This window comes from Miscanthus floridulus, chromosome 1 (assembly GCF_019320115.1).
Source record: "Miscanthus floridulus cultivar M001 chromosome 1, ASM1932011v1, whole genome shotgun sequence".
NCBI lineage: Eukaryota > Viridiplantae > Streptophyta > Magnoliopsida > Poales > Poaceae > Miscanthus > Miscanthus floridulus.
The window spans coordinates 166,703,071-166,772,224 of record NC_089580.1 but is presented as its reverse complement, the minus strand read 5'-3'; the positions used below and the strand labels follow the sequence as shown (position 1 = coordinate 166,772,224).

The 69,154-nt window shown below is 48.1% G+C and overlaps 5 protein-coding genes and 1 pseudogene across 12 annotated transcripts; 3 read left to right on the top strand and 3 right to left on the bottom strand.

Moving 5' to 3' along the window:
* Nucleotides 1-26,193: 26,193 nt before the first annotated feature.
* On the bottom strand, nt 26,194-29,201 carry LOC136547037 (large ribosomal subunit protein uL10c-like). Its single transcript, XM_066539008.1, has one exon. It carries the CDS (start codon nt 29,063-29,065, stop codon nt 28,409-28,411), a length of 657 nt encoding a protein of 218 aa, XP_066395105.1. The 5' UTR covers nt 29,066-29,201; the 3' UTR covers nt 26,194-28,408.
* Nucleotides 29,202-29,552: 351 nt separating this feature from the next.
* LOC136547018 (mitochondrial hydrolase YKR070W-like) lies at nt 29,553-39,774 on the bottom strand. Of its 3 annotated transcripts, XM_066538985.1 has the most exons (11): nt 39,391-39,774; nt 38,961-38,996; nt 38,421-38,494; nt 38,208-38,248; nt 38,049-38,120; nt 37,782-37,977; nt 37,488-37,583; nt 37,284-37,351; nt 36,987-37,188; nt 36,542-36,625; nt 29,565-30,022 (listed from the first exon to the last, which is right to left on the bottom strand). In XM_066538985.1, the coding sequence occupies exons 1-11, from the start codon at nt 39,623-39,625 to the stop codon at nt 29,963-29,965; spliced, it is 1,164 nt and encodes a 387-aa protein (XP_066395082.1). In that variant the 5' UTR covers nt 39,626-39,774; the 3' UTR covers nt 29,565-29,962. The 3 variants fall into 3 exon arrangements, with proteins under 3 accessions (XP_066395094.1, XP_066395088.1, XP_066395082.1); XM_066538997.1 differs by lacking the exon at nt 37,284-37,351 and having other exon boundaries at nt 29,553-30,022; nt 37,782-37,910; XM_066538991.1 differs by lacking the exon at nt 36,542-36,625 and having other exon boundaries at nt 29,556-30,022.
* Nucleotides 33,703-35,901, top strand: LOC136510642 (uncharacterized; annotated as a pseudogene).
* Nucleotides 39,775-39,882: 108 nt separating the features above from the next.
* LOC136547048 (uncharacterized) lies at nt 39,883-43,660 on the top strand. Of its 6 annotated transcripts, none has more exons than XM_066539039.1 (8): nt 39,884-40,216; nt 40,330-40,473; nt 40,571-40,616; nt 41,304-41,363; nt 42,233-42,266; nt 43,014-43,093; nt 43,182-43,273; nt 43,385-43,660. In XM_066539039.1, exons 1-4 carry the CDS (start codon nt 40,021-40,023, stop codon nt 41,338-41,340), a joined length of 423 nt encoding a protein of 140 aa, XP_066395136.1. In that variant the 5' UTR covers nt 39,884-40,020; the 3' UTR covers nt 41,341-41,363; nt 42,233-42,266; nt 43,014-43,093; nt 43,182-43,273; nt 43,385-43,660. The 6 variants fall into 6 exon arrangements, with proteins under 6 accessions (XP_066395149.1, XP_066395136.1, XP_066395122.1 ...); XM_066539025.1 differs by having other exon boundaries at nt 42,233-42,341; XM_066539033.1 differs by having other exon boundaries at nt 42,233-42,434.
* On the top strand, nt 43,615-48,412 carry LOC136547091 (DNA topoisomerase 6 subunit A3). The gene is made up of 3 exons (XM_066539062.1): nt 43,615-43,902; nt 47,475-47,967; nt 48,208-48,412. The coding sequence occupies exons 1-2, from the start codon at nt 43,668-43,670 to the stop codon at nt 47,948-47,950; spliced, it is 711 nt and encodes a 236-aa protein (XP_066395159.1). The 5' UTR covers nt 43,615-43,667; the 3' UTR covers nt 47,951-47,967; nt 48,208-48,412.
* Nucleotides 48,413-48,637: 225 nt separating this feature from the next.
* On the bottom strand, nt 48,638-65,369 carry LOC136547008 (pentatricopeptide repeat-containing protein At5g02830, chloroplastic-like). The gene is made up of 12 exons (XM_066538977.1): nt 64,806-65,369; nt 63,755-63,842; nt 63,321-63,525; nt 62,852-62,959; nt 51,845-52,009; nt 51,211-51,765; nt 50,658-50,723; nt 50,479-50,559; nt 49,980-50,077; nt 49,400-49,610; nt 49,196-49,256; nt 48,638-49,101 (listed from the first exon to the last, which is right to left on the bottom strand). Exons 1-12 carry the CDS (start codon nt 65,317-65,319, stop codon nt 48,788-48,790), a joined length of 2,466 nt encoding a protein of 821 aa, XP_066395074.1. The 5' UTR covers nt 65,320-65,369; the 3' UTR covers nt 48,638-48,787.
* Nucleotides 65,370-69,154: the final 3,785 nt, after the last annotated feature.

The window sequence follows — 69,154 nt, the reverse complement described above, 5'->3', positions numbered from 1 at the left end:
CAAGCCTGAAGATAAGGAATGGATGCAAAACTATTGCGGTGGAAGGCAGAGGACAAGGAGATAATGAAGAAGAGACGCGGACAGGAGGCTACAAAAAAGAAGCACAAGAAAGAGGAGGAAAGGAGGCGTGTTGCTGCGTACAGGGAGGAGAGGAAGAAAAAGCTTGAGCGTGCACGTCGAACGAAAGTAGCGATTGAGGAGAATCCCAATGCCCTGAGGAACAGAAAGTGGCCTCGTTGCACTCAGTAGTCTCCATGACTTGCTAGTTCTATGGTTTATTCATGAATAATATTGTCTACTATCGACACGTACTTCTAGTATTATTATGTTGTTTAATGTGGCATAGTATTGGACTTTTCATTATGTAGTTATTTTCATTATTTATGGTCATAATATTCAGTATAATGTTGCAGACGTAGTGAAATACAATCACGTGCTGCAAACACAATATAACGAAGTATGGTATTATATAATTTGTCGGTGCAGAAAGTGGCCAACAAGTAAATATTTATAGTTTTGTTGTATGTTGTGATCGGAGGTGGCCTAGCACTCAATGACACAGGGTTTATACTGGTTCAGACAACGTGCCATATGTCCAATTTAAGTCGGTCGGTGACTTTATTCCTGAGCCCAGGTGCTCAAAGTTTGCAGTGGGGTTACAAACAAGAATAAGAAAGACGGGGGGTACAAGAGGTCCGATCGGACTCCAGTTGGAAGGGCCGAGAGTGACGGGAGCCCTGTTATGAGCTAAGTATTCAAGCGTGTGCTTAAGGTTCGAAACTGGTGGTTCTATGGTTGTGAACTAGTGAACTTGATCGATCTAATAAATCTGGATCCACTTGAATCTGTTAGAAGAGAGTGCATCCCCTTTTATAGATGAAGGGGATAGCCTTGCAAGTGAGAGGGAGATAGTACTGTCGGGTACCATAAAAAGGGGTCTTCTAAGCAAGAACCAAAAAAATCGCTTAGACCTTGTAAATATCGAAGCCAAGAGATAACCACCGGCAAACCCCCACCTTATCCAAGGCCCGGCTAGACCACCCGGCCCACCTCGAACAATATCCGAGCTCACCTGAAGCAGGCTCGGTCCAGAACGAAACCACAAGGCCTCAGACGAGGTACCGATTCTCCGACTCGACCGAGGCCCCACGCCGCGAGGCCTCGGACGAGGTACCGATTCTCCGACTCGACCGAGGCCCCGCGCCATAAGGCCTCGGACGAGGTACTGATTCTTTGACTCGCCCGAGGCCCCGCGCCACAAGGCCTCGGACGAGGTACCGATTCTCCGACTCGCCCGAGGCCCCGTGCCGCAAGGCCTCGGACGAGGTACCGATTCTTCGATTCGCTTAAGGCCGGCTCGGCATCAACCCCGTCACCGCCGCCTTGACCGACTTCTTTGACAGAACGTCACATCCAACCAACGCGTCCAACCACTTACACGACGTTGGCCGAATGATGGCACGATACAACAGAGTGGTCGATGAGACGAGAGTCACATCGACGCCATGCCGTCCGGGACAGGACGGGGCAAGGGTTACCGGCCACTGTGCTTGGCACTATGCCCACGGCTGACACCCGTGCTGCACTATGCTGCCTAACCCCTGCTCCAAGGATAGCGCGGCATGGAGAGTTAAGTCCGGGTCCCTGTAGCCTCGGAATCAACGTACAAGACCAACTGCTCCCTCCGAGCCTCAGCTATCCGCTTTCGGGCTCCTATAGCCTCGGGACTCATGCTCGTCGAGCCCCCCACAATGGTTCAGCCTCTACACCGACTGGACCTCGGCTCTCTACATTGTTAGCACTCTAGGACTGGCACGTCATCCGTAGTACGCGCCATACCCTGCGTCAAGCCGTAGGTGCTCCCATGTCGCACAGGATCAGGCATGACCGACGCGTTGCTCCAGTGCACCGAGGACAAAGTCGCTCCACTGACCATGCCGCCATAGTGACGAGCTACAGGGCTCGGACATACCGCCTTAGCTCACAAAACGCCACATAGCAAATACATGTACCGCCCCTGTGCCTCCCTTCAACTATAAAAGGGAGCGACCAGGGCCGCTTCTAGAGAGACTCACACGTGCAAGCAACGCACAACGCTCTATAACACACACACGCTTCCTCACTACAAGAGATCAACATCTTAAGCAACCCACGCCACTCTATGTAGAGACCTAGGACTAGCTCCCTCTCTCTCTCAGCTTGTAAGCCCCTACTACAAGCACCTCGGTGCAAGGAATACAAGATCGCTCTCTTAGACTGGATGTAGGGCACATATTGCCCGAACCAGTATAAACCTTGTGTCTCTTTGCATCACCATCCGGGATTAGGGGCACGTAGTACACTTTCACTAGTCGGTTGAGGATCCACCGAACCAAAACACCAATAGTTGGCGTGCCAGCTAGGGACAATACTGCGTGTCAGCTTAGTCATCCCAACAAGTTCCAGATGGCAGACCCCATGCGACCACTATGTCTTAGCATGGTGATCCAGTTTAGGAGCCTAGAGCTCATGTCTCTAGAACATGAGTACAATATGGTACTCCTCCCACCCAGAGCCCCATCGACCGACGACGACATCATGCACCAGCAGCCCAAGCGCAGGCGGCGCCCAGGCCGCCGCTCTCATCGCGCTCGTCAGGCACGATGCGGGCATGACCACCCCGACACCATGCAAGCTCAGGGTGACGCACCGTGCTCCGCCAGTATCCCATACCTAGCTGTTGGTACAGAGTCTCTGGCTGGGGACTTGTCTAGCTTAAGCCTGCACAAGGGAAAGACATCGGTGGCGCATAGCAACGCCTCGTCATCAAGCTCTGCCCTGCCACCTCCTAAGGAGTCGACTCTAGTGGAGCAGAGCCCAGCGACGACATCATCCCCATACCCCTTTGGGTTGGGAAATGCCGTCGCCGCCTACGCTTCTGCTCACGTAGAGCCCCTAGGATGCCATCAACGTTTTGCCCTCGACCTCATCGCCATAACCCTGACCCACACCCACGCTGACTCCTCGGAGGGGGACGAGGCGTGGGCCGGAGCGGACTTCTCTAGGCTTCGCGACCCTAAAGCCATGCATCGCTTCATGGCCATGAGCGACTACTGCTTTGGCTACTCTAACTCCGATGACGAAGGCACTCACGATCCCACTCATGAGTGCTTCAACGTCGAGCTCGGGATGCCAAGCGTGAGCGATGAGGACGAAACCCTACCCCTAAGGAACTTCGATGCCTAGACCTAGAGCAGCTTCATGAGCTTCAGGCCAAGGTCGAATAAGACTGACTCCTTCTGCAGCAGCTCCGACAAACTCTCGAGCAAGAGCAGTGGGGTCACGGTGATGGCGGAGCAGCCCGGTGGAGGGCTCACGACATCAACCACCACATCAACAATGACAAAGGGGGCGAGCAACCCCCTATCTTCAATTGCACTATCTAGAATGTCGTGGCAGTAGCAATGCTACTCCGAACAATGCCCGAGCCCTCTACCTCGAAGGGACAACGGGTCCACGGCGAGCTCCGAGACCTCCTCGAGACCACCATGCTACAGTAGGCCGAAAGTTCTGCCTCTCGACGGTGCAGGGGCACCCTAGAACTACCTGCAGCACTGCCTCAGCAAGATAGAGAGGCCTCAGTTCGTCCTGAACCTGCTCGGGCATCGAAAGCCAACAAGGCCCCCTCGGTGCATGACCGCCTCAACGACCGACGCGAGGCGCAAGGCGACCACGATGTGGTCAGCAGGCGATGGTGCCACAACAATGATGGGCCCACCTGAGGCTACCACCCACACCGAGGCGGTCTCTACGATAGTGGGGAGGACCATAGTCCTTCTCCTGGGCCACCTGGCCCTTGAGTCTTCAGCAAGGCCATAGAACAGCTACGTCGCTTCTACCCTTAAATTCCCAAGCATTGTATACATTGTTTCACAAAATACAATAAAGAAGCATTCTTTAGTTGTTCTAATTTTTTGAGAAACCCCCCGAGCCCATCGATGGGGGATCGGTGTTACGATAACGCTATAAGGGAGATTCGGCTCTACCTCTACAGAGGTGCCCACCACGGGGCTCGAGCAAGACTCAGCTCTGCCTCTACAGAACCGAGCCTCCCTCAAGGGCTAAAAGGGGAGATCCCCTAAGTCCCAGACACCATTTTTTAGTCGTTTTATGAAAAAAAAATTCTACGCCAAACTCTCTCGCGTACTCTGACAAATCGATTGTAAAAAAACTAAGGACCGAAAGTCTGTCTCAGGGCCAAAAGGTCGACCGAGCCATGAGACGGCCTACGCCTCTAGGCTATGGCAACTCCCTCACCACTTTTTCCCGAAGGGCAACTTAGGCTCCAAGGAAGTTTTTTGTAAGAGATATGTTCAAAGACGAGACAGAGGGCAGAGGCTCGGAAATACAATAAAAAACGATTAAAGAACGTATACACACTACTTTCAAAGGCCTCGACGACGACAAGCGTCATGGTACAATGATGTAAGTCCTAATCTATTTACATGGCCCCTTTGGCCTAGGTCAAAACTCCGGGTCGCCAGCATCGGCGGTCGGCATAGGAGGAACCACCTCCTCTTCGAACAACCTAGCCAGTGCCATGCCAGGGGCCTCAGCCGCCTCCACCAGCTTCATAACCTCCTCCTCAGGATTCTTGTCATCCTCAGCCATGACGTAACTGTCACTGACGGCCTCAAGGTCGATGCCGACGTAGTGCGAGGAGACGATGGCCAGGGCGCGCTTGACGCCCGTATGCAGCGCCCCCTAGAGCTGCTCGTGGACTCGGCCGCTCAATGTGATCAAGTGGCTCCCGAGGTAGCTGCCTGACTCAACCCCCCCCCCCCCCCCGACCTCTAGGGCCTTGCAGGCGGTATGAGCGGTGCTCTACAGCGCGTTGTGCTCCTAGATCTCGGCCTCAAGCACCACCTACACTGCGATAGAGGCCTTAGCTGCCTAGGTGACCTCCTTCTCCAACCCTGTGCCAAGACAGGCGGGATGGGGTTAAGCATGAAAGAAAACAAGCTGAACAGGGGTGCAAGCCTATGAGACTCACCCTCGGCTTTCTCCCTCTAGTTTTGGACCTCAACCCGAGAGGCCTCGGTCGCCCTGGAAGCCTCCCTCTCCAGCTCTGCGTCACATCGGGGAGTTAGGGGTCAAACGTAAGAAAAACAAATAAAACAAGGGGCGCTGCTCAATAGGACTCACCCTCAGCCTTTTCCTTCTAGGCTAAGGCCTTGGCCACCTTGACAGACTCTGCCAAGGCACCTTTCATTAGTAGGTGCGCGCCCTGCTCTGCCTCCAGCTGCTCGGCGACAGCCTTGGCAGAGGCCGCCTCTTGTTTGGCCCGGGACCTGAAGATGTCCCGCTCGCCAGCCACCCGTGTTAGCTCCTCCTCTAGCTCCTTGATCCACGCCACCAAAGGGGCAGCCTGCTCCCGAGCCATGGCCACCTCGGTGTTCATGTCAGCACAGCGAAGGCAGAGGTCCTCCACCATAGAAGGTCATTAGCATTGGCAAGCAGGGCCTTCTACTGCCGGAGCTGGTCCCAGACGTCCCTCTCCCGCTGGAGAAACATCAACTTCTCGAGGGACCAAGCCTCGAGCTCCTAGATAGGTAGAACAAACGTCAAGCACTGCGAGAAAACTCAGGAAAAAAGACGACATGACACGAGAAAAGAAAGCACGTACCTGGGCAACGCTGGGCAGGTTGTCAACCACGACGGATAGCGTTGTCCGCAGCGACCGCTCCGCTAGTCGATAGAATTGCTCAAAGGATCCCTAGTGCCTCCCCTCGTCCATGTCCTCGAGGGCGAACAGAGGTTCCCCCTTAGGGTTGTCCTGGCTCCGCCACAAGACACGCGGCCTATCCCACCCATGGGGCTCGGGTCATACCTGAATGAGGGCCGAGCTCTCCTCACTAGAAGTCAGAGCTGGCTGCTCCGCAGTGCTGGCCGCCTCGGCATCCGCCACCTCCTTCCCCCGGGAAGTATCGTTGGAGGAGATTGAATGAACCTCCACCTCTCGGGTGCTCTCCTACGATGGCGACAGGTCTTGGACCGGGGGTGGTACCGAAGCATGCCCCGCCTCCGTCTCCGCATCCTAGGCCACCGGCTCTGCCACGCCTAAGCTAGCCTCCACCACCTTGCCCTCGGTGGTCTTGGGAGCTCCAGCCTCCGCCACTTTGGCTTCGGTGGTCCTGGAAGCCCCGGCCTTCGCCACCTCGGCCTCAGAGGTCTTGGGGGCCACGACCTCGCCCTCGGTGGCCTCAGTGATTGAAGGCACCTCGGCTTCACCTAACTCGAGGGCCCCGGCCTTGTGGGGCATAGGCGCCTCCTCCCCCGCTTGCTTCATGGCCGCCTCGATAGCTTCTCCTTGGGCGACCGGCTCCTTTGGGTCGGCCTTGGCCGATGCCGCGCCATGCCGTAGGGCGGCCTGCACATCCACCACGCATCAGGTGGTGGAGTTGGTGCTCACCTTGAGCGCCTTACGTGGAGCCAGGATGGGTGCTTCCGCCTGATGCTTCCGGCTGAAGATAAAACACTCATGAGGTCAGCATATGACCAAAGAACGAGTGGGAGATGCTGCAAACTCCATTGACAAAACATTTACCTCAAACGGGGACACAATAGCTTCCGCACCGCGTCCCTCATCCTCAGCAATGGCGATGGCGGCGGTAGTAACATAGCCCCTATGTCCACCGGTACCGGCTAGCCCTCGTCGGACTCCGATGCCCCCTCGACCCTCTACGGAGGTGGTTGAGTCACCCCCGCCATCGCCCGCTCCACCTCCATTGTTGAGCCCATCGAGCTGATGGCATGCTTCCCCAACGCCCGTGTCTCGGGCATGTCGGCCTCGGCCCCAGGGCAGGCGATCGCCAGCCTTGAGGTGCCCTCTCCTCCTCCTCCTAGAGACGCTAGGCTGCTCGCCGACGCCCCAGGCGCCGTCTCCCTAACATCAGGGAGGTGGTCCAGGGGACCTCGCCCCACCTCGCTCTCGTTGTCGTCACTCAAAAAACCCATCAACGATGATGACAGAGACGACTCCTTTGGGAAACCATCGTGCCTCTATTGCCGGCGACGTTTCTCTAGCTCGTCGCGCTCAAGGCTCTTCCTCTTGTGCCTTGCCTCCTTAGCATCCTTCTACTCCTTGTACGCCTTGGCGTGCACCCTGTTCTCTGCTCGCCGCTCTACATCCTCGGGAACGGGCGGCGAGGAGGCTCGCACATCCCTCATCCCCTATAGGAACGGCAAACGCAAATAAGGGAACATATTGAAAACGTAAGGAGCAAGGAGGCCTCGGGGGCCACAGCGGCGTGTGACTCACCAAAGAGATCTACCCCCATGACAAGCGCATCGGGAACGGGGTCAGATCACTGCTCATCTGTCGCCCCTCCACCATCTTTCTCACCCAACGCAGAACCTCCTCGTCGGAAAGGGCGACGGCGGACAACCGGATGCCGTCGATCGGCTCACCCGGTGTCATCTCAAACAGATGTTGCCACCGAGCCATTAGCGGTAGCACCCTCCAGCGGTGGAAGGCCGCCACGACCATGGCCACCGTAAGGCTATGGCTGCATAGCCTCTCTAGTGCCTTCAAGAGCGGCTACCACTTGGGCTGATCAACCAACGGGATGCCATACTTCCACCTCTCTGGCTAGCTCTCCACAACCCGCCCGGTATAGGGGGGAAGCCCGCCGTCATCATTGTGGAGGTAGAACCAGCTGTTGTACCAGCGGTGGTTGGACAACGCAAGCTAGACTAGGATGTAGAAGGGCTGCCTGTCTTGGCGTACTTGGAGAGTGCAGCCATCGGCCCTCAACGCCTTCCGTGTGCTTGTCGTACCCGCTGGCTTGGTGTTGAGCCTCGCCCAAAAGAAGTGGAGCCACAGCTCCTAGTGGAGGGCGATGCCCATGTACCCCGTGTAGACGGCGACGAAGATGGCTGCCTACGCGATGGAGTTGGGGTTGAAGTTGTGGAGCTCCACGCCGAGGTAATGCGGGAGCGCCCGCATGAACCGGTCTGCCGATAAGCCGAGGCCGCGCTCATGGAAGGCAACGAAGCTCACGATGTAGCCATCGTGTGGCCTTGGCTCTAGCTCGTTCCCTAGAGCAATCCACTCCGGTCTACTAGGGTCGGTGATCGGGTGGAGGAGACCATCGTCGATGAGCGACTGCAGCGTCGCCGCGGACATGTCGGACGAACCCCAAGGTTCCACCTAGAGGACAACAGCGCCGCCGTCCATGGGTGCGGTGGAGAATATGGCTACGATGGTAAGGTGTGCTCTCGCTCTCTCTCGCTCTCTCTCCTTTCCTCCCCTTTCTCCCTTCTTCTCCCCAGTGTTCTCTTCCTCTGTTCTTAGCAACCGCTCGAGGGCAGAAAGGGCGAACATAGGCGGAAAAGGTAAGGAGGAGCGGGGCATGGCTTGTCACGTATTTATGAGGGAGGGAAGAGGGCGAAACGAAAGGGCGATGAAACTAGAGAAGTTTCCCTCAGATCTAGCATAGTTAATCCAGATCTGACCAAACCACCCACGCGTCCACCTTCTTTTTATTAACCGCGCGCACACAGTAACATCCCATCCGTAGACATCACGTCGCATTCGACCATAGCAATGACAGGCGTCATTCCGTCTTGTTGAGGAACCGCCTCAAAAGGCGCACCCACCGTCGTCAATCGATGGAAAGGGAATATCCCCTACCCGATTCCTTTCAGACTAAGGAACTAGGCACCGAGCCCGTTATGGTTCAGGAGGTCAAAGGTTGGGCCCCTGAGGGTCTCGATAGCTGCCCTAGGACAAACAGAGTCAGGGATGACTATGGGCGAGCCTGTACATGGCCGAGGCCCAAGCAAGCTATTGCTTGGGATACCATAAGTCGTGTCCGAGATTGGTTGGGAGGTCTCTGAATAGGATTCCACCTTAGGGAGGCACCGAGCCCCCGGGGCCAATTGAACGGCCCTAGGACCCACTAGAGAAGCCCTCTGGTACTTTTGGAGTGCGTCTCTAGACCGCTAGCCGACCCCTATCGAATGGGGCACGGGCCTCCACTCGGACTTACCTGATAACAGCTCACCGGAGGTGTCACTGCTCGCCCACCAAGGGTAGCCTGGCATACTCCACCCCTCCTTCTGAATAAAAAGGATACGCGAGGGCCGCACAAAAAAGACAGGGAAACTCCTGATCACCCTCTTGCTCTGAGCAGAGGCTCAGGGGCTCTTCCTGCAACCAAGCCAAGGCCTAGCGACCCAAACTCGCACTTAGGGGCTCGACAAACACGATAAACACCCCTCCTTCCGAACGAAAAGGATGCGCGAGGGCCGCACAAAAAAGACAGGGAAACTTCTGATCGCCCTCTTGCTCCGAGCAGATGCTCGGGGGCTCTTCCAACAACCAAGTCGAGGCCCAGCGACACGAACTCGCACTCGGGGGCCGGGCAAACGTGATAAACACCCCTCCTTCTGAATGAAAAGGATGCGCGAGGGCCGCACAAAAAAGATAGGGAAACTCCTGATCGCCCTCTTGCTCTGAGCAGAGGCTTGGGGGCTCTTCCGAGAACCAAGCCGAGACCCAGCGACCAGAACTCGCACTCGGGGGCTCGGTAAACGTGATAAAACCCCTCACTCAACATGAGAAAAGCCCCTAGAGGAATAAATCCACTCCTCTAGGGCCTCGGGGGCTACACCCGGCGGGTGCGCTCGCGTGCACCCACCAAAGCCTCGAGTACAAAATAGCATCCCGCCAAGAGCTGCTGCAAGCCAAGTCTCATCAAAACCTCAGGGAGAGCGCTCACACTCTCCCCGAGGCTCGGGGGCTACTGTCGGGTACCATAAAAAGGGGGTCCCCTAAGCAAGAACTGAAAAAATTGCTTAGACCTTGTAAATATCGAAGCCAAGAGATTACCATCGACAAACCCCCACCTTATCCGAGGCCCGGCTGGACCACCCGACCCACTTCGAACAATATTCGGGCTCACCCAAAGCAGGCTCGGCCTAGAATGAAACCACGAGGCCTCAGACGAGGTACCAATTCTCTAACTCGACTGAGGCCCCACACCATGAGGCCTCAGACGAGATACCGATTCTCTAACTCGACCGAGGCCCCGTGCCACAAGGCCTCGGACGAGGTACCGATTCTCCAACTCGCCCGAGGCCCTATGCCACAAGGCCTCGGATGAGGTATCGATTCTTCGACTTGCCCGAGGCCCCACGCCACAAGGCCTCAGACGAGGTACCAATTCTCCGACTCGCCCGAGGCCCCATGCCGCAAGGCCTCGGATGAGGTACCGATTCTCTGATTCGCTCAAGGCCGGCTCGACATCAATCCTGTCACCGCCGCCTTGACCGACTTCTCTGATAGGACGTCACATCCAACCAACACATCCAACCACTCCCGCGACGTTGGCCAAATGATGGCATGATACAATGGAGTGGTCGACGAGATGGGAGTCACATCGACACCATGCCATCTGGGACAGGACGGGGCAGGGGTTACCAACCGCTATGCTCGGCACTGTACCCACGGTTGACACCCGTGCTGCACTATGCTGCCTAACCCCTGCTCCAAAGATAGCGCGGCATGGAGAGTCAAGTCCGGGTCCCTATAGCCTCAGAATTGACGTACAAGACCAACTGCTCCCTCCGAGCCTCGGCTATCCGCTTTCGGGCTCCTATAGCCTCAGGACTCGCGCCTGCCGAGGCCCCCATAATGGTTCAGCCTCTACACCGACTGGGCCTCGGCTCTCTATGTTGTCAACACTCTGGGACCGGCACGTTGTCCACAGTACGTGCCATACCCTGCGTCAAGCCACAGGAGCTCCCACGTCGCACATGATCAGGCGTGACCGGCGCGTTGCTCCAGTGCATCAAGGACAAGGCCGCTTCACCGACCATGCCGCCACAGTGACGAGCTACAGGGCTCAGACATACCACCTTTGCTCATAAAATGCCATGTAGCAAATACATGTACCGCCCCTATGCCTCCCTTCAACTATAAAAGGGAGCGACCAGGGCCGCTTCTAGAGAGACTCACATGTGCAAGCAGCGCACAACGCTCTATAACACACACACACACACTTCCTCACTGCAAGAGATCAACATCTCAAGCAACCCATGCCACTCTACGCAGAGACCTAGGACTAGCTCCCTCTCTCGGTCAGCTTGTAAGCCCCTACTACAAGCACTTCGGTGCAAGGAATACAAGATCGCTCTCTTAGACTAGACGTAGGGCACCTATTGCCCAAACCAATATAAACCTTATGTCTCTTTGCATCACCATCTAGGATTAGTGGCACGCAATACACTTTCACTAGTCGGTTGAGGACCCGTTGGACCAGAACACCGACAAGTACGTATGCTATTGAGCCTTGTTGCCCATGCTAGCGGTTATAGGATGATGGTAAGCGCCCACAATAATGTTGAATGTTAGATTCACGTGGGAGGTGGTGTTGTCTTCTTCGAGTATGGCAGACGTCGGCGCCTGCCACACTGTTGATACCTAGAGGCATGCAAAGGATTTTACCATGTTCGTCCAGTACGGTAAAAGCTAGTGCCCACAACACTGTCGATGCCCAGAGGCATATGGGGGGCCTCACCGTGTGGGAGTTAATGGCGCCCACAATACTGTATAGAAAAATGTCAGCGCCTACAACACTGTTTGGGCTCTGTTGTGCTAGGGAGGTTGCAGAGTACTATTTCTATAGGTGTACAGAGTATGGTCCCTGGTATTGAGGTTTGACTTGTGTGTCTTGCCTTACTTTCTCCGTCTATTTCCTGGTCCTTACCGAGAGGGCGTCTCCGGTCGGTTGGTCTCAGTCGGCTCTGATTGCACCAGTCAGAGAAGAGCAGTGAGCAGAGTTTTGGCATAACCCGGTTGGAGACATAGGGTCAGAGTCGGAAGTAGTGCTTTGTTCAGGTCTTCTGGTTGAAGAGACCATCCAGAGGTGGGTTGGAGATCGAAGCGAGCGCTCCGGTCAGAATGGTGGGCCAGAGTCGGAAAATGGGCGACGCTCCTCCTCGGCCAGACCTTTCGGTCGGTGATTGGATCGCTCTTCTGGCTTATTGCTTAGATACTTGGGCTGGCCCATGAGTTGCACGTTGTTTGCAACGTTGTCTGTTGGCCTAAGCCTCTACTGGGAAGCCGGTCCGTGAGGGACCCCGAGTTTATGAACCCGACATAATTCAACACACAAAACACATGAAATGGCATGTGAGAACATGTACCAAACTAGGGTACAGAGTTTCTTCGACTAAACCTAACATGCCTTAGGTAATTAAACCAAACCACAAACACATGGATGTGCCATGTGAATAAGATAGGGTTGTCCTAGTAGTGTGGCCACATAGCAAATTGTGTTGCACCTTCTCCACAATAGCCTCCCATTATTGGTGGTGGTGGTGGCTAGGGTGATGGCGGAGGCTCCTTGTTCTTATGGTTAGGGCAGGTGCAATATGGATTATTACAGAGTGCCTCCAGTGAATCGGCACCATTATTGTTGTCGTCCTGTTCGTCGTCCTTGTAACCACCGCTAACTTCCCTTTTTAGATCAAAGATATGGTCCTGCAAATAGTAGATATACTCCGTATGCAGAAAAATAGGTCGAGGATTGACTCACATAGTGAACTCATAGTTTTCTTCGGCCAAGGAAGACTATAATAAGTATGTCATGTAAGTTGTATAGAAGAGAAATATATTGAAGAAACAAATAGTAATAGCAATTACCCATGCTCGTAGGCATTTGAAGAAACGACAACCTCCATCTATTCCCTTGATGAACATCTACACTAGGCAGTCCTCACCATGCATGCATTTTGACCACTCTTCTTTCCGTTCATCGTATCCTCTCGGTGGTGCCTCTTTGGTGAAATTACTTTTGCTCTTAACTGGGAACCTCTCATAAAGAGCTTTCTCAAATAAATTGGGACCAAGAGAACCCTCCCACATAATGGTAGTTCTCTTCCCCTTTTCTCTCCCTCTAGATGATCCTCCAGACATTGGTACTACAAAGAAAGAAAATACTAGTTGGGAAGTAAGTAGCAATGCATCTAGCATTACGTATATATAGGTAGAGGCAGGTTTAGTTACCATTTTAATGTGTTATAACTGGTCACAAGAAGCCTAATTAGTTTCACTGAAGAGCCTATTTCAATGGACACTGAAAAGCCTAGATTCATTTCCTGAAAAGTCTATTCGTCGTTGACATGATAAATCACTGAGAAGCCTAAATGCTATAGGTGTACTATATAAGTGAATTGATAAATCGTTGCTGTCATCGTACTCCTCATCCTTATAACTAAAAAGTCTAGATTCATTCGCTGTTACTAAAAAGTCTAGATGTTATAGGTGTACTATGTAAGTCAAGTGATAAATCGTTGTTGTCATCGTACTCCTCGTCCTTGTAACTAAAAAATCTATTTTCATTGTCTGAAAAGTCTTGATTCATTTGCTGTTACTGAAAAGCCTAGATGCTATAGGTGTACTATGTAAGTGAAGTGATAAATCGTTGTTGTCATCATACTCCTCATCCTTGTAACTAAAAAGTCTATTTTCATTGTCTGAAAAGCCTAGATTCGTTCGTTGTTACTAAAAAGCCTAAATTCATTTGCAAAGCATCTGTATGATATGATTGTACTATACACATTCTAATGAATTTACATTTAATCTATGTACTATATTTGTGCCTTTTTAGCAGTGTAGTATAATCAATGATTCACGAAAAAAATTCACAAGAGTTTCCCTTGTTTCAGGAGCATCCACAGTTACAAACAGAGACATCATTATATAATCCAAACATTTAATCATCCAAAGAGCACAATACAACCACATCGAACATCACAATCAATATAACATGTCCTACATAGTCCAAATAGTCTACAATATCCATATAATCCTAAATAGTTATAGGAAAGTAACTACAAAATCCATAATAGTATATACTAACATCTACCATAAACCCTCACTATCTCCTAGTCTTACCCTTACCCTTGTGACCAAGGACGCTGGTACCTGGAGTGTAAGGGTTAGGTAGACCGTGTCGCCTAGTGCCTGAAGGCTGTGTAGGCTGAGTCGAGGGAGCGTCCTGGAGCTGAGAGGGGTCAAGCTCCTCATGCCTCTGGTCCACGTCGTTGTCGTCCTCATCCTCGTCCTGTCCCCCGTAGGTGCTTGGCTAGAGGAACATAAGCCTCCTCTGTCTACGGAAGGAACGTCTTGCATCGTGGGTGTCCTGCAACCACAACGAGCAGCCACACGGCGTAGCCGACGTGACAGTCTCTGTTGTACAAAATTATGTTAACTGAAAGAATCTAACGTATTAATAATATGTTTAAAGGAATATTTTGAAGCTTACGTCTAGGAAGCTACACGTGTTGTCGTCCCTGACTCTCGAACAAAAGCGCTCAATGTCTTCAACAGAGCATTTGAGGGTATTGTCCTACAACAAAGTTCTCAATAATAATACTTCTCAATAGATAGCAACAGGTTTTGTTTTCTTTTGTACGAGAATCTAATGTATTATAAGGATGCGACGGCTTGAAGGTGGCACTAACTAAAATAGATACCTCTAACGCATATTGTATTGGTATGCAACTTAATGTAGAAAAATAAGGCAATTGACTCACCACTCTGTCCAAGATTGGTCCTACCTCCACCTGCCTTCCTGCATGAGTAGATTGGTCATATGTCGTGTCTTCGTCATCGAAGGACTCGATGTCGATGTAGTCATCTTCTGTTCATTGTAGCCTCAGCCTGCAACGTGTCGCACGTTGGTACCAAGCTTGGTAGCACTAAACTCACGGTTTGTGTGCGGCTCGTTGTTCTCGCCCACGTTGTCATGCAACAGCTCCCATTGCTCAATATAGTACTGGTGGTGTTTCTCCCAGTCAATTTTTTTTGTTCTTTTGATGATCCAACCTGCACGTATGTCATCATTACTTAAATCCATGTACATGTCACCATATTAATAGAAATAGACCATCACAAGACAATTGAAATGGCAAAACACTTGTGTAAGTGAACGCCAGTCGAGAACAGAGCCATTGGCCAAAGCTATCTCACTCCAAATTAGCGTGCAACTCTATCTGGTAGGTGGAACTCGACAGCATAGAAACATATTAGAGGACACCTCATCCTATAGAAGTCGTCATCGCACCCACACATGTTGCTCAACTAAAAAGGAAGTGCCCCCTCTCCATCATATGACTCCGATGATACCTGCAACATGTCCAAATGACATGTTAGATGCTATACTAAACCATTTCAAACCAGCATGGGAAATAAAATTTACTTACACTAGACGTTGTGGGAGTGTCTAGCTTGTTCATGAACTCAATGCACGCCCGTTGTAACCTCACGTGTGGAACCCTAACCTTGTCCCAAAGGTACGCCCCACGTGAAAGCTCTAGTTTGATTTTGGTGAAATAATGAAACCCTAAGTGCTAACCTAGTTTATCAAAGTGATCATGAGATAAGTAGCACATTCCAAGTGGTGAAGCAAATGACGATCATGACATGATGGTGGTGATGCCATGGTGATGATTTAGTGCTTGGACTTGAAAAAAAGAAAGAGAAAAACAAAAGGCTCAAGGCAAAGGTATAAGTGGTAGGAGCCATTTTGTTTCGGTGATCAAGACACTTAGTGAGTGTGATCATATTTAGGTTCGATAGCCGTACTATTAAGAGGGGTGAAACTCATATTGAAATATGGTTATCAAAGTGCCACTAGATACTCTAACTCATTACATATGCATTTAGGATCTAGTGGAGTGCTAACACCCGTGAAAATGTTTGTGAAAATATGCTAACACATGTGCATAAGGTGGTACACTTGGTGGTTGGCATATTTGAGTAAGGGTAAGAAACTTCACTGGTGCCCTGTACAGAAAAACACAAGATTTCACAGAGTGCACCAGACGCTAGCCTCCACTAGACTGGTGCGTCCGGTCAGTGGAAGCAGTGAAGACGCTGGCATAGGTCTTCAACCGAACGCTGGGTCACTTTATGACCAGACTCTGATGGGGTGCGTCCAGTCCTACTAACGTGGAAGCGCACAAAGGAGACAGAGTGTAATCGGATGCTGGATGAGTTCGGTCAGGCATGATTGGACACGTTCGGTCGCGAGTGGAGGCTTACTGGAAATGACCGGACGCTGGGGTCCTGCGTCCGGTCATGATCAAACTGATGCATCTGGTCATAGCTGAAACCTTACTGGATGTGACCAGATGCTGGGGTCCTTTGTCCGGTCGTGGGACTGTGCTGCATCCGATCATCACTTGAACATTGGGATTAGGCACTCAGTATTTGAAGAGAAGGATGACGCTGGCAGGGTGTGTCCGATCGATCTGACCTGAGCGTCCGATCACCCTGAGCAGTGCCCAGTGAAGGGGTACAATGACTCTATTTCATGGAGGTTTCTATTTAAGCCCCATGGCTGACTCAAGCTCACCCTCTTAGTCATTTTGCATTGACATAGCAACCTTGTGAGGTTAGCCAAAGCCCTCCCACTCATCTCCACCATAGATTCAACATCATTGTGAGATTGGGAGTGAATTCAAGTGTATTACTTGAGTGTTTGCAATTAGAGGCACTTAGTGTTCGTGTTTCGCTGTGGGATTCGCTTATTACTCTTGGTGGTTACCGCCACCTAGATGGCTTGGAGCAACGAGGATCGTCAAGCGGAGGTTTGTGATTGTCTCCGGCTCCGATCATGATGATTGTGAGAGGTTCATGACCTTTCCCCAGCGGAGAGCGAAAAGGTACTCTAGTGAATTGCTCGTGGCTTGTGTGATCCTCATCTTATGTTGGTTGTGTGGCACCCTATTGAGGGCTTAACGTGTGATGCCAATTAGCGCATGAACCTCCAAGTGAGTGAATCGCCACAACAAGGACTAGCTTACTGACAAGCAAGTAAACTTCGGTAAAAAATCATTGTGTCATCATTTGATTCCGAGGTGATTGGTCTTCATTGGTATTCATCCTTGTGATTAATTGGTTCACTCCTCGACATGACGGTACAACTATCTTGCTCTCTCTCTCTTTACAATACCGCAAACTAGTTGTCAAGCTCTTTAGTATAGCTAGTCGTGATAGCTTGTTAGTTTGGTTAGTGTGGCTCTTTAGTTAGCATATGAGAGCGTACTAACTTAGTGTAGTGACATAGCCATTGTCTGGTTAGAAACTATAGAAACTAGAATTGTGGTAGGTGGCTTGCTTTTTAGTAGGCTAGTGCAACACTTGCTTGGCCTCATAATTATCTATCTGGTTTGTTAAGTGTTGTTGTAGGAATTTTTAATAGGCTATTCACCTCCCTCTAGCATTAGGACCTTTCATCACGTCGGCTGTCGACATGGAGGCTGACCTAGGAACCACTCACGACAAGCCAGAACCTCAGGACAACCAACTGGTAGATGAGCCCATATCCACAATTGGAGCAGATACACACATCCACTAAGTGACACTGTGGACGAAGTCCGACGACATGCCTCACAAAGCTACCAGTAAAGAAAACCTAAGACTACAGAGCCCTAGCTGTACTGACCCACCTAGTCCCAGTCACTGAGGCAGTGGACCCACATCCACGATGTAGTGTCACCCATGGCATCGGGGAAGAGAACGTAGGCAAACAGGTGTAGGATCCATACTCTGTAGTAGTACCCAATTGTCTCCTCATCTGCCTCCTTAGGGCACTGTGCGAACTCTTGCTAGAGCCAGGAGATTAGAACTTCAGAAGTGCGAGCCCCTTGCTCGCCAACCTCATGCTCAAGGAAGGCCTCAACTCATGCTCTTCAACCTTCTGACCTGCACTGTCCAGTCACTGCGTTGTCGTAAATCCTCAAGCCTAGCATCTTCTAATAGTCCTAGAGCGTGACTCTCATCTCTTCGAAAGGTAAGTGTAAGCTATGAGTCTCCGGCCATCACCTATATTTTAGACAAAGCAAGATTACATGTCAAAAAGGCAATCACATGAACAAATGACCATGAATAGAGGTAATGATTAAAGATAATATGTATCAACCAATGCAGCTATGGCTGCTGAGTTGAACTTGGGCAACCCACGACGAGCCTAAAAAGAGATGACATCTAGGCCAGCTCTTTGCAGGAAAGAAGTGTACCTGTTGTCGTACTGCATGTCCAATAACCCATTATGGGTTCTAGGATGAAGGAGCGGAAGGTCCTGCATAGAATAAAACATAGTCTCCCGTTACTTCATGAACACATGTACGCTCACAAAAAATTGAACAAAACATATAGATTATTACCTGCCCCTCCCCTATGAGACATCCTCGGTGAGTCGCCTCGTACGTCGGGTCGAGCAGGTGTAATTGCGTCATCCTACAAAAAAAGTCAATGAAATAAAAATTCAATATACAATGAAACATGAACTTAGAAATGTACAAGTAATTGACACAATTACATGCATAAATTAAGACATGCATAATTAATTAAATGAATACGACAAATATGAACTAATGAAAACAACCAATAGTCGCACCTCATTAATCTGCCAATAGCAAGTGCGTGAATTATGGCCCAGTCTACCACACTTGTCGCACTTGTACTGCTCGAGGTCAGTAAGAAATGAGGTTCCTCTCCCACTCCTCGTTCTTTCGGATATCTGATCCATAACCATTCTGTGCCTCGTCCTCGACACACTAAGGGAAGCACCAGAAAGCATGGAAGAATATCTGCCTCTCATCCTTCCATGCATTTTGTTTTGGGATGTACTCATAATGCATGCATGGATTCATCGCTTTGATTGCATTGAAAAGTACTGGCATCTGCTCATACCCATCCTTCCAGTCCCCATATATCATCTTCCATGCTGCTTAGCCATCCAATCTTTACCATAAGTTATCACATAAACCTTTATACAACGCCTCAACGGTCCTGATAATTGTCCTAACCTTTATGTTGGGTTCTCCCTACAATATTCCCATCAACCTCTTGGCAATGAGGGTAGATGTCAACTGCCAATGTTTCAGTGTCAGCACATGGTCAGCACAATTATGTGGCTCGACAACTTTTGTGATCTTCTACTTTCCGGTGACCTTTTGCTTCCTTGCACAAACTCTCCATGGGCAGCGTTCCTTGTCACACATAACTGTGTAACGGCGCTCCACATATGAATGCAAGACTTTGCAAGGTCTCTTTCGTATCACTACAAACGCATGCAACCACCTCTTCAATATAGTGAGATCCTTGAATACCCTCTCATTCTCAATTACCATGTTGGGAGGAGAACCTAGGTGTAGTACACCCTCAACTGCAATGTCATCATCATCATCTCCAAGGCAATGCAGCTTCTCCCGAGCCCTTACAACCATCTCACTAAATGAAGGCCTATCATTGAATAGCACAAACACGCTTTGCATGTTAACAAACTCAACATATCCATAGCGGTCGCATTCAACAGTGCCTCCATGATATATGGTCACTAGGTTGTCCATCTAGCTCAAACACATAATGAAACACATGTCCTTTAGTCCAACTTAGATGATAGATAGTACCTAAGAAGTACTTTCTAACTATAAACTAAGTAAATAAGATAATAACTACGTATATATATACAATGTACTCACAAAATAGCTATATCTATATACATATGTATCTATGTTTCTATCTATCTACATATTTAACTATATCTATGTACCTATGTATCTATGTTTCTATCTATCTACATATCTATCTCACTAGATCACTAACTAAATCAACTACCTAAGTCATCACATTAACTAGTAAATAACAAATAATCGAACTACTACATTACAATCAAAGCTAACTAAGTACATACATTGCATATTCATAATTTTTACCTGGCGCTGCTGGGCGCTGCAAGGCCTGGGGACGGCCGCTGAGGGCGCGGGTGCGGTGGCCGACGCGGGCGGGGAAGTCCGGGGCAACGCGTGGTTGCTGTGGGCGCGGCGGTGCAGCAGCGGTGACAGCTCGGTAGAGAGAAAGAGAGAGGAAGAGAGAAAGGAAGGGAGGGCCCATATGCAAGAGTGGGCTTGGCGCCAAGATGCACGGCGCCGAGCTGGCTGTCATGTCAGCGTCCACGCTGCCAATATGGCCCTAACCTCGGCCCCAGCAACAATGGCGCCGAAAAGTGTAAGCTCGGCGCCAACAACGATGGCGCCGAGCTAAGGGTCCAGATTTTGATATCATATCTTCAAAGGCATATTTGTGAAAAGTTTTCAAAAAAAGGCTAAAAAATAAAAATTTAGGCCATCATGACTCGCCTTTATCCAAATTGGATAGGAAACGGCCTTGAATTGAGCACCTTGAACCGGACGACGCACTCCTAGATCACTTTGTCGCGAAGGTTGATGGGCTACTGTCGTTGAGGCGTTAAGGAGTTAATGCAGCCATCAGTTTCGCAAGTTTGCTTAATCCCTATCATCACATAACCTGTTCTGTTGCATTGTGCGTGGAGCTGAGCGGCCGTGCGCGTTGTTGCCTGGTTAGGGAGTCGAGGTCGCCTTTAGGCTTGCTGTTTGTTTCGTCCTCAGTTCTAGTTTCAGTTGTTCTTCTTTTCTTTCTTTTGTTTTTGATTCTCCTTCTCTCTGGTAAGCTTGGTGCTTACCCATGAGCGGCTAACTTGTTACATCTTAATAAAATACGTGCTTATAAGTGGCACAGTCACGGAAAAAAATATTGAACACTTGAAACTTGAAAGGTTAGGCAAGTCTTTTTTAGAGAGAGAGACGGCGATAGATGTTATGCAACTTTAATTTCGGACAAAAGCATGTCACACAAAAATTGCCAGCGCTGTACTTGTGTGTCGTGTTAGTTGTGAGCTCCTGTGACCCACTCGTACATGTTAGCGGTTGTCATTAGGAGGACGGCTGTCATTAGCAATCGAACTCCTGCCCTTTCCTCGTTAATTTTCTCGTTTGATTAAGCTGATTATGGCGACGGTGAGTCGGCGACCAGCACGGAATGAGCCCAGAACTTTCTAGAGAATGGAGGCTACTGGTAATGCATTATGATGACCTGGGACCTGGGTTCCTTTGTCACTAATTCGGCTTTTTTTTTTAGTTGGAATAGTATTTTTCAGTCAGTTTCAGCTAAATTTTAGACTAGCGTACAGGGCCTATGTGTTCAATTAATTAATTAGGGATTTCCTTTGTCGCACCAGCCACATCGCAAGTTGTTTTTCCATTCCAAGCGATCACAGATGCTTTGCAGTCGTGTCCAGACCACCTAACAAAAAGAGAAAGGGAGAAAATTCTGCAGCGCTAGCTCCGAATCTGAGCTGAATTTATGTTTCTTTAGTTCATCTAAAAAGTTATGATTACTAGTACGGTTAAGTTCGCGCTCCATTTTCCTCCACTTTTGGTGAGGATGTATCGCACCCTACCGCACCGCTAGGTGTGACAGCTGAGGTATTTCATTTCATTTCATTTCATTTCATCGGGTTTGTCAGAAGGAAATGCATTTCACAACCACAAAGGTCTTTTTTGAAAACTCAAATCCCCCTCGGATCCCTGACTTTCCCAAAGTGGAAAATCTACGAAGAAATAATTTAAATAATTATTTAGTTTTTCATTGAGGGCTTTCCATCGGATGTGTTTCTCTTTTTTCCAAATTAGCCCAGAGAGAATAGAGAAGCAGGGGTTGGGTTTTGTCTAAGAGAGAAAAAAAGTAACTAGTACGGAGTAGGTGAGAATTTCTCTTGGAACGGCAAACCAAGGTCCAAGGTACCGGCGGTACCGCGTCCTAGCAAGCACAAGGTGAAAGCACGACCGTAGATACTCGGCCGACCGGTCCGAGGCTCCGAGCCGAGGCGCCTCACGCCAGCTCGCTCCATTGGCACCTGCAATTTTTTCATGGTCCCGTTGTCCCAGGGCCGATTGGCCGAAAGTGGCCGGGACGAACCGGCTGGTTCAGGCTAAACTAAGGTGTAGGGTGGTGTGGCTAAACTAGTGACTAAAATTTAGGAGATGTATCGAAAGGATATTGTATGGGATGTTCGGATATTAATAAAAAAATAAATTATATAATCCGTCAGCACTTCACGAGACGATTTTTTAAGCCTAAGTAATCCATAGTTAGAGCATGTTTACTGTAGCACAACATTGTCAAATTATGAACTAATTAGGTTTAAAAGATTCGTCTCGCAAATTAGTCATAAACTATGCAATTAGTTTCATAATTAGTCTCTATTTAATACTTTATACATGTATCAAACATTCGACGAGACAACGACTAAAATTTAGGAGGAGCAACAAAGACCACCTAATCCATGTACGATCGATCCTGTGTCCCCCACCTTCATATGCTAAAACCCAGTAAGCCATTTTAAGCAGCTGCTATGGCTGCAGCTGTATCTCACGTATTAGTGTGTGTTTAGTTTACGAAATTTAGGAATTTGGCTACCGTAATACTTTTATTTTTATTTGGCAATTAGTGTTCAATTATGAATTAATTAGGCTCAAAACGTTCGTCTCGCGATTTTCAACAAAACTGTGCAATTAGTTTTTTTTATCTATATTTAATGATCCATACACGTATCGCTAGATTCGATGTGATGACTACTATAGCATTTTTTAGAAAACTTTTTAAGAACTAAACACAGCCTTACTTTGCCAGCAGCAGCTCAAGCGAACGGTATGAATCTGGCATATCTTTTTGGCCAACCGCGTATCTAGATTCTTGTGCCCTCGCATTCTTGCAAACAAAGGCTTTTTTTTCCTTGCCTCTGAGAATGGACGGCTCGTAGGTAAGGAACAGTTGCAAAAGGTACTGCCTGCTTTCTTTTAGATGCACAGTGACCACAAAGAGACAGACAGCTTTTCGCTGGTTGGTTTTAGCTAGTCCAAATCAGCCAACCAACAGTGTTTTTCTCTTATAATAAACCAGCATCAGCCAGCCCAAACCAGCCCAAAAACCAACCAGCGAACAGACCGAGAAACTAGCTTAGCTAATTCTCATATGTTGTAGAAAATCAATTTATAAGTTTTGAGACGAACTACGGCGCAGGCTGGTAAATGAAGAGGCCTGGAATGGGAAGGCATTTTGTTTTCAGTATTTAGCAAGTTTAGGCCCTGTTTAGTTGCACCCCAAAATGCCAATTTTTTTAAGATTTTCCGTCACATCAAATCTTTGAACGCATGCATAAAGCATTAAATATAAATAAAAAATAAAACTAATTACATAATTTAGACGAAATCCACGAGACGAATCTTTTAAGCCTAATTAGACTATGATTGGACACTAATTACCAAATAACAACGAAAACACTACAGTAGCGTTTTGCCAAAAATTTTGGCATCCAAACTGTCCCTTACTAGGGGGCACCTTGTGGAACCCAGAGTTACAGTTTCAGTAACTAAATGGCTGACGCCTGCATAAGTACCTAAATCGTGTTTATGGTAGTATTTCGTTCGGCTGGCTGGCTGGGCTGAGCCTGGCGGGCCAGCTCACAGAAACACAATAATCAAGCGGAACAATATTTTGATTTATTTTTCAGTGTTGCCAAATCAGACCTAGTTCAGACCGGAAACACGGAAATAACCAATGGAGGCGGAGATATATATTGTGGGGCACGTCAAAAATAAAATGCAGTCAAGGACTTTAAGGGCCAGGCGCCCCAGGCCGCTAGATATAGCATCATGTAATAAAGAGCCAATGGAGGCGAAGATATATATTCTGGGCACGACTACCTTTCGGCCTCAGCCCGTTGTGCAAAGTTCCAAGACAGTGAACCAGCACCAAGAGCTAACTAACGAGTCCATGTCAGGATTCAGGACAGGAGCAAGCACGTCCGGAACGGAAGCGGAGCATGCATCTCTCGACCCACAGAGCTTATCCTATCCGCCCTGCCGTCGTCCGATCATCGGTGGGCGGCGTGCGTTTGAGCTCGGCAACAACAATCTTGTCTTGTCTGCAAGAATTTCTCTCTGTAAAAAAAAACAATCTTTGCAAGGAAGCAGGCGCCGGGCGCGCAGAGGCGGTGGTCGTGTCGGTCGTACGCCGTGGCAGCGGCGGATCCAGAAAATATTTTAGGGGGGACTGCTGCTGCTCGATCTTAAGTCTCAGCCCCCTATACTATAGAACTTTGCCTAAAAGGGCTCTACAGTATTTTGTACTGATTCGGTTTGGGTAGGGGGGCTTGAGCCCCCCCCCCCCCGCCCCACCGCTAGATCCGCCCCTGCCGCCGTGGAGGGTGGCCGCTATCAGATCGATTCTGCTACTCCTGCTAGTTCAGGGGGGGGGGGGGGGGGGGGGGGGGGGTCAGCAGCAGCAGCAGCATCGCCGGCCTTTCCCCTTATTCCCCAATCGCCAGCACGGTGTGGCCGAGACGCCGTGCTTTTTCCGGGGTCGCGCCTGGCTTTGCATCCCGCCCGCATCTCCTTTGGCTGTGTGGCCGCGGGCCCAGCCTTTCCGTTGCTCGCGTAACTGGCTCGATTCATCTTCACGTGGCTGCGGTTGATCCTGAGGACCAGGTTTCCTCGTTCCCACGCGGCGGGCGGACGCGTCGCGGTCGTGCCGTGCGGTGCAGTGTTGTCCTGATGCCTGATGGGGATAATCATAAAGACACGGCTTCGTGTTCGGCTCCGGGAGATGGCCTCAAGGTGGCGTGGCGTTGGCAAGCCGGATTTAGCAGGGACGCGCTGCTCGCTGGTCGAGATTTTCAGCCGTCTGTTGGTTTTAGCATGATACAATGTTTTTCTCTCACAATAAACTAGCATTAGTCGAGCTTATCAACTCAGACATCAACCAGCGAACAAGCTGTTTGATTTGGTTGTCGTGCATGTGCATGCCATGGTGTCGGTGTGACGGCTTATGATTTGGCATCGCGAGACGGCGACGGGCCTCTCCGGATCAGGCGAGAGCGTGCCTAACGATGCTCGTCTGACTCGACAGCGCGCACCGTTCGGATTGGAACGAATACATAATACATAATTCGTCCAGCAACGCAATGTCTCAGGGAATTTGAAAAGCCGAATACGGAGTACCTCATATATCACATGTTTCTAAGGGGTGTTTGGTTAGTACAGAAAAATTTTAGTCTCTGTCTCATCGGACGTTTGACACATGCATGAAGTATTAAATATAGACAAAAAAATAACTAATTGTACAGATTATGGCTAATTTGCGAGACAAATTTTTAAGCCTAATTAGTCCATGAGTTGACAATGTGGTACTACAGTAAATATGTGCTAATTGCGGATTAATTAGGCTTAATAAATTCGTCTCGTAAATTAGTCTCCATCTATGTAATTAGTTTTATAATTAACTCATATTTAGTTCTCCTAAATAGCATCCGAACGTCCGATGTGACATGGACTAAAATTTAGTCCATGGAACCAAACACCCCCTAAAACTAGACCGCCTCATCATAAAAAAACATGCCCTTGCTGTTGCAGACTTGCAGCAGTGCTAGTTTTCATGAAAGAAAAGAGAGAAAGAAATGTATATTTTTCAACCTTCATTCATCATCAAATTGCAGTGCTAGTAGATTAAAGATAAATTAGTTATGATATTTTTATACATTAAATTAAACTACAATTTTATATTTTTAGAAAATAGAAAAAAAACTACATTTGAAACCAGCAAGAGAACCAAATTTATCCGAATTTAATAATTAATAAAGCACGTTTACTGTTCAGTTTACAGTTTAGGATTGAAAATCAAACTACCTTGTAAGTTGTTGGTTGAAAAATGGACCTTACCTCAAAGAAAATGTTAAGCTGGGCGGTAGACTTTTGCAAGAAATCGCTCGTGCTCATCTCGTGTGAGCATGTTGCCGTACTTCTCATCCGGTTTACATGGAAACTTTACCCAAGGGAAATCAACCAAATCCAGATCTGGAGTTCAACTGTTCAAGGCTAACTTGAGTGGTCCTTCTTAAGACTAGTGATCATTCGCGTGATGGCAAGTGTATGAAGTTTATTCACGCAAATTAAGTCTGCTGTGCAGAGAACGATGCCTTTCAGTCCCAACCCACCCACGTCGATTATTCTCTCGAATTTGCTTTTTATCCTGCTGAAACATGGGATCCACCTTTACGGATACCACCGCATATGTAGTGCCATTTAAAATTTTAGTTTCACCTCCACAAGCGCTCTGTAACCTGTTCGGTTGGCCGGTTATCACTGCTGATTCGGGAAGAAGTACTGTTGACTGGTCTATATGAGAGAGAAATACTGTTTCGGGTAGAAATTTATGCCACAGCCAAACGATAATGCTGCTGATCGCTTGATTCAGTCAGATATTCAACGGTCAAAGATTCAGATAACAGTCTCAACTTTCACCCAAAAACACAAAAACACCCCTATGAAGGCGCAAATAGCAATTGCCATTTGCCAGCTCATGTAAAGAAAGACTGCAGATCAACGTCCGGCATCGATTCAAAATCCCCAAGCGTCAAGCTCGAGGGCAATGACAAGGCTGGGTCGCTTGTCAGTTGCCACAAGGAGGCGTGCCTGATTCTGATGCTTTAGGATAGCATAAATGAGCCTGAAATTAGGCAAGCAAAACAATCACCCCATGATGCCTAATTTTACAACCGCTACGAGCACAATTATGTTTAAGTTATCATCCTACAAGGGTATAAAATGGTGTTCATTTTCAGATCTGATAAACAAAATATACTACCAGTATATACTATATAGTAATGCATAAGCATCAGCTCGGCAATAATTCATGTACTGAAAAATGAAAATGTGCAGAATTTAACTATTTACTGACACTAAACAGCAAGAATTGATGCACATGGTGCTCAGATAAATTTTGGATAGACATGTACGTCTAGTTCACTGAAATTCTGTTGTGATGTTGTGCTAAGTTCAAACTCAATGTATATGGTATACCAAGCGGTTGCATCTTTCAGCTGTGAAAATCGCCTCTCCAGTCAGAACAACAATGATTCAGTGACAAGCTTAGAATGATGCATTACTGATTAATGGGAAGATAATGAACATTGAAGACTACTACAAGAACACATTATGGAAAAACTATGGTTTCACCATTTTGCTTCATCAAGGAAAGCTCCAAGAAATAACAGGAGCATAATTCATTTGCTAACTGAGTGACTGCTGCATTGCACATAGAACAAACATATAGGTATTCATAGGCATGAATCTGTGCGTGCGTGTGGTGAATTGTGTGTATGTGTGAGCCTCTGTCAGTATTGTGCTTCTAAAAAAACAGATATTTACCTGGATGGCACCATATATGTTGCAACAAACTGACAGCACCACATATTTTCATTGCCAAATCAAACTAATCATGATTGATGGCTACAAAAGAAAACCGACTAGAAGGTATTGTGGATGTAAATACATAACACAACCAGAAGACCAGGACCTACAACTACAAGAAGCTGTGCATCAAATAATGCTTCATGATACCAGAAGCTGAGCCAAAAACACGATTATCCCTTTGCTTGGGGGGCTCCCACCCTCCGCCTCTGCTAGAAATTTCATGTTCATCACCAGCACCATGTAAAAAAAATCCTACGAACTGCATTCTTAATTTCTAATCCGTTGACAAATTGATATCCCGATACCTAAACTTTTGAAACTGCCACTCTAAAAAAAAACCTGTTTGTCACAAAGGGTGCACTTGGTTGTCACTTGTCAGAGTCATGCATACAGGACTGGGATTAAAGGCTACGATTACGGGACCAAATCCAAGAAAATTCACTGCAAACTCACCTAACTTGCAACTAGTGCAACTCAAACCATTGTCACCAACCACATGACTCGAGTGTTCTCCATTAGACTAGCTACATCCATCAAATTAGGACAACAACCAATACCAGTGAAGGCAATTAGCACACACCAAATGGATGGTTATGTGGATGTGATTTCAGAGCAAGTGAATATTCATACAATAAAGATATCGTGCACAGTGAATAAGAGAGTCGCTTTAGCTATCCAGAAGAATTTCCAACTCTGATTCTATTGTTACAACTTACTTGAATGCTTGAGTTCTGTCAGTGCATAAGTGGACTTCCCCTTTTAATGTCAGAGTTTTATCTAATCTGAAACGACAGTCCAATTTATATCTCACGACACTGCAGCATACTAACTGAAAAAGAAAAGAAAACTTCAATCCTAAACCTCTGTATAAGCAAACACAAGCACTCTGGAGTCTAAGCAATCACAATTGTTTCAGGGGCGTGTACAATTCACCATGAAACCCTCCCTGAAACATTGACAGTCAGGCAGAATTGCTCTAACACAAATCTAATTATCAAATCATTCGACATAGTATTCACCGCCCTCCTCTACAACCTCATCCGATCCTATAACACTTGGTAGAAAGAAATGCTAAGAATCACGAATGCACTCTTTGATCTTCCAGGTAAGGGCAAGCATTGTAAAATGGAAAACTGTGATTCAATTCAAATGTGATTGGGAGCCAGTAAAGGTACACAGAATTGTACAAACAGCAAATAGGGAGTGAGAGGGAGATGGCAACCAATTCGCAACCCCACTAGGCAGCTCCAGCCTCCTCCTCGAGCTTGCGCACGTAGGCGGAGAGCACAGCAACGACATCCCTGGCTGGCGCCTGCAGCGTGGCGACGAGGGACGTAGCGGGTCCCTGCAGCGCACCGAGCAGCGTGGCGTAAACCTCGGCGCGGCTGGGCATAGTCTCGAGCGTCTTGAAGTCGCCGGGCCCGTAAAACTTGCCCTCAAAGACGGCCCCGACGAAGTCGTTGGTCTCCTCGACGCGCTCCTCCTTCTGGAAGGCGCGGTAGGGCTTGAGCGCGGTGGGTACCTCCTCGGTGTGGACGAAGAGCCAGGCATTCATACCCTTCATGCACGGCTTGAGCGCCTCCCAGGGGGTGCCCTCGATGGCTTTCCCCACCAGCGTGTTCTTCGCCACCAGCAGGCTGCAGGTCTCGGGGAGCGCGTCGCGGATTCCCTGCAGCTGCTTCACCGTCAGGCCCTCGTACTTGATACCCGCCAGGAGGTAGCACCCCTCCAGCTGCTCCCGGACGGTGGCCACCGTCTCCTCCTTGCGGCCCCGGGTGATTGCCGCGCGTATTGTGGAACGGCGAGGGCGCTGCTGGGGACGGATCGATGCGGCTGCGGCGTGGGTTCGGAATGCGGGGAGGGGCTTTGTGGTGGGGAGGAAGGATGTCTCCATTTTGCGGGTTGGGTTGGGCGCTGGGAGCGACGAACGGAGGAAGGAGAAAGAGTGGAGTGAAGGGCTTATCTGTGGGAAGACGAGAGGGGGGTCGCGTGGACTTGGTCTACGGACAATTTAGATTATGTGGGGCCGAGCGCTCAGTGGCTCGGCTCAAGCCTTGAGCTCACAGTCCGTAAAGCTATCGGTCTTAAAAAAACGGGCTAAATCTTTTCATGCCAAAAAAAAAAAGCTAACTCATGAATTTATTTGAATTTGTACCAAATTATACCTATAGCACAAACAACATCAAAAGAATCCAGCAGCATGACATCAGTAGATGTAGACCAGCCATAAGAGTTGGAAAGGACCAAAATGAAGAATCATTGTGAGGACGTAGAAGAGAACATCTTTAGCTAATCAGTTCCATGCAAGGAGCAGCAGAATCCGTGCTGATTCAGTAAATTTGAACCTGTCAGGTTGTTAAAAGTTGTGGGAAGCTAGAAATTTGAATGTTCAATTTGGTGAATGAATGATATTATGGTAATGGAACGTTACAATTCATAACTTCAAACAAGTAAAGAGCAGCCTGAGAGAAGCAAATGATCTACATGGAAACAATAACATCTATTACAAGCGACGCGCATTTCAGTTTCGGTTCCGCTGCATGGAGCCTTTGGCCTTTGTACAGATAGTAATAAATTAGTCTCTTCCGCACCCAAAAAAGAAGTGCAAGAAAATATGGCCTGCTGTCTCTAACGTGTATTTGTTGGTAGAATGAATAAGAGATCGACTTCCAGCCAAGGATTATAAATTTACTAGACCAAAAAAAAATGGGCTGTAAATCTTATCTTGTAAAGCATGCCAAATGACAATGATCAAGGGAGCATATAGTTGATGGTATATTCAACAGTATCATCACTGTACACATTCCTTCTCCAGAATATAGTTGATGGCATCTTCAACAGTATCAACAACCTGAAAGGCAAACGCAACTTTTATCAGAACAGCAAGCAAATTATGATGATAAATCCACGATAATGGATAACCAATGTTTCTATTTTCATCCTAGATATTTCATCACAACAGATCGACAGTGTTGAGTCAACAAATTTCAGTTAAGCAGGAAACCTGATATGAGAGCATCCGCAAGAATCAGAATCCAAGGAACATAAATAACGAATTAAAAAAAATTAGCTGCAGTGAAACATGAATATAACATATTATGCTAACAAAAAATGAACTAGGTAATTGTTTTCTTATAAGAAAAAGAAAGGCACCCAAATTGTAAGCCCACACCTATCACCAGCTGAACCAGGTTAGTTCCTACATTTTCTGGCGTTGTGGGCCCCGTTCGGCTTACCCCATATTCGGCTTGTTTTTTCAACCGGAACAGTGTTTTTCTCTCACAATAATTCAGCCAGAACAGTGTTTTCAGTCAGTTTCAGCCAAGATTCAGCAAGCCGAACGGCGCCGTGGTGTGAAAGGACTAGCAATCGTGCATTACACAAACAAAAACAAAGAGGCACATTTTTGCAGGTCATTACTCATTACTCGAGATTTGACCCCATGCAGATCAAACTCTCTAGATGTGTGAGCTGCTCTACTACTGAGAACGCTAGAAAGGATAATAGAACTGAGACAATGAGGTTCATTATAAGATGGGCAAGTCGCTTATGGTTATTCTTAATTTAAGACTCAAACATCTGTCATGTTGTTAGTCGCTGAATTCTTACTCTTGGTAGTAGCAGAATTCTTAGTCTCATCGAGAGAGGATGGCACTAGGAGTTAGGGCAATTTTCTGATTTATTTCTCACACAAATGTCATGCCAACCTGAGGGGTTGGGGATACATATTTATAGGCTGCTAGCCAGCCAAGCATATGCCAAGATGCTAGATGCTAACATGCTGTCCTAAAACAGATGCTGTCCTAGCCAGTCAAGGATGCTGTCTTTGATGGGTAGCAAGACCACCATGTAGCCACAAGGACCATATGCTACAGCCCCACAAAGACCAGCCAACACAGAGACTTATCCCATCATTCTCCCCCTAAGTCTTGTGCGTCGTCTTATGGGAAAGTTAAACCATCCCGGTCTTAGAGCAGAGCTCAAGGAACTTGATCCTCCCAAGAGGTTTGGTAAGCAGGTCCGCAAGCTGGTCCTTGGTGTTGATGTAGCTGGCCTTGATGCTCCCTTCCTCCAAACAGCCTCGGATGAAGTGGTACCTCACCCGGATATGCTTACTCCGTTTATGAAAAACGGGGTTCTTTGCCAGGGCCAGAGCGGACTTGCTGTCCATCATGAGCTCTACCGCTCTAGTGTCTCTGCCGAGGAGATCACCAAGTAGTCGAGCGAGCCAGAGCGCCTGAGTCGAAGCGGTGGAGGCCGCTATGTACTCGGCCTCGCAGCTGGACAGGGCCACCACCTGCTGCTTGACCGACTGCCAGCTAACGAGGCACTTGCCGAGGAGGAAGAGGATCCCGCTCGTGCTCTTGCTGGTGTCGATGTCGCCGGCGTGGTCATTGTCGCTGTACCCGACGAAGTGTGCCGCCCCAGGACACCTAGGGTAGTAGAGGCCGTGGTCGAGAGTCCCCGCAACGTAGCGGATGATCCTCTTCACAGCCTGCTGGTGCTCCGTCGTCGGTCGCTGCATGAACCGACTAACGTAGCCGATGGAGAATGCCAAGTCTAACCGTGTGTGGGCGAGGTAGCGAAGGCTCCCCACAAGATGCCGGTACTGTGCAGCGTCCACCTCCAACGTCGTGCTGTCGCGGCTCAGCTTCAGCCTCTCCTCCATCGGAGTGAGAGCTGGGTTGCAGTCGGTGAACCCAGCTAGCTCAACGACGCGCTTGGCGTAGGTGGTCTGTCGAAGCGTGATCCCGGAGTCATCCTGGTGCACCTCGATTCCCAGGTAGAAGTAGAGAGGCCCCAGGTCACTCATCTGGAAGGTGGCCTTCATCTCTTCCTTGAATGCCGCCACCTCCGTATCCTTGGTGCCGGTGATCACCAAGTTGTCGACGTAGACACCCACCAGCAGAGCATTTCCTCCACTGCCCCGTCGGTAGATGGCCGCCTTGTACGGGCTTTGCTCGAAGCCCATCCCCTTTACCGTGGAATCCAACTTGGCATTCCACGTCCTCGGTGCCTGTCGCAAGCCATAGAGGGCCTTGCGCAGGCGGAGCACCTTGCCCTCCTTGCCGGGGATCGCAAATCCCGGCGGCTGGTGCACGTAGACCTCCTCCTTCAAGTCGCCGTTAAGGAACGCCGACTTGACGTCCATGTGATGAACACGCCAGCCCTTTTGGGCAGCTAGCGCAAGGAGGAGTCGCACGGACTCCATCCGTGCCACGGGAGCAAAGGCGTCGTCGAAGTCGACCCCCTCCTGCTGCACGAAACCTCGTGCCACCAAGCGAGCCTTGTGCTTGACGATGGCACCGACTTCATCCCTCTTCTGCTTGTACACCCACTTAAGGGTGATCGTGCGGTGGCCACGAGGAAGGTCAGTAAGCTCCCAGGTGCGGTTCTTCTCAATCGCATCCATCTCCAACTGCATCGCGACGCGCCATGCCACGTGTCTCTCGGCCTCAGCAAACGACCGAGGCTCGCCGTCGTCACACGCAAGGTGCAACTGCGCCTCCAGATCGTGAGGCACCAGTCCCGACACCGTCGCCGAGAAGGTTCTCCATCGTACGGTACCGCAACGGCTCGCCGTCATGGTACGCGTCGATGCGCTCCTCGTCGTGAGAAAGCGGAGTAGCGAGCTCAACCGGGCTGTGCTCGACACGAGCTGGTGTTGGAGTAGACGTGCCCGGAGAGGTGCTTGTCGGTGCTGGAGGGCGTGGCGGTGCCGGCTGTGGTGGAGCCGACGAAGAACTCATTGCAGCCGAGGTCCTGGCTGGAGAGCGTGGTGCTGTCGGAGTAGCAGGCGCCGGGGTCGGTGGAGGCTCGGGGACTGGGGTAGACGCGCTCGTCGAAGAAGAGCTGCCTACTCCCTCAGCTCCCTCGAAGTGAACGTACTCGACAGTGAAGTCGTCGTACGTCGGAGCCGAGTCGTTGTCCACCACCTTGTCCCACGCCCATCCTCGCCCTTCGTTGAACACAACGTCGCGCGCCGTGCGCACATGCTGTGTCTATGGGTCGAGGATGCGGTAGGCCTTCGAGCCCTCCGCGTAGCCGATGAACACTTCCGGAGTGCTCCTGTCGTCGAGCTTGCTGATGTGGCCAAGCTCCTTGGCGAACGCGAGGCAGCCGAAGACCCGCAAGTGGGAGGCCGTCGGCTTGCGCCCATGCCAAGCCTCGTACGGCGTCCTGCCGTCGAGCGCCTTGGTAGGCAAGCGGTTGAGGATATAGACGGCCGACACCACCGCCTCTCCCCAGAAGACAGCTGGCATCCCCCTCTGCTTGAGAAGGGCCCGAGCCATCCCCACAACCGTCTGGTTGCGTCGCTCGACGACGCCGTTCTGCTGCGGGCTGTACGACGCGGAGTAGTGGCGCTGAATGCCCTTATCAGCGCAGTATGACGCAAATTCAGCCGCCGTGAATTCGCCGCCGTTGTCGGTGCGCAGCACGCGTAGCTTGCGGCCGCACTCCGCCTTTGCAGCAGCCTGCGCGCGCCTGATAGCGTCCACAACCTCTCTTGCAGCCGAGGACCATCACCCACATGTAGCGGGAGAGGTCGTCGACGAGCAGCAGGAAGTAGCGTCGTCGTCCCGGTGTGGCCGGTGTCACCGGGCCACACAAGTCCCCGTGCACAAGCTCGAGCCTCTCCTTGGCTCGAAAGCTCGCCCGCTGGGGAAAGGGGAGTCGCCTCTGCTTCGTCAACACGCAGACGTCGCAGAGCTGCTCCACATGGTCGAGGCACGGCAGGCCTCGCACCATCTCCGTGGCACTGAGCCACTTCAGGGCCTCGAAGTGAAGGTGCCCGAAGCGCTCGTGCCACTGCCACGCCTCGTCATCCCGACGAGCAGCGAGACAGAGGGGTTGTGCCACCTGCACGTTAAGGACGTAGAGTCGATTTGCGCTTCTGGTTACCTTGGCAAGAAGGCGACGACGACGATCCCAAATCCTCATGATTCCATCCTCAACCACCACGCGCGAACCGTTCTTATCCAGCTGTCCCAAGCTGATGATAGAGTTCCTCAACGCGGGGATGTAGTAGACTCCGGTGAGCAGCCTGTGCTCACCAGACACGGCGGTGAAGGTGACGGAGCCGACGTCCTTGATCTCCACGCCAGAGGCATCCCCAAACTTGACGGAGCCTCGGACGCTAGAGTCAAGCTCGGTGAAGAACCCCCGTTGACCAGTCATGTGATGGGTGGCGCCGGTGTCGAGGCACCACCCGTCAGTCTTGTCGTTGCCGGAGCCATCGCCGAGGAGGGCGTGTGCTTTTGGCTCGTCAAGGTGGAGGAGAGCCGCTGCGGCCGGTGCCGCTGGAGGTAGCTCGATGCCTGCATGTGCCATGAGATGTGCCGGCTCCTCCACCTGTGCGACATAGGCCTAGCTGCGTCATGGCTGTCGACGGTCCTTGGCCCAATGGCCAAGCTGGCCGCAGTTGCGGCAGGTGTCGTCTCGTACCGGCTTGTGCTTGCCGGCGGCGCCGCCCTGGGCGCCTCCGTGGGCATCACCCTCGGCACGTCCTCGTGCCCCGACCTGGGCGTCTCTGCGCGGCTTGCCACGTTTGCGGCCGCCTGTCGCGGAAGAAGGCTCCCCCTTCTTCCAGTTACCTTGGCAGGCAACCCACTGCTCCCGAGTGAGAAGGAGCTTCCCGCCAGTGGAGATGGGCCCCGAGAGAGACTGTGGCTCATCGCTGTCGACGATCTTGAGGCGACCTATCGCCTCCTCGATCGACATCGTGGAGAGATCCAGCAGAGACTCGATCGAGCGAGCCATCTGCTTATACTTCTCGGGGACGCAGCGGAAGAGCTTTTCGACAGCTCTCTCCTCGCCGTAGGTGTCATCGCCGAACTGCACCATCTTCTGCAACAGAGTGTTGAGACGGAGAGCAAAGTTATCAACATCCTCACCTAGCTTGAAGGCTAGGTTCTCCCACTCCTTGCGAAGTGCCTGTAGTGTGGACTTGCGGGCGCGGTCGCTGCCGATGCGTGCCGCAGCGATGACGTCCCAAGCCTCCTTGGCAGTCCACTTGTTGGTAAGCGAGAACTGCATCTCGGACGGGACTGCAGCGATGAGGGCATCCAGCGCCCATCGATCCAGGTCGTAGTCGCCGTCGCCGTACCGGACTGCCTCCCACATGTGCCACACTTGGAGCTTTACCCTCATCACCGCAGCCCACTCGACGTAGTTGGTCTTAGTGAGGGTAGGCCACCCACCGTCGGGGCCGACGTCCCTGACAACAGTCTGGAGCCCGTGGTAACTACGGTACCGATCCGGGGAGAGAGAGCCACGCTGCCTGTGAAGACCGCGCTCTCCATCGACCCGTCCGCCACCGTTGCCGTGCGCGCCTCCTCCAGGAGCGCCACCGCCGTGCGCGCCTCCTCCAGGAGCACCGCCGGCGCGTCCGTGCCTGTCTGGGCTGTCGCCGCGCTCGTGGGCGTGCGCGGCTGCCCACTGCGCCGCCCACGCTCGCGCTGCCTCCCTCCCCAGCAGCTCGAGGTCCGCGTCGGCGCTGTCGTCAGCAGAAATGGAGCTGCTGATGCTGCCGCGCAGAGCCTCGACCTCCGCTGCCGCCGCCGCCGCTTCCGCCTCCGCTCTGGCTGCTGCCAGCTCCGCCGCTGCCAGCTTCGATGCCTTTGCCGCCGCTCGCCGCTCGCTCGCGTTCCTCTGCCGCGGCAAGTTCGGCCTCCTGCTGACGCCGCGTGCTCGAGGCGACCGAGCGCTGAGACTGTCCTGCGGACATGACGCGCTACCGGGGGGCTGCTGCGTGGAGAGAGGGCTTCTTCAGACGAGCTGCGCAGAGGGAGAGGAGTGAGCATGAGCGGCCGGAGCTGCTACTGCTCCCAGCTGGGGCTGTTGCGAGGCTTGGAAAGGAGATGAGCAGGAGATGCTCAGGCTACAGGATAGTACGGCTCCGATACCGGTTGTTAGTCGCTGAATTCTTACTCTTGGTAGTAGTAGAATTCTTACTCTCATCGAGAGAGGATGACACTAAGAGTTGGGGCAATTTTCTGGTTTATTTCTTACACAAATGTCATGCCAACCTGAGGAGTTAGGGATACATATTTATAGGTTGCTAGCCAGCCAAGCATATGCCAAGATGCTAGATGCTAACATGCTGTCCTAAAACAGATGCTGTCCTAGATGCTAAGATGCTGTCCTAGCCAGTCAAGGATGCTGTCCTTGATGGGTAGCAAGACCACCATGCAGCCACAAGGACCACCATCATGCAGCCACAAGGACCATATGCTGCAGCCCCACAAAGACCAGCCAACACAGAGACTTATCCCATCACATGTATACATATATTTTCTCGTCAAACATGTGTTACCAGACAACTTAACAGTCACAGGGTGGAATGAAAGTTTTTGGTTATAAGATATACCGCATCTGCAGGAAACTGTGGGTCGTTATCTTTTCCCCTAAAAACACCCGTCCTTGTAAGAACAGATGACCATGGGTGGCCAGCCTGGAAAGTTCGAATTACGCACGTTAAGTATCTCTTGATAGGAAGCAATGGCCTACTGGGTCATAACTGCTTTCAATTCAATGTAATAGAAGAGCAATATAGAAAAAGAAAAATGTTGAAAGTGGATGGTATGTTATTCAATAGGGTAATGCTGTTTTCCAAATGCATCAGGTAGCCTGTTTTTTTTGCTGGACTACAAGTTAGCTGTTCAACTCTGCAAACATATATATTGTAATAATAGGCAATGTTGATCTCATCAAGGAAACGGATATTGAAAGCTGTACAGCATCCTTGTACCACCAACCACTCCATGCAGTGAATATTTTTTTTATATAAATGATAAAATGTATCAAAGACTAACCTTCATAGCTCCATTAATATCCACTTTAGGATTATCGCCAACCATGTAGATAGTTGAAAACTGACAATCTTTTACTTCCATTGATGTCTGTGAATTAGGATACATACTCAAAACAAGTTTTTCAAGTATGTTTGCTGCATTCTTGAACACAAATGGATTAGGTTTCCCATAAGATGTATACTTCAGTGGATGATCATTTATTCTGCAATTTAAGTGAGCAGAAAATGGTTAAGCTGGCCGCACATCCATGCTTATAAATTTGAAGTGCAATATCTCATAAATATAAAAATGGCTTACTCATTGAAGATGCTTTCCAAAACTATCCTGAAGGCACCCATGCCAAGCCGCTCAGAAGGAAATGCAGCCTGCCATAGGATCTCAAAACTAAGTTTCTTCCAGTGCAATGGTTGTCTTACTATCATTGAACCTCGATGGAAATAAGAGAAATTGTGGCCTGTAGGGTGTTCACAGTATAGCACCATTCTTGACATATCATCTTACCTGGTATTCAAGATCATCAGCTGCAAAATACAAAGGAGGTTGATCCCCTTTTTCAGTCCCAGGAAGTCCACCAGTAGACAAGATGTCACAGAGTACCTTTCATATGGAAAAAACAAATCAGATTATTGAACTTATGTAGCCAATCTGAAAAGCAAGTAATCACAATTTCACGTGAACAGATGCACTTAGAGGAAAAGATGTTTATGGATCACTCATTCAGATATTATGTGAAAATGAAACAAATGCAGCCCAAGAAGGTTTTCTATTAGTGAGGCACGGGCATGAAAGAAGTACCTGTAGATCTCTTCCCCAATCAACAGGATCGCTGACAACAAACACTCCTTTAACTCGCTCTGAATAAACATCATATGATGGGTGCATTTTCGCAGACATGTAACTGTCTGTTTGCCCAACTTTCCAAGTCTTGAAAGGAGCCAGGGGGTCAATATCTTTATAATATGATGCATATTCATCTATGGACAGAACTTTTCTGTAGGCACAGATGACTCATGAGGAATTCACACGATAAATTTGACCCATGATAGGAACATGAAGAATTACCTAAATCCGTACTCGGACATCACTACTGCAGGCTCTCCTTTTCCAACAGCAACAATAAGGTCATCTTCGAAACTGCAGAGATCAAAACGGGGTTCCATTCAGGTGCTACAAGTCCATGAAGAAACAAGAAATTATTGATGTAGTACTTGAAAGGCACACCGCTTCACCAGCTCTCTGTAAGGAGAATGGCCATGCACAACCTACACACATCAGACAATTTCGTACATGGAAATTTAACATAGCCAATGGTTGAAAAGGTAAAGAAAAGAGATGCACTAATTTTCTCTCCTTACTATAGGGGTTTATTAGTTAGCTTGAAGGTCCATAGCTGTGAGGTAGATAAGCAATGACTCATGAGTACTGCAGAAGTACCTGCTTTGGAGAAATGTTGACTCCTAAAAGTTGGCTTAGCTCAAGGGCCCTTCTATGCTCCGGAACACCTCCTCCTACCAACAAATTGGTAACCTTAATAACCTCAATAAGAAATTCAGCAACACAATTAAAAGTTCCACGATCCATGGTGCCTTTGTACAGCCCTTAGCTGTGATTACTGATGGCCATGTAAAAGCTATAACAAAACTTATAATAGGATGGACTGTTCACTGTTCATTAACAATTATCCACAGCATCAAAAAGTTGATAATCAACCTTTCCAGAACAAGATTGCCTCTTAGATAGTAATTCGTTGAATGAAGATGATTCCACATTAGTCAAATAATCAAATGCACCAGTCTAGTAAATGTCATATAATTTGGAAGTCTAGTTGAGAACAATGTCTATCAAAGAACAGGTTTCGTCGAATGAATTGCTTGATGTATAATAGGAACTTTTTAGAAATATCCCAAAACAGGGAGCTAGAATGCGACAATGATAGGAAAACAGGGTGTGCAAATGGTACAGTGAATTACTCACCGTTGGTTAAAAACAGAAACGGAATCTTCAGGGTACCTGAAAAGGAACAAATAATGTGATCCATAATCTTTAACCCTAGTAGAAGCTATAGGCATAACTTAGCAAATAGGAATAGCAACATTGGCAGAACAAATTACTCTCATTGGTTCGCGCTCCAGAAACGAGTAAATAATGCAGCCTAAAAATTCAATTTTAAGTCCAAATACGATTTAATAATTGAGTAATACACAAGACACAATGCCTAACGACTTGGACCCGTTCGACGAAATTGCTCAAAAGACACGAATGCGGCAGCCGGCAGGCATGACCAGACATCTGAGTCCACTTCGCCGTTACAAACACAGGAGCGAGACACTCCCCGAGTCCTCCTGATGAAACTGCAAGCTGCTTCACCGAATGCAGCAGAGCACGAGAAGCGCAAGGGCGTTACCTTCTTCTGAATAGAGGCGGCGGATGGCCCGCGGCGTGCCCCCGATCGGGCTTCGGCCGCGCAGGATGACCCCATCGATGTCGAACGCGATGCCGAAGGATGGCCTCGCCGGCGCCGACGCGGAGTGCGAAAAACGTTGGGCGAGATCCGACGGCCGGTGGCGCTGCACGGTGTGGAGCTCCGCCCGCGACCGCGACCGCGCCGCACGGACCAGCGCAAAGCGGAAGCCCCTCATGCTGCCCCGCCGTGCTCTAGAAGTCTACAGCTCGTGTGCTCTACGGCCTTCGGTTTCTCAGCGAACGCGAGGCCGTCTGGCTCCGCGCCGTCCGCGGCCTCGAGGCGTCGCTGGTTGAGTGCGCGCGTGGAGGCGGGCGAGTTCTAGAACATGTTTTTCTACTCTAGCTGACGCGTGGGCCACACCTTGTGCAGAACAAACACGGACCAGGGAGAACATAGGCGCAGGCGCGGGCGCAGCCGCACTCTTCTTCTTCTTCCAAGGCTCGAGCCCACCGCGTGGCGACAGCCGCATAACCGCATCCTGGCCACCGAGATCCCACGTAACTACCCGGACTGCCAGAGCTCGCCGGCTCGCCGCCACTGACCAGCCAGGAGTAGCCCAGTGCCTGCCGCATGGCCGCGCGCGCACCGCTCGTCATGCCGCGCGCCGCCGCCAGCGCCGGCCCGCTCCCGGCTGCGGCGGCCGTGGCCCCGCGCCAGTCCGCGCAGTGTCTCCGCGCGAGGGGGGCTGTCGGCGGCCTCTTCTTCGACCAGCGGACAGCGCGCCCGGTCCGCCACCTCCTCCCTGACGCCAAGTTGGGAGCGATTGGTCGGTACCCCAATCCCCTCTGTTGCTTCGATACCGTCAGTTCGGTTCTCTGAAGCAGTCTCGCGCGCTCACGCTCACTCTGTGTCACGTGCTGTGTTCTACGCGATTTCCAGGGAGCACCGCGGAGGCCGCGCCGGCGGAGGGGCTCGTGCAGAAGCTGCAGGGGGTCGAGGTGTTCGACCTGAACGGCAAGGCGGTACCCATCGTTGATCTGTGGAAGGAAAGGAAAGCAGTGGTTGCGTTTGCTCGCCATTCGGGTCGGTTCACCGTTTATCTGGGAATTATTCGTTGATTTATGAGTGACTGCTGTGGCTGATATGTTGGCATGCATGCCTCTGCCTGTTCCGTTTGCAGGTGCGTGCTGTGCCGAAAGAGGGCGGACCTTCTCGCGGCGAAACAGGTTCCATCGCTGATTTCTCGCGCTGTTCTTCTGTAGCCACTTCAGAGTTTGCTGCTTCATACTTTGCCAGTTGCCGGTGTGCAGTAACAAAATTTGAAATACTTCCCACTTTTGCCAGTTGCCGTTGTGCAGTATCAAAATTTGAAATACTTCCCACTTTGCTTAATGCATCAAGGTGCTTTAACAAGTTTTCCTTCTATACTTTCTAGTTGTACGTTGCCTAGTGGTAGTTTGGCAAAGGGCAATTTTTTGCATGATAGATCTTCTGATGTTGTCAAAGGGGTGTGTGGGGGGTGGAGTGGGGGGGGGGGGGGGGGGGGGGGTCCCTTAATGCCCACCTGAACCTGATATTAAATTGATCCCTAAAAAATAGCCTTAGGTCCGAAGGGGAATGATATAGATAATGAAGGAATTCCTTTTTGTTTATTTATGTAGTTTGTTAGTTTCCCTTGGATTCAAAGTTGGTTTAAGAACTGCTTTTCCATTTTTGCTATTTATCTTCTCATTTTCTTAGTTTAGTAATATTGATTTCCTATAAACAACTTTAGCAAATTAACACAATGATTACAGGATGTGACATATACATGACAATAGCTTAAGCCACCTTAGAACAGGCAGGCTTCTCTTTGTTAGTCCCTCTATATTCTGAATTTTGAACTTATTTCTTGGCTTGCCACTAATGTGCAGGATGTCATGCAAGCTGCTGGAGTTGCTCTTGTTTTAATTGGACCAGGTAGTGTTGAACAGGTATGTTTTCATCTACAATTAAAGAACCTCATTTCTATGTTATGTTTTTTAATTTAGTACTAGTTGTGAAATGCAAAATCTATGTGATCAGCAAGAGTGATAAGTGATTAGCCATCTTATGCATGCAATATGTGTTGTTTGGTTCATAAGCAAGCTGGTATGCAGTTTCTAGGGCATCCTCAAGAGACCCTCTATATGGCTCTTTATCAAATTTAGAAAACAAAAAAAAAAAAAATCATGGTCCAATAGACTTTCGAAACCACTCTCCATCTTTTCCGTCCTCCGAAACCACCCTTCACGCTTTCCACTAATGGAGAGGCTATATCGCTCGCTAAATTCAATATATGGTAGTTCTATCATGATTTTTTTTTTCAGATAAAGAAAAAAAATTGAAAGAAATGGCAGGAGTTCTGCCTTTCAATTAAGATAGGAAAAGAGGTGTTTATATACAAGCAGCAAGTACACAGATAAAGAAAATTATTATAGGCCATTGGAGTATCAGAACGAAACTTAGAAAGTGTGTTGGTGACAATAAAGAGAATATTCATGGGATGCCTCTCCAAATAGAGATATGGAGATTGAAAGTTTAGAGAGGCTCTTGGAAGGGTATCTGTTTCTTTATTTACCACAATTGAGATTCCGGTGATGAATGGCGCTTTCTTTTGATGAGAAATTAGTGAACTTGAGTTTGCTAATTCTGTAAAAATTAATGTTGCCTTGATAATATTACTTGAAGTACAACTCATGAAGATGAGCTACAGCTTTAAATGAAAATTTTGGGTTGGTAAATATTTTCTATGAACTCCATTTCTGTTGTAAATAAACTAGCATGTCAATGATTAATTGTATCTTGTTTTCTCTTGATCCAGGCAAAGGCATTTTGTGAGCAAACCAAATTCAAAGGTGGTCTGTTTCTTGAATAACCTCTACTCCAGGCCTTGTGGCCACCACTTCTTTAACGAGAGTATAAATAATCATGTAATATGTGCTAAGAGAATATTCAAATAAATTTTGTGCACCTAATATAATAATCAAGGTGGTATCTATGAAGTTATTAAGTTATCCTGTGAGGTTTGTATAACAAACATGTTCCTTCCTGTCTCTTGAACATTGATATCTCTATTTATTTTACAAGTGTGATTTGCAACTCAGAATAATCCATGATACACAAGTGGATGATGTTGCCTTTAGCATGACTTGGTGTGGCCGTATGCAAGTATGTACTCCTGAAGTAGTACCAGTAGGAATCGCGGATCTGGGACTGAAATTTACATCCAGCAAATAAAGAGTGTGTCCTACTTTTTGTTTAGAAAAGAAATTAAGTACTGATTTAAGTTAGGGCAAGGCTGTTAAGGTATCACCTAGGCAAAGGCATACCCAATTCACCATATGACGCCTTGCTGCCTTAAGAACCTTGATTTGGGCATTTCGTGATAGCTGTCCAATAATAAAAGCTAAGTAAAAAAGCATAGCTGGGTCCTTTTTGTTTCTTTCCTTTTTGCATAAATGTAAAAATTAAATCTTCTCTTGATTTCCTGGTAGGTATTTAACTGTGTAAATCTGTGATGATGTGTATTCTGATTAATACTTTTTGCTGCAAAACTTCACCTTCTGTACACTGTATAACAAATCTGGTATTTTACATTACAGAAGTGTATGCAGACCCAACTCACTCATCATATGACGCTCTTGAATTTGCATTCGGGTTGTTCTCTACCTTTACGCCAGCGGTAACTCTTATACTGGACTAAATTTTGCATGCTGTGTAGTTTATGTTCCCAAACATATACATAAACGGTTCTTTCCATCATTTCACAGGCTGGCCTCAAGATAATACAATTGTACAGGGAAGGATACAGGCAGGACTGGGAATTGTCATTCGAAAAGAACACTAGGACAAGAGGCGGATGGTATGTTTGCATTCTGGTTTTGCCTTTTTGCTTTCTTATAATTCTGATTTGGCTGTTAAGCTTTTGCAATTGTCTTTTCTAGCATTGATCTAATGCATTTCTCTATTTTAGGTATCAAGGGGGGCTGATTGTAAAAGTCAGGTTGTAAGTAGCCCTCAATCTTCAGCGATCCTGTTCAGGGTGCATGGGTTTTTTTTTCTTATATATATAAGCCAAGCTACGTGCACATATGTATGGTTCTATATATATAGAAATTAATACAGTCGCAAAAAAAAACATTTGTGGATATCTGCTTGCCTGTGCTATACTCGATGTCAAGCTGAGTTGATTTTCCATTCAAGGGCACATTGTATCAGCTCGTCTCAGCACGAATTTCCTCGACGACGTCTCTTGCATGCTCGGATGCACCCGGTCCTCGCTCCACGTCGTCGCCTCCGAGAAGGGAGTCGTCGTCGGCCGCCTCGTCTTCACCGACGACGGGGACCGGATCGACTGCACGCGCATGGGCATCGGCGGGAAGGCCATACCGCCCAACGTCGACAGGGTCTCGGGCATCGAGAGCGACGCGCTCTTCATCCTCCTGGTGGAGAAGGACACTGCATTCATGCGACTTGCCGAGGACAGGTTTTACAACCTATAACACCCTGGGTGTTTAAATATTAAAAACAGGACATGTCATCATATGCATTGTAAGGCATTTGGTCATATTGCAAACTTTGATATGCATTCACTGAAACAAGTTTACATTTATGTTATGAGTGTTGAATTGAATTGTTTGAATCAAGTCAAAAATTTGGTTTGGATTTGAATTTTTCAGAAAACCCTGATTTTCAGTATTTAAATCCTACCTTGAGAACTCATTTCAAAATCTAAGCATATTTTGAGGTTGAGCCCAAAAGCAAAAGTGTAGAGCTTGTCTAGTTATACAAAGTTTGTTTTTGGAGTTTTCAAAGTTGTTATGAAAAAATTGGAGTAATTCGAAAAGGCGTAATTCATTAAATTTTTCCTATTTGAATTCAAAAGTTCATTTTAAAATCTAGGCCGAATTAGGGGTTGGTCATAAAAGCAAAGTTGTAGAACTTTTGATTTTGAACAACTTTTATTTTTGGAGATTTTTGAGTTGTTATACAAATTTGGGAGTAATTTGAATTTGAAAACGAATGGCAAATCTGTAATTACTGTAAACAGTGTTCACCGCCTAAGCTACATGGCCGGCGACCTTCTTCGGCGTTCCAGGCGCGCGTGTGGACGTCCTCGGCTTCGCGCTGGCGCAGTGAAGGCCACAGCGCAGCTTCCTTGCGCTTCTGAGCCGCTCTATTTAGCCTTGGCCGTCGCCGTTTGTCCCGCTCCCTTGCTCTGTTTTTCCAGTCGTCGACGCCATAGCTCCGGCGAGCTCGCATCGCCTCCCTAGCGCCGTTGCCGTCTCGGTAAAGGCCGTCCTAGCTTCGTCTCTTCCTTGCGAATCCAGCTAGCTGACCTTGGTCGCTTGAAATTGCCAAGAATCCGTTGTCCACGTCTTTCTTCCTCGCGGCCGGCAACCTCACCGCCGCGGGCGTGTCATCGTGGCCAGAGCCCTTCGGTGAGCTGTTGCCCGTGATCTGTGTACCTACGGCTTCGTCTCGATGCTGTGGTACTTAATTCGTTGTTGCTTGATCGTTTTGCCCACTGCAGTCGCCGGTTCACCGCCGTCAACGATCTCTGCTTCGCCGTGACCACCGTGAACGTCGACCCGTCTCTCTGTTGTTCCTCCGGCTTGTCCATCGCCTTCAACGTGATCGGGGTGAGCTCCTGGTTCTTCCTGTGCCTTTTGTTTCACCATTTTCGGTTTTGTTTCGCCGGCGTAGCGCCACCGAGCCGCCGTGTCCGCCATGGCCGGTGCCGTGCTCATCTTATGCCGCAATCGATGCAACTAAGGACGTTAGTTGATGCGCATAGTCGTGGGGAGCATGTTGGTGCAGTTGCCTTCGCCGTTGGTCTCACCGGCGGCGAGTTATCGCCGGTCAGCACGTCGTCGTCGTGGTCAAACGCGGGAGGTTGAAGATGACAGGTGGGGTCAGGATGTCAGTGACTGTGTAGTTCAAAATGAATTTTCTGTTTTTCAGAGTTGAATGAATAGTATCTATTTTTATTATTTTTGTGTAGATTGATTTAGAGCTCCAAAAATTATAAAATTTTTGTGTGACCTCTCTGTGATGTATATTATTTAAGAAAAATATGAAATGTTATTTTTTAGCACTTTTTGAATGTGATGAAAATTGCTCAATTTATTAATAAATGGATTTCCATAATTTTTCTAGGCTTATTTAATTGTCCAAAAATTATGAAATTTGTTTTGCCACTTACTTATCATATAATGAACATTTACAAAAATTTTGAGATCAATTGAAACAAGTTGATTTATTTTATAATTCTTAATTAATTAATAAAAGCAAATAGTAACCTTTAGTGATTTAGGTTTTGTTTGAATTTTTGATTGAGTGATATCCTTGGGTCATTAGTTGGTAATGATCTTTGGCAATTGATGTTAGTATTCTGGAAAGGTTTAGTTAGTTTGACTTATAACTGTACCGCGAAGGAAAGTTGTATTCCCATTATTAACTTTTGCATCCATCTTCAAGCATCATGTTTCGTATTCCGCATCATGCTAAACATGGTATTGTTACTATGTGTAGTGAACGAAGGTGAACATGTGATAGTTAGGAAGTTAGTCCGTCTGTTGAGGTCGGATCGAATACTTGTGGAACGTCGCAGGAATCAGACTTTTCTGTCAACGAAGGCAAGCCCCGGATACATACAACCCTGCCTTGTGTTTTACAAATTAATTTCGCTTTTGTTTTTTTGTACTGCATTAAGTGATTAGGAGTTAAGTAAAAGCCTAATAGGTGCATTACCAACATTGTTTTTTCGTACCTAACTTATTACCCGTTTTATGTCATAAATGTCTAGTTATGCTTAGCCATGCTTAGACAGGTCAAAGTCGGGTGATTACCTGTCACATGTAGGTTTTAAATGGATCTTTGGTTACTTATGTTATCATGTGATATGAGCATGGGAAGTAATAAATCTAGACTGGACGGACTCGGTGTGTGTGAGCCACAAGATATGGAGGTCTTGTGAGCGGATTCTTTCCGTCTGTGTCGGTTAAGGTCCGTACCGTTGTTGAACTGTGTGCTGTGAGACTTTATAGTACTAACCACATACTCTGGTAAGCCTTAACTTGGCGATTCTATTACGAGAATGGCTACTCGCGCACTGGGAGTGGAGAGATGGCGAGAATAGCGTGTACCTACGTGGCAATGGGCTGGATTGGTGGAGTACTGTATTCTCGAGTGGCGCGGACCCGTTCTTGTTTTAGAGGACCTGAGGGTAAGTTGGTATATGTAGGTCGGGGACCTGCATATGTCGTGTGGTCTGAAATCCCCAGCTGGGTTTAATCGGTTCGAATCATCGTTGCTCCTCGGTTATGGAGACTCACTTCTCTGTTCATCATCGTAGTTTAATAACTGGAACTTGAGGAAGGTTTGAGAAAGAGATTGATATGAAGTTCATGATCTCATTACGGATCATGGCAGATTCATATGTGGTACTTATAAAGTTTTACCTTTGAAGTAAAGAATTTTGTTAAAGAGCTTTTACGCTAAAGAACTTTGATTATTGCTAAAACCATACCTTGAATCCCTGAACCTGCATTCCTGAGTCTTCTCAGTTTTATTTCGGTTAAGTCTTGTTGAGTACTTTTATACTCAGGGTTCGTTGACCCTTGTTGCAAGTGAGGTTCATGAGCAGATCTGTTTTGGATCGTGTTGCATGACGGTTGTTCCTTGTGATGACGATGAGAAGTAAATGTGTGGCCTTGGACAGGGCAGTTTCATTGTGTGTTTTGTATTATATTATAATACCACTCCACTATTTCGTTTTGTAATAATCATCGAACTTAGTTGTGAAGTTTGAAACTACTGTTTTGTAAATTATGTTATTGTAAGAGTTTCGCTGTTTTTACTCTGGCGTAGATATTTGAATAAATGTTGTAATACTGCAATGACTCTGTAATGTGATCCTGCTCGAAAATCGTGGATGATTCGATGTTCCCCGAGGACACCCGACAGTCTTCTTAAGTTAACGGAAATATATGCATAGATGTCAAAGGTCGTCGGACAGTGACAGGTGCATGTGTGTCCTATAATTTAGGAGGTTCTGCCACACAACCTCTTCCCCTACATCATTCTGACGGCCAAGGGGCAGCCAGATGTCACCACCCGGCTGTTCCTGCGGCGGCTCAAGGTTGAGCTGAAGCTGCCAGTGCTCGCGCTGGTGGACTCCGATCCATACGGGCTCAAGATCTTGTCAGTGTACATGTGTGGTTCGAAGAACATGTCGTATGACAGTGCCAATCTGACGACGCCGGACATCAAGTGGCTCGGTGTCCGGCCGAGCGACCTGGACAAGTACAGGGTGCCGGAGCAGTACCGTCTCCCCATGACCGATCACGATATCAAGGTGGGAAAAGAGCTGCTTGAGGAGGACTTTGTGAAGCAGAATGGGGGCTGGGTGAAGGAGCTGGAGACGATGCTGTGCACCAAGCAAAAGGCTGAGATACAGGCCCTCAGTTCCTTCGGGTTTCAGTACCTCACGGAGGTCTACCTGCCTCTCAAGTTGCAGGAGCAGGATTGGATTTGAGAACTCTCCGATGCTAGGTACGTGATCTTTGGTCTTGTCCGCTATTCTTTGTTCATTGCTGGGCAGTAATTGAAATCGATGAGTGAGCTTGATAAGGTCTTGGTCTTATTAGTGCATTTCACCAAGTACACAACACAACACTTAGGCACCCTTCCCCATGAGTAAATTAACAAGATAGAGATCCAGATTGTTCAGTCAAATGTATGAGTTAACCAAGATTGTTATTATAATAACTGATTATGTGTTTGTACTTGCAGATATCAGTAATTTCCTTAGCCAATACCATGCCCTCCGCTCAGTATTTTCAAGGACCAAATTGGCATGAGTGAAGACTTCGCTATATAGTTAATCACATGTATATTTGAACACCAGCTGTTGTGTTATTTATTTCTGCTGGAGAACTGTTTCGTGGAAAACATGATATGTACTGGAGTTTGATGCATAACGCAGGTGATTTAGATCGGTTGGGCCTCCTATCTCTCGAACTTTGGTTGTTTTTGTGTCCTGTTTCTGTAGGGCTTATTACTTCCGTGTTGACATGGAAATGGGGTAGCCCGATTTGAATGAAACTGTACGGGAAATTGATATATAACAGTATGGAAGTCCATGCTTTGATGTCTTTAGAAACGCGACAATTAAATTCTCAAGACAGAAGTCTGAATGTACTGGACAATAGTCGAGACTCCATTGCCTGCCAACAAGTCCCTTTTTCAAGTCGTGTCGTGTGCCTGGAATACCAGGAGCAGTAACCTGTTTTCATATGTACATCCAATCCTGGAATAACTGTGCTAATTTACTGGTATACTAAATGGACCAAAAAGGTAGTTTAAGGAAATTTCACTCTGCAATCCTCACGGCTTTCTTCTTCAACCAATGGTTCAGTGAGTTGATAGGGATTTTTATCATTCCCTGTGGTCTCCTAGTAAATTCTTTTGATATTTGCTCTAAATTACTTCTAGATTTAGTCGGTGCTTTGGGTTTTGATGAAACAGGAGGGCGGCTTCCAGGTCCAATCAAAACTTCAAGACCCAGATCAGTCGTCAAAACAGTAACTATTGCCTGCACGACGTCAACTGCATTAGTTTCAGCTTCAGCTCTTGATGTCTTCTCATGACCTGTGATGATAACCACATCATCCTGGACCACTCTTCCTGATCAATGTTTCGGCGTTGAGGTATCAAAATAGAGGCTTAGCGTCTATGCTTTTTTATTGTAATACGAAAGGGAGTGACAGCTCAACATTACCTAGGAGGTATTGCTCTTTGATCTTTCGAAGAACAGAGAGAACAACAATTCGAGCTTCAACCTGCAGAATACATGGTATTTGGGTAAACACCAAAAAAAAAAATCAATGGTTTCTGTAAATCACAAATCATTCAAAAACAGTCATCATGTTCATGTGGCAGATCATTTGCATATCATAACTTGAACCAGTTGGATTTCATTTACCTTCGAAAGGCCACGAACATCGACAATTTGGTTCTGATCAGTATCTTTTTGCAAGACTGTTACGACTTTCTCAAGAAACAGGTTGAACGATTCTTTCCTCTTAGGTTGTAGATCCAAATTGTAAAAATCTTGATTATCACTACGGCTAGACAGAACTCCTTCACACCATTCCACTATTAATTCCTTGAGATAATAGTCATTTGCCTGATACCTGGAATGCGAAACTAGGCTGTCAGTATGTTTCCTACAATGGAATAGTGGAATAAGAAGCAATTGACACCTAGGCATGAGATAACAACTAAAGCTTCAGTGGATTACATCCTCTGCTGATACCTGTTTGTTGTCAAAACAGTTGTAGCTTGGAGCACTTCTAGTTTTCCATTATTTATAGTGTATTCCATGAATTTTACACTGGAGCATTTATATCAAATAAACCTTTGTTCTTTATTTAATGCAATCACGAATTACTGTCAAAACGGTAATCTTATAATAAGGAAAGAGTAGAGCCGTCGAGGAAAAAGCACTTGTACTGACTTCAAAAGTATCAAAGAAACAGCATATTATCGTTCTAGTCACATACCCTGCTTTCCTCATTTCCTGATATATTGCTAAACACTGCTGGACCTCCTGTAGTGATCCATAATTGCTGCGTGCTGCCAGGAGAGTTTTGTACGTCACCTGAAAATGAACTACTATGTCAAATGCAATTTACATCGATGGAATTTTTGCAGGTTGATGTAGAGTAAACCATTGACTATGCCATGTTTCATATCATAATGTCTAACATCAACAAGCAGCAGAGGATATCCAACTAATCAACCCAAATAACTTGACACCAATAAATTATGCATGCACCCGAAGCATTTAGCAGTCAGCAACAGGCACAAGCTACTCTGGATGAAATTAACAACACATTAGTACGATATAAAGCCTAAGCTTTCATACGAACCTTAAATGCTGCCAGGTGCCAAATAGCTCATGGGCCAAACAATAAATGTTACATCAGGAAGCATCAAATCTTATAGTTAAGGAAAAGCAAAGCATCAAAGCTTTGTACCTAAATTTTAGATAAAACTCACCAAATTGGGCTTCAGTTGGTGTGTTTTCATTTCTTCAAACAAGTGCAGTGCTAACTTCAAATCTTTGTTTTCAACACATGCCTGGAGGACATTGTAGAAAAGCTTACTGGCAGACCATAAGTCTATAAATAAAAAGAAGTGCCCATTAACCAAGTAAAAGGTGTTCTCCAGTGACCAACCTTAATAGCAACAGTATATGCAGAGACATTAAGTCTCATCCCAACTCGCTGCATTCTCCTTAGTGCCTATGTCAAAAAGAAAAGGATAGCAATAATTAATTTATTATTTATTAAGAAAAATCTAAAACCATAACAATCCACATTAAGAAATAAGGAAGTAAGTGTTATGTTTATCCAGATGAAAAAAATCACATGGACATTGTCAACAGTGTAAGGGCAGTACTGAAAAATGGAAAGACATGCCACATAGATACAGTGATACTGAGAAAGTGAATTACCATGGAATGCAAATTAAGGATCATTTGCAGCCAGAACTCCACAGACTAAGTGGATTCATAAAATAATTCAGTATCTATTCTGTCATCTATTTAATCTGTTAGTTCTTTGATTCTTTGTCCACAAGAGGTACATCAAGTTTTATAAAATGGAATACTTCAACAGGATACAAACAAGGAAGGCATATTTAGTTGACACAAAAGTTGATATAAGGACAAATGTCATAGCAGATTATATTATGCAAAAGATGTCAACATAAAACTTTGAAGCATGAAACCTGAACAGCTCCATCCCTATTTTGAGAAGTTCCATAAATATCCACGAGTATAGACCAGCTAATAAGATCAGGACAAAGGCCATTCCGCCTCATTTCGTTCATTACAGACTTTGCACGTTCTGCATTAGTACCACAAGCCTTCATCAAGATGTTATAGGTTGTGACTGTTGGCCTGAATGGAACCACCAATATAGTACTGCCATTACTAGGATACTCTTTACAGAATGTAAAGCCACCATCAAGACCTCTCTTCTGTTCAGGGGATAGAGATATCTTGATACCAGACTCCTTCCAACTGTAGAACAAGCGGAAAGCTCTATCGTATTGGCATGACTTGACACAAGCAGTAAGGATAATATTGAAGCATGGGGCTGTAGGTTGGCAGCCATCCCTTATCATTTCTTCAAGGATCTCTATTGCACGATCGACCAGACCAGAATTTGCATAAGCGTTGATTAACGACGACCATGTTACTAGGTTAAGAAGAACCCCATTCACTTGCATATCCTCTTTGATGTTGGAAGCCATCTTCCACATTTTTGCATCTGCAAACACCTGGAATTTAAAGAGAAAAGAATTCTGGAAACCATAAAAAGCTATAATGCATCGACAACAACAAGAAGAGCCCCCATACCTTCATCATTGTACTATATGTGAAAACATCTAGCTTTAAAAGGCCATTACGTTCCTTTTTCTTCATTTCTTCATAAATTTCTTGAGCCAAGTTGAATTCTCTGGCATTGCAGCATGTCTTCAGAAGAATATTATATGAAGTCGAATCAGGAGGGACACCGAGATTCTGCAAAAACACAAAACGGTGTAAACAGTAGCTTATGGTCACTGTGCGCCTGTGCTGCGCATAAGATTATAGAACATAGTTGGTCATGAATGAACGAAAAGTAAATCAAAGGAACAACCAAACACAGTGTAAATATTGTTTTAGTGAATACAATTAAAAACAACACGAACAAGCATGGAATAGCAAACAGAAATGCTAAGAAGATTACTTTACTGAGGCTCTTTGAGATGAATAGGAAACTGCATGTGGTATCCTTTACAGTTGAGACTGAACAGGATGAGAAAAAAGACCGTGAAAGATACTGGTGATGGAGGAGATGATGGGAATGATGACAATCCAGACAATGATGATGAAGCTGATGATTTAGATGACGATGAAGACCTAACTAAGGAGAAGTCTACGGAGGTTCAAATGAGTGAGAGCTCCAATCTGAAAACACCAGCTAGCAAATCAGGGACAAATACTGGACACAAAACAGTGGCTACTGAAGTAGCTGACTGTGAGACGATTGATCAAGAGGCACAGCTAGCTCTTCTTATGAAGGGGATACCGTCTAAGCTGGTGACAGCTGTAGGGATTGAGGAACAAAAAAACCCAATTCACATTGATGTGGATTTGGGATCTGAAGCTATCCTCCATGGTGGACCAGAACCTGAGTTCTTAAGTCACTTGGATAAGGTTGTAACTGATGTGAGGGAGTTTGAGGATCCGGGTGTGTCTATTTCAGTAGTCATACCTAACTCTGATGGGAAACAGCTTACAGTGGACCAGGTTTTACCTATTTCGGGAACAAGCGCGAGCTCCAGTTCTATTTCTGAGGTGGTAGAGTTTGGTACACCTGAACCCACGCTCTCTGAGATTCCTTCAGATTGTAAAATTGTTGGTAACAAGTGGCAGAGCTTGCTGGAAGATGAGTCGCAGCATTCAAAATGGGAGGAATTTAGGAGAATGGCTAAAGTTGGAAGCTCTCATGAGGAATGTTCTCAATTATTACTCAAGATGGAGCTGCAGGACTCGGATGAGGAAACAGAAGATCAGGATCAGAAGATGGTCACTCTGGAAGATGTTAATTTGGGGGACAGTGATATCCTGGATTTGGCCGCTCTGTATGAGGAAAAACAAGACCGGAAAAAGCAAAAGAGAGACTCAGTGGGGCCCTACTCAAAGGATGCCGAGGCCTAGAAGATACCCTGAAGACGGGAAGATGGTTATGCAAAAAGCTCAAGAGTATAAGAATTTTGTCAACCTTTGCCAAGGTACTAAACCATACTCATCCTTCTCTATTACTCTTGAGAGTAACTCTTCTTTAATTGATAAAGCAAGTTGTGTCGATATCAATTTGGGATCGGATGAGATTATGATTAATCATAATGTTGCTATGTTGAAAGAGAAAGAATTGACCAGTAGATGTGAATTCATAGATAAGTGTTGTTAATCTTCCTGCTAATTTGGATGTTATGTGTGATTCTGTGACTGTCCCCTCACTGAATCCTAATATGATGGAGGTAGTTAACTCTCCTTTAAAGGAAAATAGTAATCATACAGTCAGTTCTTGGGTAGAAGTGTTAACCAAAGTATTAGGAAGTATATATGTGTATTAGGAAGTTCTTTATTCCTTCCATGTACACCTGATTGTATTCCTTATACTACAAGCCTGATTGGCTATATAATAGAGGTCACCCCCCCCCCCCCCCCCTCATTAGGTGTGTGGTGTTTCCCAATCTTCTCTACATGGTATCAAAGGATTAGATCCTGGAATTTCTCTCCTCTCCCTGCGCCTTCCCTTCTGACCCGCGCCCCCTGCTGTGCCATGGCCACCGTCCCCTCTGGGTCCGGCGACACCACCGCCCCTGCTGCTGGCCATGTGCTTTTCTCTCCTCTCCCTGCGCCTTCCCTTCTGACCCGCGCCCCCTGCTGTGCCATGGCCACCGTCCCCTCTGGGTCCGGCGACACCACCGCCCCTGCTGCTGGCCATGTGCCGCCCTTTGGCCTGCCCCCTGCTGCCAACGGTGGCCCATCTGTGCCGCCCACTGGCACCGGCGGTTCCTCTGGCACTCCTGCCGGCGACCCGACCGGCAACGGCGGCGGCGGCTTCATCCTGTTTCCGGCGGCGTCCCCAGCCGTCCACCCCTATGCCACCGTCAACGTCAAGTCTCACGTTCCCGTGACGCTGACGATGAAGTCCATTGCCTACTCCAGATGGGCGTCCTACTTCAAGTCCATGTGCGGTAAGTTCGGCCTCCGGTCGCACATCGACGACACGGTGGCACCTCGCCCCGAGGACCCTGCTTGGGATCAAGCGGACTGCCAATACGAGTCCGTCTTTCCTGGTTCTTCGGCTCCGTCGACGACTCCGTCCTCGACCTCGCCATGACTGATGACGACCAGACCGCCCAGGAACTCTGGCTCGCCATCGAGGGACTCTTCCGCGCCAACCGGCAGTCCCGGGCGATCTTCCTCAGCCACGACTTCCACTCCATGACGCAGGGTGACTCCTCCATCGGGAGTATTGTGGCCGCATGAAGACTCTCGCCGACGCCCTTCGCGACGTCGGTCATCCCGTTCAGGACTCGCAGCTTGTCTTGAACCTACTCCGCGGCCTCAACCCCCGCTTCACCACCACAGCCGACGACATCGCCAACTCCACCGCCGGCTTCCCGTCCTTCGCCCGGGCGCGGGACATGCTCGCTCTGAAGGAACTTCGCCTCGCTAACGAGGAGAAGGTCTCCACCTCCACCGCCTTGCTCGCCGGGAACGCCTCGTCGTCATCCTCCTCCGGCTGCACAGGCGGGTGTCGCCCACCTTCTGGCCCTGTCTAGCCCGGCGGCAGCAGCAGCGGCAGCCGCCCCAGCGGCGGTGGCAGCAAGAAGAGGTGACAGCACAAGAAGGGTGGCGGCAGCTTCCATGCACCATCCAGCCACCCTCGGCCCACAGGCCCCTGGTTCTGCTTCAGTTCGGGAGCCACCTCCTACGGCGCTCCAGGCTTCCAGCAGGCTGGCAGTCAGGGAGGCGGGGGCTGGCGCGCCGGCGCCCCTGGTCTCCTGGGCCAACCCCCACAGGCTCACGCTGCCTACGCCCCCGCTCAGGCGCCCACTTAGACGCCCACCTGGGACCAGGCGGGACTGGTTGCTGCCTTGAACCAGATGGCGCTGCAGAACGGCGGCTGGGTCGTTGACTTAGGAGCATCCGCCCACATGTCGTCTTCGGATGGTATTCTTCTTTCCCACCTCCCTCACTCACTCCTCCATTACTGTAGGTAATGGTCACACCCTTCCAGTCACGTGCCGTGGCAACTCTACCCTCACCAGTCCCACCTCCCGCTTCCAGCTTAACAACTTCCTTGGTGTCCCTTCTTTAATACGTAATCTGATTTATGTTCATCAGTTTACTAAGGACAATAACTGCACCATAGAGTTTGACGCTTTTGGTTTTTCTGTCAAAGATTTTCCGACTAGACGCGTGATTCTTCGCTGCAATAGCGCCAACGATCTTTACACCATAGCTCCAACCGCCAGCTCTGCAGCGCCCCACGCCGGTCTCGCCATCTCCTCCAGTTTGTGGCATCTATGTCTCGGTCATCTCGGCCCTGTCGCCATCACTACACTTCGACAGAACTCCTCAATTACTTGTAATAAAGACAGTCACACTCTATGTCACTCATGTCAATTAGGGAAACATGTGCGGTTACCTTTCTCTCATTCCAGCTCTCGCAGTTCTGCTCCTTTTGAATTAGTCCATTGTGATGTATGGACTTCTCCGGTAGCTAGTGTTTCTGGTTATCGCTACTACCTAGTTATTTTGGATGGCTTCTCACATTTTTGTTGGACGTTTCCTCTAGTTCACAAATCTGAAGTCGCCAAACACATCACAGACTTCTGCGCATATGCTCATACGTAGTTCAGTCTTCCCGTTCGCAGTGTACGGGCTGACAACGGGACCGAGTTTGTCAATAAGACTCTCACATCTTTTTTGACTTCTCGGGGTATCCACCTACGCCGCTCATGTCCCTATACTTCTCCCCAGAATGGGAAAGCCGAGCGTGTCCTCCGCACCCTTAATAATGTGACTCGCACCCTGCTGATTCACGCCTCCATGGGCGCCCCATACTGGGCTGAGGCGCTCGCCACCGCCACCTATCTTCTGAACAGGCGACCATGTTCTGCTATTCAGAATAATATTCCCTACCAACTCCTCTATTCCCAGCACCCCGAATACTCTCACTTGCATGTATTTGGTTGTATGTGCTACCCTAACCTCTCAGCCACGGCACGCCACAAGCTTGCTCCTTGATCTGTAGCCTGTGTCTTCCTCGGTTATCCCTCGTCTCACAAGGGCTACCGCTGCCTTGACTTATCCACACGTCGAGTCATCATCTCTCGCCATGTTGTTTTCGACGAGTCCATCTTTCCTTTCTCCTCCCAACCTGCTCACCCTTCGCAGCTCGACTTCCTTTTATCGAGCCCCTCCGATGCTCCTGCTCCTGCCTCGGTCGATCCGTCCTCGGACGTTGAGCAGCCGCAGCCCTCACCCGCTATTTTGCAGGAACTACCCGACGACGACCCCGCCATCCAGGTACGCGGCCCGGCCGTGTACCCCGCTCCGCCTACGGGCGGGACGCCGTCCTCTTCCTCGACCGTCGGTACGGCCCCGTTGGGCGCCGTCCCTGCTCCTGCCGTCGGGGGTTCCACTCGTCGCCCGGCGACCCCCGGCCAGCTGGTGCCGCCACTACCTCGTCACTACACCCGGCGGCCTCCGGGGGCTGCGGCACCCGCCCCAGCGCCTCCTGCGCCGTCGACGCCCACGGTCTTGGTGCTAGAGGCCCCGGCACCCGCCCCTCTGGCGCCGCCCACGGCACCCCAGGAGCCCGCGGTCCTGGCGTCGTCGCCACCGCCTGCTCCTACACGCCCTGTCACTCAGTTTGTGACTGGGGCCATCCAGCGGGTGCACTACCAGGGCTTGATGGCCTCACCATCTTCGCCCTCTCCGCTTCCGGCGAACTACCGTACTGCTCTGGCTGACGCCAACTGGCGTGCTGCCATGGTCGACGAGTTCCAGGCTCTCATCGACAACGACACCTGGCGCCTCGTCCCGCAGCCGCCCGGTGCCAATGTCGTGTTGATGGGTCCCTCGCCCGGCACATGGCACGCTGGGTGGTCCGCGGCTTCTCCCAGCGCCACGCCATCGACTATGACGAGACCTTCAGTCCGGTTGTCAAACCGGCGACGATACGGACTGTCCTCAGCATCGTCGCTTCTCGCGCCTGGCCGATCCACCAGCTGGACGTGAAGAATGCGTTTCTTCAAGGCCATCTCGAAGAGACTGTCTACCGCCAGCAGCCTCCCGGCTTCGTCGACCCCACCGCCCCAAGTCCTTGTATGGACTGAAGCAGGCACCGCAGGCGTGGTACCAGTGGTTCGCCTCCTTCATTCGACGGCTTGGCTTCGTCACCTCCGCCTCCGACACCTCCCTCTTTGTCTACAAAGAGGGGCCGGGCATCACCTACCTACTGCTCTATGTCGATGACATCGTCCTCACCGCGTCGTCCTCAACTCTTCTTCAACACATCATGGGGCGCCTTCACTCTGAGTTCGCCATGACGGATCTTGGCGACCTGCATCACTTCCTCGGCATCTCCGTCACGCGTTCCCCCCAGGGCCTGTTCCTGTCTCAGCGACAATACGCCCTGGATCTTCTTCAGCGTGCTGGCATGGCTGAGTGTCACTCTACAGCGACTCCCGTTGACACTCATGCCAAGCTCTCGGCACATGACGGCGCCAAGCTCCAGGACGGCTCTGAGTACCAAAGTCTTGCTGGAGCCCTTCAGTACCTCACCCTGACTAGACTAGACCTGGCGTATGAGGTTCAGCAGGTGTGCCTCTTCATGCATGACCCGCGCGAGCCCCACATGGCCCTGATCAAGCGCATCCTGCGCTATGTGAAGGGCACACTCTCCTCCGGACTTCACATCGGGCACCGGCTCTGTTCAGTCTCTGACTGCCTACTCCGACACCGACTGGGCTGGCTGCCCGGACTCTCGACGCTCCACCTCCGGCTTCTGTGTCTACCTCGACGACAATCTGGTGTCTTGGTCCTCCAAGCGCCAGACCACGGTGTCTCGTTCCAGTGCTGAGGCGGAGTATCGCGTTGTGGCTCATGCTGTGGCCGAATGTTGCTGGCTACGCCAACTTCTCCAGGAGCTTCATGTCCCGCTCGCTTTGGCCACTGTTGTCTACTGTGACAACGTGAGTGTTGTCTACATGACAGCCAACCCGGTGCATCATCGGCGCACGAAGCACATCGAGATTGACATCCACTTCGTCCGTGAGAAGGTGGCCTTGGGTGAGGTCCGGGTCCTCCATGTGCCATCCTCTCACCAGTTCGCGGACATCATGACGGAGGGCCTTCCGACTCCACTGTTCACTGAGTTTAGGTCCAGTCTTTGTGTCCGTGATCCTCCCGCTACGACTGCGGGCGGGTATCAGGAAGTATATATGTGTATTAGGAAGTTCTTTATTCCTTCCATGTACACCTGATTGTATCCCTTATACTACAAGCCTGATTGGCTATATAATAGAGGTCACCCCCCCTCATTAGGGGTGTGGTGTTTCCCAATCTTCTCTACACAAAGGCCTTGAGGTCTATGACAAATCTATAGTTTCCAATGAAAGGAGCAGTATGGAATATTAGAGGCCTCAATAAAAGAGGCAAACTTCAGTGCATTACTGATTTTATTGTTGATAACAGATTGGATTTTGTTAGTTTTCAAGAAACAAAAAAAGAATCTTTTGAAGATTCCTTTCTTACGTATGCTAATAAGGATTTCTACTGGCATCACTTACCTGCTGCTGGTACTGCAGGGGGCATTTTAGTCGGTTTATGTTCTAGGAAGTTTGAGATTCTTGCTTGGCAAAACTCTGTGTATTCTGTGTCGGCTATGATTAAAAATTCTGATGATAAATCTGTTTGGAGATTTATAAGTGTATATGGTTCTGCATATGAGGAGGGAAAGCAGGAGTTTATTGATGAACTCCATTCACTTCTGAATAATTGGGATGGTCCTACCCTTATAGGGGGTGATTTTAATTTGGTAGCTAGTGCTAAGGAGAAGAGCAATGGAGTTATTAATCATAAATGGGTTGATTCGTTCCAAGATTGGATTCAGAGTTTTGGTTTATTAGAATTGAAAAATTATTCCAGATCCTATACCTAGACAAATAATCAGGAGCAGCCAATTATGGCAGCCTTAGACAAACTCTTATGTAATAGTGGCTTTGAACAAAAGTACCCTAGAGCTTTTGTAACTGCCAAATCTAGGGCTGGTAGTGATCATGTCCCGCTTATTTTAGACTTTGGCATTGATTCTGTTAGGAAACCTACCTTGTTTCGATTTGAAAAATGGTGGCTTGAGCAACCAGATTACAAACAATTAGTTGCTAAGATTTGGAATACTGAGTGTGCTTTCCAAGATGCTCTGGACATCTGGAAATTTAAAATTAGGCTGCTTAGGAAGAAAGTGAAGGGCTGGGCTATTAATATTAATGCTGATATTAAGAGGAAGAAGAAAGAACTTCTTGAGGAGTTTGATAGCTTAGATACAAAGTATGAATCCGGTTCCCTGCTGCCAGGAGAAAAGATGAAGATGGATGACATAATGAGGGATTTAGAAAAAAATTGGAGTTTAGAGGAGATTAAAGCAAGACAAAGGTCAAGGGATAGAAATGTTCAGGAAGGTGATAGGAACACAGCTTATTTTCAGGCTGTGGCGAACCAAAGAGCGAGGAAGAAGAGAATTTCTGTCCTAGAGGGTCCTGATGGCCCTCTGGAGGACACCAAAGACATGCTTAGCCATGCGGTAGACTTCTATAAGAATTTATTTGGGGAAGAGGAAGATTTGGGGGTTCACCTAGGTGAGAATTTTTGGGAGGAGGAGGATAAAATCTCTATGCATAGAATCTTCGGCTCGGAATCACTCTTTTTTAGGAACTTAGCAGGTCGCTTCTTTTCTCTATACTTTATTTTCCTTACTATTCTCCTAAGTCATGAAATCTTATCCCACGATATAAGTCTTGCTCGCGACTCCCACAAGGTCTTGCTCGCGACCGAATGACTAAGGTAAGAAGCTGCTTTGCTCAATGAGTTTCTTGAGGCTCCCTTCTCTGAAGAAGAGATTAGGGCTGCTGTTTTTGAATCATATGCAGAAGGGGCACCTGACCCTGATGGCTTCTCTTTCCTCTTCTACCAGACTTTTTGGGATATTATCAAGTTTGATTTTATGAGGTTAGTGAGAGATTTTGAGTCTGGGCTGCTGAATTTAGATAGGCTCAGCTATGCCATGATCACCTTGATACCTAAAGAGCCTGATGCTACACACCTCAAGAAGTTTAGGCCTATTCGTCTTATTAATTGTAGTTTCAAAATCTTTGCGAAGGCTCTGAACAATAGGCTGATCAAGGTGGCGGATAGGTTGACATGTCCAAATCAAACAGCCTTCATAAAAGGCAGATTTATCTTGGAAAGTGTGGTGCAGCTCATGAAATTATCCATGAGATTCATAGGAATAAAGAAAATGGGATTATTCTCAAACTAGATTATTAAAAAACTTACGATAGGGTTAGTTGGACGTTTATTGAAGACATGCTGATTTCTAGAGGCTTTGGAGCCAAATGAAGAGGTTGGATGAAGAAAGTGATTCAAGGGGGTTCCATTTGTATTAGAATAAATGATGAAAACAGTTGTTTCTTTAAACAGGGAAAAGGACTTAGACAAGGGGATCCTTTATCCCCCCTTATGTTTAATTTGGTTGCTGATATTTTCACTAGGATGCTGCTTAAAGCTGCTAGGCACAATCTTATCTCTGGGCTTTTACCTAGAGCTGTGGATGGTGGAGTTATCAGTCTGCAATATGCAGATGATACTCTCCTCTTTTTGGAAGACAATCTAGATAAAGCTAACAATCTGAAATGGTTGCTTATCTGTTACGAGAAAATGACTGGGATGAAAATTAACTATGATAAAAGTGATCTTTTAACTATTGGTATGGAGGAAGAGAGAGTGAATGAGTTGGCTAAAGTCTTCTGTTGTAAAACAGGGGACTTTCCTATTAAATATTTGGGGGTGCCATTACATTTTACAAAACTCAGGAGAGAGGATCTCTAACCTGTGATTGATAAAATCATTAAGAGAATTTCAGGGTGGAAAGGGAGACTCTTATCCTATGCTGGTAGGCTGACTTTGTTAAAAGCTTGTTTAGCAAGCATTCCTATCTACTTAATGTCTATAATTAAGTTTCCAAAGTGGGCTGTAAACATGATCAACTCCCATATGGCTCGGTTTCTGTGGAATAATAATGACGACAAGCATAAATACCATCTTGCCCATTGGCAGTTAGTTGCTCAAAAGGAGTTGGGGGGTTTAGGTATTCCTGACTTAAGGAACTTAAATCTGTCTTTGCTTAGCTCATGGATCTTCCGATATGGGTTGAATAAAAATGCTATTTGGACTAAAATTTCAGATTTTAAGTACAAAACTGATCAACCTAATATCTGCAGCCCTCTGGGTAACCAGCTGTCCCCTTTTTGGAAAGGTGTGACCTGGGCTTTTGCAAGCAGCCCATATGGGAATTATGTGGAAAGTTGGGGATGGGAAGAAAATCAGATTTTGGGAGGATCATTGGTTCGGGAATTCTAGCCTGGCCATCCAGTTTTGGCCTCTTTTATGTGATCTGTGAGCAGCAAGGTAAGACCATTAATCAGGTCTGGAATGGTGAAGATTTAATGTTGACTTTTAGGAGGTCTGTCTCTGATCGGCTTATGAACTTGTGGTATGAACTGGTTAGTATTGTAGAAGATGTGCAGCTAAATGATGATGATGATCAGATCATTTGGAGTTTTAGTTCCAATGGAAAGTTCTCGGTTCAGTCGTTATATGCTGTTATTAATCACCGTGGGGTTAAACCTGTGTTTGTTCATGCCGTTTGGAAATTAAAAATCCCACCTAGAGTTCAAATTTTCTTATGGTTACTCTCTAAAAATAAATTGCTCACAAGAGATAACCTAGCTAAGAGGAGGGAGGTGTCTGATAAGACTTGTTTGTTCTGCTCTGAAGCAGAGTCTACTCACCACCTGTTCTTTGATTGCTGTGTGGCAAAAGCTCTTTGGGCTATTCTTGCTGAAAATATCGGTATGAGTGGTGATTGGTCTTATGAGTTTGTAGCCACTTTTTGGTTAACTAACAAGAAACATTTGCTGACAAATGTTATCTTTGCTGTGGCTTTGTGGTGCTTATGGAAGTCTCGGAATAAGTTGTGCTTTCAGGGTGCGATCTGGTCAGGAATGGAGTTGGTGCTGTGGACAACCAAGACTCTGAGAAGATGGAAGCCATTGCTCGCGGAGGTGGATGGGGAGAAGCTGGACCAGATAGTACAGAAGATGGAGTTGGAAGCTGCATGCCTCCCAAGAATCTGCTGGAGTCCGTCAAGGCAACCAATATCGGGATCACATCCTTCGGCTTCGGACTTCATCGCTGTGACTCCACCGAGCTGTGAACCTGTGCTGTTTGCGGATGCTGAAAACGATTCGGATTTTTGACCATATAGGTCTTTGAGGCGGGAGCGCCGTTACGCTGTGCTGTAATGACTATGACGCTTTATGTTCAATAAAGCAGGGGAAACCTTTTCTCTAAAAAAAAAATAGCAAACAGAAATTGGGCAGATCATAGCAAATTAGAAGAACTAGTTACAATAGGCTGGCTCAAAAAAGGCAAAATGTGATGCAACAGAATCAATTTGCATAAGCTAAAACAACCTACCTATGAACAGCAACAATAAGGTAGAAGATGCATTACTTGCATATGCTTGTAGAGTGAAAAGTTGTAGCTCAAGCTATGGGCATTAACATTCATTAGGCTGTTGAAGACGTAGGTATTTGGAGTAATCTTATCAGCGAGCAGCCCCTGCATATGATTCACATGTATGATATATGAGTGAAGTCTGGAACCACCTGAGTATTAGAGCACATGTCTACAGCAGGTGAACAGAAGGTAGCTTAGTTGGATAAAATTTGCGTATTCCTCTTTGAGACAGAGAGAGAGAGAGAGAGAGAGCTTTAACGAATAAGGGATTTAATTCGATGTTTCATAATTGGCAAATGACTACAAAGCTATCCCTTTTAGAGCCACCTTATTAACTTTAAGTATACGAAACTCTCTAAACTTGGGGAACCTATTTCTAATTCAGTGAATATATCTACAAATGTAAAGAAGCAAACTCAGCTAACAATTAAATTAACTGTAGTCAATGAGGGATATCATGTACCTCAAATATAATTCGAGCCTGTACAGAAGAGCCACAATGGCCACATATATCTATTATACTTCGGCATGCAAACATATTGATGCCTCCAAGCTGGTCCTTAAGGGCTCCAAAGACCAATAAAGCATTTTTCAACTCCTTTCTTTTTCCAAAAGCTTCCATGGTATTGCAGAGTAAAAGTTGGGAATTAGGAAATATGCGTGCATACCTACATGTCAAAAAACAATGCATTGCAGGTATCAAGATTGATGGAAAGAGTATGAAATTTTAACAAATCCCAGGAGTATGATCCAAGGATGAAATCCACGTAGTGCATAAAGCTTAAATCTCCCGCAAGAAACATGCCATGCTAACACTAACATCCTTGAAGTAATCATCATATATTTAGTTGACAGAATTCAAGACATGTTAAATAAAGATGTGGTAAGTATGACCACCTTATAGCTATATCTGGGTCACGCTGCTTGACAAATATTTTCAGTACATCCATGGGGTTCACAATGCCTTGAACAAAGAATCCATACCCTAAACAAATAATAGATCAAAGCAAAACATTAACAACAATTCAAGATTTAATGAATTGCCATCTAAAGCATGGGTAGGGGAGAATTGATAGCAAAAAAAGGTATTCCCTCCATTCCAAATTATAAGATGTTTTGGCTTTTCTAGATAGATTGCTTTTACTATCTAGACATAGTGTATATCTAAGTGCATAGCAAAAGCTATGTATCTAGAAAACCCAAAACGTCTTATAGTTTGGAATGGAGGGAGTACACATGAAGAGTGTTGCCAACTAAACAGGATGTACAGCAATGAAGACTTTCAGCAAACAAAATATAAGAAAATAGTATGTTGGTACATGCAGACGAATGCACATCATCAGTAATTATGCCAACGATACATTGTACAGTAATCAAACGCAGAATTCCAGAACGTAAACACTAAACAGCACTATATAGCAAGCAAATACCTGCTAGTTATGTTTGTCTGCATCTCCAAGTCATTAAGAGTCACAACATGTTTATCCTTAGCAGTAGTGCTGCCAAGTTCTAATAAGTTCTGGAGAAACTAAAAAGAGAAGGGCGCATGCTTACATTTAAAGCAGGATTTATGCAATATGTACATGAAAAAATGACATCCTGAGAAACAAAAATGAGATGTATCGTCTCACCAATTAAACAGGTAACCAGGTAGAAACCATGAGTCAACTGGTAGCTGGTGATGATATCAAACAGATCGATTATCTCGCTGAAATTAGCATCCTGACTGCAGTCTTAATACTGACATGCCAGTTCGTGCATGAAAACTACTAAACCACCTAAACCATTCAATAAACTAAAGAGATTGATGCATCTAGCATGTACTACTACTGATTAGAAATTTGAGAGATGATCATCAGTGCATAAAGCTACATTAGCGAACCAGCTGAAGCATAGACTTCATGCCAACATTATGATATAGACATGAAGAGATTGGGGGCAATATTACGAGCTAGCGCCTCGACGACCTCCACGAACTCCACCATTCGTCGCTCCTCCAGCAACATCCGGCAGGCGCCGGCGACAGCGTCGGACGCGTCAGCATCGAGCATCTCGACTGCCGGGACGCGCACGCGCTCGGCGTCTCGGAAGAACTCGAGCACGAAGGGCAGTCCGCGCTCGCGGACAGCGGCGGCGACGCCGCGCGACAGGAGACGGGCGCTGATGCGCGCCGCGAAGCTGGGTTCGTCGCCCGCGGCTGCGCGGAGGCCCTCAGCGGCGAGGAGGAAATCGCGGAGGCGGCCGGCGCCCGCGAGGTTGGATGCGACGCGGGCGTAGTACTTGATCGCGGCGGGGTCGCGGCCAACGCCGACGTCGGAGAGGAGGGGGAGGGCCTTGGCCCTGGGTTTGGGTTTAGGTTTGGGGTTGGCATTGGGGGTGGGGGTGGCGGGTTGCGAGCGACGACGGCGGCGGTGGGAAGGGGACGGTGGCTGCGGGGACGAGGAGGTCATGGCCAAGGCCATGGCGGGGGAGTGGGACTGTGGGAGTGGAGATGGAAGCGACGCGTCTCCAAGCGTGGTGGGGTTTTGGGTGGCGCGGATTTTATTCGTTTGGATAGAAAGCTGACTGTGTGGAGTGGACTGGAGTTGATACTATTTTTAAAAGAATTTACTCATAATTAAATAATTTAATTCCAAAGATATCTATAAATGTTTTTTATAGAGGTGGTAATAAAAAAGCAATGAAACAAAAGAGCACAAAAGGTGTTCTAGAATCGCGAGACGTGAGTTAAAATTGAGGAGTATGACATATTTGGTCATGTTCTACTAGTCGCCTAGTACGAGCAATTGAAACTCGTCCGTCAAGTGAGCCATTTTGGTTATATCCCGTGAGCAAGCAAAATATCAACTGCATGAACTTCGAAGTGTTTGGCAAGGAAACCAAACACATGACCTCGCTTAGAATCTTCGTTGAGGAAGGCAATACAGTAACCAGCAAATAAACTAAACATGCCCTTACTCATCAGTAGCTAGCAATTGGAGATTTTAGATGACATTTTCATTTCATACTACATGGATGTCTTGTGAAAGTTGTTCTGTTGTTGAATCTTTCAACCACAAGTCCATATATTACTTTCCAAACTTTCTTTAAATTTTTATGTTTGAATTCTCAGTTTCAAGGTGAAAGTGATACATAGTTTAAACTTTCAAGTTAAAGCTGCTCCACCCATTTTTCACAGCCGTTTAGTAGCATGTTTTTTATTAATATAGGATTTATCTTTCTATGATATTGGATTGAAATTCGAAGCAGCTACTAAGGACACCCGCAATGGTTACAGCTAGTTACTAGCTCTAAGTCAACTTCTACAATAGTGCTAACTTTTAGCGCATAGCTTTTAACATGCTAGCCCCACATGAGCTTAGCTCTTGATTAAAAGCTAGCTTTTCTATCTCTTCCATTAAAATATAAAAAAATGTTTAAAGCTAGCTTAAAAGCCAATTGTTAGAACTGCTCCAAGCAACATAAATTCAAAAGCCGCTCGTGCTGATTTGTACGGCTGATTTGTTGGGAGAGAAAAATATTATGCTATGTGTCGGTGTTTCGAATAAACATCAACTAGTAAATTTATATTTGTTGTGCGTTAGGCTCGGATGGTGTACTAAAAGACACAAGGTTTATACTGGTTCGGGCAGAATGTCCCTACGTCCAGTTTGCTGCTACTCGTGTTATTAGTATCGAAAAAGGTTCATAGTAGGGAGTACAAATGGTCGAGAGAGGGACAGATCCCAAGTCTCTGATGGAAAGGTCGAAAGGATGTCAAGAGCTTGGTTGCGGCTTGACTGTGTGTTGTGTGTGGAATTGATCCATCTCCTTAGTGGGGTGCCCTGCCCTCCCTTTTATAGACCAAGGGGGAGCATGAATTATAGATGGAAGAAAGAGGAAAAACCAGAGGGTGGAGAAGATCCTTCGATGGAGCCGGGTCTTTCTTTCCCCTTGTGCCTGCTCTGCTAACATGGCAGGCCGTATCAGGGATGACATGTTCACTGATCCTTATAGGGTCGTGCTCTGGCCTCATTCAGCAAGTGGGTACGTCTCATCCCACACCGACGAACGGTGCGGCATGTCAAAGAGCCGAGCTGTGACCCTACGGGGAGTAGACGGGGAAGTGACCATACGTCCATCACTGTAGATGATGTGCGTTCTCTCCTGGACTGTAGTAGTTGTCGTATGCCTGTATTAGTATCCATACCCGAGGGCTGATGGCGGCGCCTACAACATTATAGGACAAAAGTCGGTGCCTACAATACTATTCAGACTCTGTCATGGCTAGGAGGGCTTAAAGCGCCCGTTCCGTCGTATCCTGACAGTACCTTCTCGTAGGTGAGCAGGGCATGGTCCTCGGTACTATGGTTGACCTAAGTGTCCTATCTTACCCTGTGCTCGTCATTATGAGGGGACAGGGTGTAGACGTCGGGCGAGGCGGAGCTAGCCCCGGAGCTCAAACATCGGGCGAGGCGGAGCCTGATCCCAGGCGTCGGGCGAGGCGGAGCCAGCCCTCAGCCGTTGGGCGAAGCAGAGCCTGCCCACAGATGTTGGGTGAGGCAGAGCCTGCCCTCAGCCATCGGGCGAAGCGGAGTCTATCCTCAGACGTCAGGCGAGACGGAGCCAGCCCTTAGACGTCGGGTGTGGCGGAGCCAACCCTCAGTCGTTGGGCGAGGCGGAGCCAGCCCTCGGACGTCGAGCGAGGTGGAACCCAGCCCTCAGGGGTCGGGCGAGGCGGAGTCCAGCCCTCAGGGGTCGAGCGAGGCGCGACCAACCTTCGTTTGTATGGACAAGGAGTGTAGTCACGCTCCCGCCTGTTCGGAAGCGTCAACGTTTGATGGTTATTAGCTCCACCTCATTGGGTACCCCAGTATTAGGTCCTCGACAGTAGCCCCCGAGCCCCCGGGTGATTTGGATAGAATCGTCCGAAGGGGTGTTTTGACTTGTCAGAGGGTGCGTGCGAGCGCACCCGACAGGTGTAGCCCTCGAGCCCTCGGGTGATTCGGATAGAATCGCCTAGGGGGTTTTCAATTTGCCAAAGGGTGCGCGCGAGCGTACCCGTCAGGTGTAGCCCCTGAGCCCCTGGTTGATTCGGATAGAATCACTCGGGGTTTTTTTTTTATTCGCTAGAGGGTGTGCGCGAGCGCACCCGATGGGTGTAGCCCCTGGGCCCTCGGTTGATTCGGATAAAATCGTTCGGGGGGTATTTCGGACCCTTCACGGGTATGGCTGTGAGATTTGGTATTTTGACAACTAGATAGCTTAAAGGGAACCCTGGTATCCTATTCGTGGGGATTCATCTAGGATTAGCCTAGTTGAGACTCAATCGTGGATCGAGATTCCTTGAGGTTCATGTGCCTGAGTTCTAGCCGCTTGCTGGCCCATCCCTCATTGGGACAGCCATCAAAACTATTAGGCCAGCCTTCAAACTCCTAGGCCTGGGTGAGCCGATGAAATGGTTCTTGACCCATATCCCCTCTGTGGGAAAAGAGTCCTAGTCTGCCCGGGAAGGTGAAACGTCCAGCGTGACTTTTGGTGGAAAAGGATAGGGATTGCGGGCGCATATCCCACGACATGATGTGGTGGTGTATCATGGTAGGCATGGAGATCTAGGAGGACAGTTGCCCTTCTCGCATCCATCGCCCCTATAAAACCAAGGGGTTTGCCCCTAGGGTTTCGTACTTTGCCATCTCACCTTTGCATCTACAACTTCCACTGCCAATCGCCTGGGCCTCCCATACCTGCATCGTAGCCGCCGTCAAGCTCGCATCCACCTCCCTCCTAATCATTCGATGGAGCCGTGGTGTAGATTCGACATCGCCCCTCAGCGCCTGGAGGGCCTCGTTCGTCGTGGCCTCCTTTGCCTGCTGACCGCCGCCGAGGAGTGGTGGCTGCCCGGTAATGAGGACGAGCCATCGCGGCCCAAAGGCTATGTGGTGTCCTTCGCTTGCTTCACGAGCGGGGGTTCACCATCCTCGCCCATAAGTTCCTTTGGGGGCTACTGGATTACTACAAGGTGGAGTTGTAGCACCTTACTTCCAATGGGGTCCTACACATTGCGGCGTTCGTCGCCCTGTGTGAGGGGTTCTTGGGGATTAATACCCACTTTGACCTATGGCGGTATCCCTTTGCCATCAACCTTTTGAAGAAGCGGGTCGGAGAGCTGAGCATACCGGTGGGATGTACCAGCATTCATCTCCACAACAACCAGGTGAACGAATACCCATCGATGCGTCTGTCGACCTCCAACAAGGGGTGGCATTCGCATTGGTTTTACATCAATGACGATGTTGTCGCCCCCTTGCCAGCGTTCTC

Coding starts and splice junctions, on each gene's coding strand:
- LOC136547037 (XM_066539008.1), bottom strand. CDS start 29,065: ATGGAGACATCCTTCCTCCCCACCACAAAGCCCCTCCCCGCATTCCGA.
- LOC136547018 (XM_066538985.1), bottom strand. CDS start 39,625: ATGAGGGGCTTCCGCTTTGCGCTGGTCCGTGCGGCGCGGTCGCGGTCG. Junction 37,189..37,283: donor TTGGAAAGCATCTTCAATGA/GTAAGCCATTTT, acceptor CTTAAATTGCAG/AATAAATGATCATCCACTGA. Junction 30,023..36,541: donor CACAGTTTCCTGCAGATGCG/GTATATCTTATA, acceptor TTTGCCTTTCAG/GTTGTTGATACTGTTGAAGA.
- LOC136547048 (XM_066539052.1), top strand. CDS start 40,021: ATGGCCGCGCGCGCACCGCTCGTCATGCCGCGCGCCGCCGCCAGCGCC. Junction 40,217..40,329: donor CGCCAAGTTGGGAGCGATTG/GTCGGTACCCCA, acceptor CGCGATTTCCAG/GGAGCACCGCGGAGGCCGCG. Junction 40,617..41,303: donor ACCTTCTCGCGGCGAAACAG/GTTCCATCGCTG, acceptor ACTAATGTGCAG/GATGTCATGCAAGCTGCTGG.
- LOC136547091 (XM_066539062.1), top strand. CDS start 43,668: ATGCTCGGATGCACCCGGTCCTCGCTCCACGTCGTCGCCTCCGAGAAG. Junction 43,903..47,474: donor ACTTGCCGAGGACAGGTTTT/ACAACCTATAAC, acceptor AGGTTCTGCCAC/ACAACCTCTTCCCCTACATC.
- LOC136547008 (XM_066538977.1), bottom strand. CDS start 65,319: ATGGCCTTGGCCATGACCTCCTCGTCCCCGCAGCCACCGTCCCCTTCC. Junction 63,843..64,805: donor GGTCGTCGAGGCGCTAGCTC/GTAATATTGCCC, acceptor TTATTTGTTTAG/GGTATGGATTCTTTGTTCAA. Junction 62,960..63,320: donor AGGCTCGAATTATATTTGAG/GTACATGATATC, acceptor AATCATATGCAG/GGGCTGCTCGCTGATAAGAT.